Raw genomic sequence first — 71733 nt, forward strand, 5'->3', positions numbered from 1 at the left:
TAAAGGTCGGAGAGAACAGTGGAGTAACTGGAGGACCTCTGAGCCCAGACCTCCGTCCCTTCTTCCTTTCACGTATTTGAAGAAGAATTTTCCACAAAAGCTGACTACTTGTTTTTAATGACTGCTACTTGAAAGTCAATTCCTGCTCTCACTAATTTAATCTAGTAAGATTTCCTTATTATTTCAACCCATGGCTATTTTCTTGATCGCCAGTTGTTAAGTAAAGAAGATCAATGCTTTTAGATAAATTGAGTTATTCCCTCCCATACACAGTATTTGCACTTGACTAATCAGTTCCCTTCAAGATTTGGGGCACTTCCAGGGCCAGCACAGTTCCGCAGCCTGCCTCTCATTTCTCTCGCTTGGTCTGATCCACATGGCAGCATTAGGCTCTCAAAGCTACTTCTTCAAAAAGCCAACTTGTTATCAGTGTTTCAAATCTCCACAGAAGTCTTAAAAGTTGAGGATCTGAAAATTGACTTGGCTTAACATAAGCTAAAGGTCATATTTTTCAAGAACATAAGACAGCAGGATGTAGAACAGTACTGCACAAGGCTCTGTAGCCAGAGTGAGTACTCAATGGAGGCAAAAGATATGAGAACATCAGCAAGCAGATACACACTTCCTGTGTCGCTCAGTGCGCCAGGTTGCAGGAACCTGTCCACCAGGGCTGACTTACCTTGCTGTTGTGTCCCACAGTCTGTGACCCTGTGTGGCTGACCCAGAAGTGGTGGGGATTATAGCTATAAAAGGCTTTTCCAAAACACAAAGCAGGGTTGACTTAGCTGCCGGTGACTGGGTCCCAGGCGGGAGCTTGTGTGGTTGGCACAAATGACATGGGACTACATTTTCACACAGCTTTTCTGGGTGAGGAGCCAGGGGGAACTTACCTGACCTTGTGTGTCTGAGCCAGAGGTCCCAGGGACGCACCACACAGATCTTCCACATGGCCAGCTAGTGGTAGCTTAGCTGCCGTGTTGTCTGTGTAGCAGGTTTCATCCTGGGTGGCTGACACTAACGCGGTAGGGGCATCTTCCAAAGGCTGGGCGGGTGTGTTGTCGGTGTGACAGGTTTCATCCTGTACGATTAATCCCCATGCTGCAGGGATCTCCTCAAGAGGAGTTATCGGGGGCCAGGGGCCCAGATGGGTGCCTGGGATCTATGTTCCCAGAACTCTCTGGAAAGTTACTGTCAGTTTTTCCAGCTCTTTTCTCAGCAAATTCCTCCATGTTTTTACAGAGAGAGAAACACTTAGGGTAACATCTCAGAAGAAAAAGCACAAAGGTGGCCAACATGTCATTCTATTTGGGTCTTATTTCCCAACCCAGTAGTCTTGCTTTCCCTGATACTCCTAAAGCCATGGAGGATAGCCACACCCACCCCCTACTGAGCTGCCTTCAGAGACAACTAAAGCCCGGGTCTACTTGGTACCCTGCTGCATTTTATTCTTTGTATGTTTTTCTGTGTGCACGTGTACGTATGTCTGTGTATGTGTGTTTACTTATGTGTATGTATATGAATATTCATACATGAGAGGGTGTATTGCAATGTGTATACATGTGTGTCGAGCTTAGAAGCCCATTTCTGGGGTCAGTCTTAGAATGAGGTCCATTTTATCTCTTTCCGGGGAGACAAGGTTTCTGGAACTCACACATTTGGTCGTCTGACTGGCCTACAAGCCCCAGGGGTCAACCTGCCTCTCACTCCCCAGATCTGGGATAACAAGCAGGTACCACCCTCCTGGCTTTTGATACTGTTCTTTTTATACGGATTTAAAGACTAGAACTCAAGTCCTTTTGTTTGCCAAGCAAACAGTTAATGGACTGGGTTACCTCTCCAACCCTGCCCTGTATTCTTTACCAAAACCTTGACACACTTTTTCTGTCCTCCATTACTTGACACCAATAGTTCCATCCTGCGTCTATGCCAATATGGTTGTTCTGGATCCCAAACAGGCTAGATGACAAGATCAAGTCCAGAATAATTACACCTGCTGTCTCAGGGGCGCTGGTGAACTTGAACTGAAAAATGAAACCACCAAAACTTTTCTGATGATTGCATCAACTCAGGGACCTTTAAAATACCAGGTCATAAACTCCTTTCCCTCACTAGGTACCTAAGAAATGGACAGCTCCGAGCTGCTTAGCCCTCTTGCTGACTGTCAACAGCAGCGTGTGACGCGGCCCAGAGGACCCCAGAGGACACAGCAACACAACAGCATGTGGGTTCCTGCTGTGCGTGTTCCTCCCAGCACGGGAGCCCTGCAGAGCCCTGGCTGCTCGCCACAAGCTTCAAGTAACTCTTCCAGACTTGACTCAATGGGGACTGCCAGAAAGATCAAGTATCACAAACAAACAGCTTTAAGTATAACCACATGTCAATCAAACTTCCCAGTCATGAGCTCAGGAATGTCAGGTTCTGGTGAGGATTTTCGTGGCAGCAAGGCTTCTTGCTCTGGTTATCGCAGAAAACAAGAGATTTCTGCCCCTCTTGGACTAGCAGGCTAAATCTGGTTATGCCTCTACTTCACCATTGCTAGTCCATCTTTTTTTAAGTCACTGACCTTTGCCCCTCTGGTAAACTAGCACATTAAAACCACAGAGTATTGCTACCACCCCAGGACACAGCCTGAGAAATAAAGTCACTGCCCCGATTTCTGTGCCATTATTGCTGGCTCTGTAGGAAGTGTACATTGTAACCGCTGGTGTGTTTTGTCCAAGCGTCCAGAATGAGTAGCTCAGCTCTAGGAAATGGCTGTGTTCTTTAAACTCTGCCATTTGAAACGAAATTCACTTGAGGGAGAGAGAATTGAGCCGGGAGTGGCAGCAACATCTCACACCCTGTCTCAGCCTGACCCTGTCATCCCCCTCTGGACTGCACTGCAGAGACAGCCCCAGCGCTTCTCCCCCACTGCTGCTCAGAATCTCTGTGGCTCACATCCCAGACGTTTCTGATGCCTGAAGCTTTTAGATGGGTCATAGTGACACTGAAGACCCACCTTCAAGATGCGTTTCCCCCTTAGGAGTGACGTAGAGGGCTCATAGAGATGGTCCTTGGACAGTTTTCCAATGAAGAGGTTGATGAAAGAAACGAAAATGATTAGGCTTCACAGAGAACGTCTACATCTCCCTGAGATGCTGTAATTGTGGTCCCTGCATGAAGATGCTGGAAATAAGAGGTGTGCCCTGAAAAGCCTTGCTCCCCTTCTCCATTCCCAGAGAGAGAGGCCTGTGCCCTAGTCCACAACCAATCACATGACAGCAAACACCACATCTGAGAGGACAGCAAGCAGGACACACTGTGGTGTGCACCTGTCTTCCCAGCACTCAGGAAGCCGACGATGGCATTGAGGAAACAGACCATACTTCCAACCTTTAGAAAAAGAAACTAGGGACACTGGTCTCTTTCGCCACTCTCAGATCACAATATGGATCCTACTGTTTCTTCAGTACAGGACAATACTGCTCCTCAGAGAATTTTATGTCTGAGACACTGATGGCTCTCAGAGCAAGGGGAGGAGTGATTCATTTTGTAGGTAGAAACCGGGGATCTGCTGTCCTCCGACAACACTGTCCGTCCCAGAAACAAGCATCCACCACTATAGTCAAAAACCCTGAAAGGAGTACATGTTCAAAAACTCAATGTGACCCACCATGACATGAGTGTACCTGTCTGTGGTAGAACGCACGAGGAAATGATAAATGTGTGTACCTTTGGAGGGTAAGAATAGATGGATTTCCTGTTTAGCCAAATATGCTCTTTTGTCTTCTCGATTCTATCAAATGTGGGTGTCATCCCTTCAAAATACAACAATGCAAATAACCAAAGGCTAAGATGGCTCATGATCACAATCTCAAAAGAAGTCTTTAAGCTGCAGAGCGCTGCTAAATGGGAAATTAAAGGAACCTGTGCAGGATAGGAGCTCTGAAGCAGTGCTTGCAAGACCTGGGATGCGCCACTGCAAACTCAAGAATACGAGCTGGCCACTGAGCCCTGAGCTTGCTCCCTCCTCTGGAGAACAGGAAGGTGGTGTCCTACTCAGTAGACACAGCTCTGCAGAGACCGATGAAATCATGCCGGGGAAATCCCTGCAGTCACACGCAGCTCTTTAGGACCTAGTATACTAACGATGAGGCCAGACATGACTGACAAGACCTTTGCTGTCACTCTCTTCCTCGACCACACTGCTCTTGTCACTGTGGATTTAGGGGCTATTCTCAGGTGAGTCCTGGAAGCTTCTGTTTATGCTGCCTACCTGAAAAATGATGAAGCACTCAGGGAAAGGTCTAAGTCTAACTGTGGGGGGCCACGCAGAGCGCATGATCCACAGGCATCTGGTGGGTTGCATGGTTATAGCAAGGTTAAAAAGAAAACCCCCTTTCCCTTATCACATAATCTGCTACCAAATGAGTGGAGACGAGGAACTAGGGCTCTGCTAGAGACTACCAATAACTGTGTTGCCAACTGCTTTAGTAGAGAAAGAAATAATAGTAAAAACTCTCATCAACACAGAACACATCCTACTTAGCTATCTAGCCTTCTAACATCTGGGCCATGTGGGCACAGGCAGTGGCATTGCCGCCTTCGGTCCTCGTGACTTTGAATGAAAGGACAAGCCCTGTGTAGGAGCTGCCAGGAAACACGATTAATCCCAATGACATCATAAAGTTCCCTACTTCTAACAACTGAAAGATGAACAAAGATGCGTGGGGTGCCAGTCACAGGAAGCAGTAACTTCAGGCATCTTGTGTGAGGTGTTTGCCATTCAAGGTGAAACCCTCTTCTACGTGGTCTTCTTTGCAGTTGGTCAATGCCGTGGAGATGATGTTGTTTCCCGGGAGCAACAAGATGGAAAGTCAAGGTTGAATTGGATTGTATATCCAAGCTGGCTTGGAACCAGTACCACTACTGTGGTAGGAGAATCGTGTCTCGATGATCAAGTGTGTGGACCAGCTCCTTCTGCAACAGAGAAAACAAAGTACACCAAAACAGGGCCCCGTCATCCCAACAGTCCAGCACACGCTGTGTGCACGTCACAAGCCTCTACCCTATGAAGAAATTAGATAAAATACTATATGCTTTGATCCATATCAAATACATTCTCTTCAATATCAAGAAAACCTAAACCAGCTGGGCAGTGATGCTCACCCTTTAAGCTCAGCACTTGGGAGGCAGAGGCGGGAGGATCTCTGAGAGTTCAAGGACAGCCTGGTCTACAGAGTGAATTCCAAGACAGGCTCCAAAGCTAAAGAGAAACCCTGTCTTGAAAAAAAAAGAAAAAGAAAAAAAAAGAGAGAGAGGTGATGGGAGGGAGAGAGGGAGGAAGGAAGGAAGGAAGGAAGGGAGGGAGGGAGGGAGGGAGGGAAGGAAGGAAACCCAAAACCATGGTGCTAGGATTGGCAGGCTCTAAAATCAGCCTTTGCCCCGCAATTCAGTGTTACAAACAATGTAGCAATAATCACCATTCAAGTCAGCCATTCTCTGTTATTAGGGAGGCTTCCTGGAGCACTGTGAGATTTGGAGGCTCTTCTAGTCCATTATTTCTGAGCCCCTACTTCCATTTACCCCATGCCTGTACCCAGTGCACCTCCGTGAGGATTGCTAGGCTGTTTCTTTTGTTTTAACCTAAAAATTAAGTGATAGTTTCTGTGATTTTTTTTTTCAGATTTGAGCAAAAGTTAAAGGGGATCATGTTGGATAAATACTCCTGGGTTCACTATTTGATTCAGTTCCTACCACTCATCATCAGAGCATGGTATTCACAGCTCAAGAACACCCATCCACTCCACTAACTGAGCAAAGTTGGATAACGAGGCGATAGTTACCTCAGCTGGACAGAGGCGCTTCACTTTACACCCACTGCATTCCCAACTCCAATCACTGAACAGCCTTCCTGGGGAGTGGCAACTGCAAGAAGAAAAAGTTAGATGGCATCCAGACGATGAATGAGAGCTGCCCAAGCCCTGCAGGACGGAGAGCTGGGAAGGCAGACCCTGTAGCACAGGCAGGCCCCCCTTTTTCTGAGCTCTTATATTGGGAAATCATCTCAGTGTTTCTTAGACGTGTTCATTAACAAAGTCATTTAGCCAAGGCATGTGATCTCGCATGTTCTAATAGATAAAAGGAATATCTCTGCCTATTGGCGGAGGAGAGACCTCGGGGAACAACATAAGTCTGTCTGGGAACATTTCAGTTCGTCTGACTGGAGAGCTCACGGCAGATTTCAAAGATGGAAGGATAGGACCACAGAGCAGGTACAGGTGACTGAGTACACCTTAGATGGTCCAAGTCTTTTCTTGTACATCTCTTATTTCTCCTTGAATCCTCTCTTCCTTGGGCTGGGTTGTAGCAGGTCTGAGGACTCACATCTCTCCTCTGCTCTCACTTGTCATTGTGACTACAAGTTTTTCTTCTCCCGGACGCCGTGGCAATTCTTCTGCTTCTTTCTGCTCCAGGGGCTGAGCAGACATCCCTCTACTTTGATGGTACATACAAGGAAAACATTAAGTACTTTCGCCTCTCCTTTTTTTTTTTTTTTTTTTTTTTTTGAGACAGGGCTTCACTCTGTAGCCCAGTCTGGACTGTAACTCACTACACAGCCCAAGAAACCATCAAACCTATGGCCAATCTTCCTACCTCAGCCTCTCAAGCGCTAGGATCAGAGGTGTGAGCCACCATGCTCACAGCTGCTTTCTTCTTTCCAATGTGAATGAAACCGGTGTGGCAGTTACAGTGGTTTAGCGGCCCCAGCAAACAGTCAGTAGAGAATCTTGGGCCTCGAGCATTCTCTGCCACCGTGCTTGGAGTTCAAAGGTGTCAAACTGGAGGAGGAGATAGGACAGGAAGCCAGTAGGGAAGCATAGGGGTATGTAGGTTCAGGGGAAAGAGATTCTTGAAGCTCTCAGGTTTTGTTGTTGCTGTTTTCTGTGAGATGTGTGTCAACACTTCTGAGGTGCTAGAGATTAAAGCCTGGGCCTGGTGCTCATTAGGCAAGTGTTTGTTTTGTATTTTCAAAACTGATGATTCAGTGTTTTCTGAAACATGCCCAGAAACTGCTATGAATTCTGCACAGTGAAGAGAAAAATCTTAAAAGTTTTCTCATTTTATTCTATGTTTCAATTCTTATGTCACTCATGTCTATAGACCACAGGTAATTTTTTTTTTTGGTAGAAATAGAAACATTTTATTGAGAAAGAGAAAGGTATTCCAAGATTAGGATTCATATTTAGCTGTCTACCAAGGTGATAACAAATAATGTTTAGTTTTATTTTTTTAATATATTAAATAGTTTTATGATTGCTTAATTAGGAGTTTAAAAAAAGTTCAAACATAACCAACTTTGAGGAAACAGTACTATGTCAGACCATGTGATCAACTTTAATCGGAAACTGCCAATTATATTTCTTTACTTTTTAATTTTTAAATTTTATTATTTTAATGCGAGTATTTTGTCTGCGTGTATGTCTGTGTGCCACATGTGTACAGTGCCCTCAGAGGTCAGAAGTGGGTGTCAGACCTCCTAGAACTGAAGTTACTGTGGGTGCTGGGAACTGAACCTGGGTCTTTCTGGAAGAGCAGGCACTGCTTTCAATGACTGAGCCATCTCTCCGGTCCCCTTTATTTCTTTTCTTAAAAACACCAACAATCAATCCTGTTATCTATGTCCCTAAATGCTTTTTCTGGGGTGCTGGAGCCAGTTAACAAGCCTGAGCTATCGGCCGATCATTTATAAGTAATCTTAAGTCTCCATGTTGGTTATTTGGGAGTTAGTGGTCAAGTCAGAAAAACTCCACATACAGGACATGGATTCCATTCCTGAGACACAGCCACACTCTTAAGAGAAAAGGAGCTCAGTTGTCTGTCAACTTACAGTGAGGCGGTATTCCCTAATAAACCCATCCTGGCTAAGAACACGGCATGTAGAAAATGTACTTCTGTAAACCTAACATCCCAGGTTAACAGAGCCACCCTTCAACGTGCTCAGAGCACTTACACCAGCCTGCTACACCTCACAATCTACAGAATCCTCCAACGTAAACCCTACTTTAAAGTGAGCCATTGGGCGTCTCCTGGAACTTATTTATACTGTGCCCTGAAGGGTCCTGGCTGTTCAGTACCCTGCACGGTAGAGTGTTGGCTGTTCACTCCAACAATGGCATAGCTCACTGTCTCACATTGTTCCATATGTTACTGTCTCAAAAGATTTTTTAAATTTAAGTATGATTTCTGATTTCTACTGAATGCATGTTACTTTCCGCCGTCGTGAAGTTAATGAGTGTGATCATAAGTCAAGTCATGCTGTGCCCAGAGCCATTTATACAGGGAATGACTCTAAAGGCCAGTCACTGAGGGCCTGGAATATTGGGGGTCACAGAAGAAAGGGAGGAGAGTGGAACGGACTCTTTCTGCCTCTCTCTGGCCCTTCCAGCTTGAACAAACCATGATACAGTTACAAGGCTTGATTTTCTGTCTCTAAACTGGATGCATCATCTTTGTGTCAAGATGCTGAATTGAGATGTATGGTGAAAAGATGCACGTCAAAGTGAACCCCACAGAGATGTAGGTACCGAAGGGGATGGCTATACAAAAGTGCTTGGCCGGGCGGTGGCACAGGCCTTTAATCCCAGCTCTCAGGAGGCAGAGGCAGAGGCAGAGGCAGGCGGATCTCTGTGAGTTCGAGGCCAACCTGGTCTACAAAGCTAGTTCCAGGACAGGCTCCAAAGCTACAGAGAAACCCTGTCTCAAAAAAACAAAAACGAAAACAAAAAGGTGCTTGTAGGGTAAAACATAGTTTCCCCAGGATGTAGTTATGTTAAGATGGGTGCGGAGGACTGGACTCTATACCCTCCTCTTAAATCCACAGATGGAAGCCTCAACTTCCAGTGTGACTATATTTGGAAACAGAGGTTAAGGAAGTAAGTAATGCTTAATGAGGCCATAAAAGTGGCCTGATTCAGTAGGTGCCCTTACAAGAGAAAGAAGGGGCGCCCAGAACCACATGAAGACCCCTCAAGAAGGCAACGGTCTGCAAGTAGAAAGTAGAAAGCCCTATTTTGTCCTTGTGACGGTCAGCCTTTACTGTCAGCTCGACCAGCTTCTTCCAGAGAGAGTTAACCGAATGTGGGTAGGACTGTCTCATGGGCTGGGGGACCCCCTAAATAAAAATGAGCAGAGCAGAAGCATTCTCTCTCTGCTTCCCGACCGTGAATTCGATGTGACCAGCAACCTCATGCACCTGCTGCGTGCCTTCCCTGCCATGATGAACGGAGTCCCTAAAACCTGTGAGACAAAATAAACCCTTTCTTCCTTGACTGGCTCCTGTCGAGGATTTCACCACAGCAATGAGAAAAACAGCCACTACCATCTCCGATGCTCAGCCTCCATGTGTCTCCCCGATGTGGTGTTTGGCTGTGTGCAAACAAAGAAGTGGGGTGTCACCATAATGCCCCTGTCAGGTATTGGCAGAATCATGTCTGTGGGAGGTTTGAAAGCCTATGGAAGAGGCAGGTGTGGTGGTGCACGCTTGTGACCTCAGCACGAGGAAGGTGGAGGGAGGAGGATCCAGAATCCAAGGTCATTCTCAAATACACTGTGAATTCAAGGTCAACCTAGGCTAGAGGAGATGCCCTCCCACACACACACAAAAGGATAGAAAGAAAAGAGAGCCTATAAACTGATAGCATTACTAATTTGCTGTTATGGAATATTATTTTAAGATATGTTGCATTTGTTTATGCTGTGGAATATTTGTTTAAGGATGCAAAGATGTGTTGCATTTGTTTAACTCTGTAAAGCTGTGTCACTTTGCCTGCCTAAAAAGCCTGCTTAGTCTAATAAAGAGCTGAATTACCAATAGTGAGGAAGGAGAAAGGATAGGCAGGGCTGCTAGGCAGAGAGAATAAACAGGAGGAGAAATCTGGGAAGGGAAACTGGGGAACAAGAAAAGAAAGAGAGGATGGTGTGAGGAACCAGCCACCCAGCTACACAGCCCAGCCACAGAATAAGAAGTAAAGAAAGGCAAAATCCCAGAGACAAAAGGGAGATGGGATAATTTAAGAAAAGCTGTCTAGAAATAAGCTAAGCTAAGGCCGGGCATAAGCCTCTGTGTATATATTTGGGAGCTGGATGGCAGGCCCCCAAAGAGCAAAAGAGTAAGAGTCACAAAAAAAAAAACCCACCTTGAATCATTGAAGCAGGCAAGAACCCACAGGGGGATGCCCCTACAGCCATGCTCAGGTTTTAAGACTCTTCTGAAGTTTGACTAATTCAGTAGCCCCAGGGGAGCAAGAGAAGCAGGTCCTTAGAGTTCAGGTCAGTTACTGGACATTTCCACTAGGTGGCGGGCAGGCTCCACTGGGACACTGAAAAGCACAGTCTGTCCCAGGCACTACCCTGTTCGTCAGAGCTAAAAAGCTGGGTACCCCGCCAGAGCTCAGGGGATCTTGCCAGCCAACGCCACCTCTGACACAGGAGCTCACCCAGAAGTGATTCCCTCCCTTGACACTTTGCCTACTGCCTCACATATAGGGAAACTGAGGTCAGGGAAAGTTTTGGCAAAGGTGGCAGGTTGGATCAGGGCTGAAGGAAGGGAGATGGGTGTCACATGGAGTGCCCCGCCCCTTGTCACTGTGGGCTGATGGTAGCTAAAGCCCTGCCATAGGGAAATGGCCAGCTCCACATGGAAGCCTGTGGCTTCAGGCAGAGGTCCCTTCCAGATGACTTATGCTCTTTTGCACTCAGTCACCCCCACAAGGGGTATGAAATTTGGACTCAGGTCCTTAAACAGGACAGAAGGACATGCTGGGGGTTCCAGGGAAAGCTGAGCAATGAGTAGGGGTGAGTATGAAGTAAGAACCACAGATAAACACGTATAGTTAAAACCCAACCTGTTCTCTCAATTAGCCCAGGTTTCCAGAAACTTCCAGAGGCATCCTGGCCTGCCTCAGCTCCACTCCCTAGCTCTGCAGTGCCCCACACAGACGTGTTAGTACGTACAGCTGTGTTACATGGTCCCACCCATGGCAGAAATTGTGCCCCTGAATCTGAGGAGGGGCCACCACAAGGCACACTGTCGTCACAGGCCACGTCTCAGGAATGGAATCCATGTCCTGTATGCGGAGTTTTCCTGTCCTGACCACCTACTCCCAAATAACCAACATGGAGACTTAAGATTACGCATAAATGATCGGCCGATAGCTCAGGCTTATTGAATGGCTCTTACACCTTAACCCATTTTATTAATCTCTGTGCTGCCCCGAGGCTCATGGTTTTTACCTCTATCCCGTTCTGTGCATCTGACTCATTCTCTGGCTGTTTGGCAACTCCTCTGACTCCATCCTTCTTCATCCCTGCATCCTCCTAGTCTGGTTTTCCCACCTAACCTCCTCCTGCCTAGCCATAGGCTAGTGAGTTCTTTATTAGCCAATGAGAGTAATCCATTGCTCATCCTAAGAGGACCAGCAGATAGTGAGGGGAGGTGACCAGAGCCTCTTGGAGGATCGAGTACTCCTCAAGATCTTGCACACGTTGACTTCTTTAAGAGTTAAAAGCTGCCCTTCTGAATGTTTTATTGCTATTAAAATTGAACCCAGTGCATATGGCAGGTGTTTGCTATGTAGCTGAGCTGCACTTCAGCCCCGCCTCTCTCAGTTAGGGAATGACTATGGGAGCTGTCATACCTTGGAAGGAACTAATAAGCCCCCGTCTGAGCCCTTTCTCCCTTGGCATTGGGTTCTCTACTTGGGAAATCCGGGTAGTGCAAAGTGGCACTCCCAGTGTCTCCCAGGGAGAAAGTGAAAAGGGATTCTGGATGAAGGGCTTCCGCTATCCCAATGTCCTGCTGGCTCAATGATCTCAAGGGCCCTCGGGATCCTGCCTGATGACCTGGGCTTGGGTCAGGCCCAGCTTGGCCAGCTGTGGGGAAAGGCTCAAGATGTCATCTTTCCTTCACTGTAAGACCCACACCTTTGCACAGAGCTGGAAGGCCTTGGTGTGGGAGGCTGCTTCAGTGTGAGATAGTTCAACAGCTGGACCTGAGACTCATCTCAGACACTAGACAGACAGCTTCCCAGCACCTGCTCTGTACGAGGCTGGGCCCTTGAGCCTGAATACCAGAATGAAGAAGAAATGACCTCTGCCCTTGAAGAGATTGCAGATACCAGAAAAGACAGGTCAGGATGTGATGCTGGGAAGAGGGCCAGCAAGGTTGTGTGAGGGTGAAATCCGGATGCCACCATGGGCTAACCTAAACTGAGTCCCATCTTCATCTTAGCTTGCTCTCCTCATTTGTTCACTGGCCTGGTTTGCTTTGGGCTAGCAGTCTAATGGTTGAGAATATGGCGTTTCCTGGTGCCAGGGAAACTCCCAGGAATCCACAAGGATGACCCCAGCTAAGATTCCTAGCCGTAGCAGAGAGGGCGCCTGAACTGGTCATCTCCTTAATCAGATTGGTGACTTCCCTAATTGTCATCATAGAACCTTTATCCAGTAACTGATGGAAGCAGATGCAGAGATCCACAGTCAAGCACTGGGCTGAGCTCCGGGAGAGCAGTTGAAATGAGAGAGGAGGGGTTATATGTGTGGAAGGTGGGGAATCAAGATCACGATGGGGAAACCCACAGAGACAGCTGACCTGAGCTTGTGGGAGCTTGTGGACTCCTGACCAACAGCTAGGGAGCCTGCATGGGACTGACCTCGGCACATGGGTGACAGTTGTGCAGCTTGGTCTGTTTGTGGGGCCCCTAGCAGTGGGACCAGGATCTGTCCCTGGAGCATGAGTTGGCTTCCTAGAACCTATTCCCTATGGTGAGGCACCTTGCTCAGCCTTGATGCATGGGAAGGGAGCTTGTTCCTGCCTCAATGTGATATTGCCAGACTTTGTTGACTCCCATGGGAGGCTTTATCCTTTCTGAGGAGCAGATGGGAGGTAGAAAAGAGGTGGGGAGGGAACAGAAAGAGAGAGGGGAGGGGAAGTTGTAGTTGGTGTGTAAAATAAATTCTAAAAATGTAATAAAAATGAATAAATTGAAGAAAATACAGAGTTTCTCAGAAGAGCCTAGGGTTGCAGGGTGGAAAGTTTTTGTCAGGGACGATCTGTGGCGTCATAACATGAAATTCTACTGTGAAGCAACTGGACATTTCTTTCACGTCATAAATTTACAAATCAGGAAAAGTCACATTTCTGTAATCGGAGGTTTCTCTTTCACCTGCCAGTTCCCAAATAGCCACTCACAAAAGCTTGACCAATACCTCAGGCTTATTATTAACTAGTTCTTACGGTAAAGTTAATCCATATTTCTTATTTATGTTTTGCTACATGGTTTGTGACTTGTTACCTTATATTTTACATGTCTTGTTTCCTCGGCAGCTGGTTGGCATCTCCCAGACTCTGTCCTTCTCCTGTTATCTCTGCTTGGATTTCCTCCCTGTCTCTCTCCTGCCTTGCCACAGGCCAAAGCAGCTTTATTTCTCAACCAATGAGAGCAGCACATATTCATGGCGTACAGAAAGACCATCCCACAGCACATTTATTTTGGGCAATGGCAATCTGTCAAGCATGTGTATAAGCAAACCTGGCTGGGCAGGTGTGCACACAGCCAGGTGGGTACACACTGGGAGTCTGGGGTGCTGCTAGGTCCAGCCTAGAACAGTCCCCTGCGGCCTGTACTTCTGATAAGTCTCAGAAACACAGGACAGCTGGGACTACTGATATTGGCCGGTGAGAAATGGGGCTAAGAACACCCGTGGTGATTTGAAAGCGAATGACTCCCATAGACTCATATATTTGAATGCTTAGTCACCAAGGAGTGGAACTGTTTGAGGATTAGAATGTGTGACCTTGTTGGAATGAGGTGTGTTCCTGGGGAGTGGGCTTGGAGGTTTCAAAAGCACAAGCCAGGCCCATTCTCTCTCTCTCTGTCTCTGTCTGTCTCTGTCTCTGTCTCTGTCTGTCTGTCTGTCTGTCTGTCAGTCTGTCTGTCTGTCTGTCTCTCTGCCTGTGGAACAGAATCTAAAGCTGTCAGCTATCGCTCTAGTGCCACGCTTGCCATGCCTGCCACCATGCTCCCTGCCATGATGATGTCAAACTCTAAACCTCTGAAAGTCTAAACAAGCCCCTGATTCAGTACTTTCCTTCATAAGAGTTATCATGGTCATGGTGTCTCTTCACAGCAATAGAACAGCAACTAAGACACACCCCACAAGGATGTCAGAGGAAAGCAGGTACGGTCGTCACTTTCTGATGCTGAGACAAAATAGCTAACAAGACCAACTTAAGGATGGATTTGCCTTGCCTCACAGGGTATGGCCCTCTGGCTGGGGTGGCTGGAGCCCCAGGCAGCTCATTGTATTCAGTTAGAAAGCAGGGATAGGTGCCAGGTCTCAGCTTGCTTTCCCCTCTTTATTCAGTCCAGGACCCCAATCTACGGAATGATGTCGCCTCAGTTATGACAGGTCTGCGCATCTCAGTTAACCCAGTCTAGGAACTCTCTTACAGGCAGGCCCAGGGATTTGTCTTCCGGATGACTGTAGCCACTTTCAGGTTGGCAATCACCATTAGCCTTCGTGGCGGGCGGGTTGATGGGTGGGGGACAAGGATCACCTTGAATAGGTTTGCAAAGCTCTGGGCTTCCCAGGGAGCCCCTCAGCCCCTACTCGCCAAACTCACAAAACAGGTGGAGCCTTGACTCAAGGTCATTTCTAAACCTGAGTCAGGCCAAAGTGTCCTGCAACCTCATGAATTATTCATTAGACTAAAGCCTGCTTACTTAACCCACAGTCAGGGCTTAACCTAAGCACTTGCCTTTATCGCAGAAGAGAATTGAAAACACTTCTCTTCGTGGAGTAGGCACGCGCTAGAGTGTGAATGGTATACTTGGATCTTTTTATTGATTTTTATTGAGCTCTACATTTTTCTCTGTTCCCCTCCCCTTCAACCCTCTCCCAAGATCCCCATGTTCCCAGTTTTATCTGGACAGCTTTTCCTTTGTCCAGTGGCTCCGGGGAGCCAACTCCATGGAGGCCAAAGACCCTGTCCTAGGCAATTATTGCCCTTCTAATATGAAGACTAGATGAGAAAATGTGAATCAAGAGCTCAGCACAGGCTGGGCATGGTGGCACACACCTGTAATCCCAGTACTCAAGAGGCTGAAGCGGAATCATGTATTGTAAGCCAACCTGAGCTGCATCGCAAGACTCTGTCTCAAACAAAAGCAAAACAACAAAAAGGAGGCACACAGGGAAGGTCCTTGCATCTTCCCTACCTTGGACACACCATGAATTGTGTTGTGGACGTTATAATGTTCTGCACACTGGGTTGGGTGGGGGTGACTATATGGAGAACAGTGGAAAAGTTCTTTATATTATCTATCCATTTAATGAGGATAAAATCAAAAATTACAAGAGAGGCATCAAATGAAAAAAAAAATAACATCAAGCAGTCTTTTTCAAAACTTAATGAGAAACTTAGATTTGCTTCTGTGCTCATACTGCTTCAAGTAAGCTTGTTTGCTTGAACTGACTATAATCACGGACTGAGGCTGCCAGGACATTTCTTGTGGGCATCACCCACAAGAACTGGCAGGTAGCTGCCCGTGATGGTGCACACCTGTAATCCCAGCATTTGGGAGGCTGAGCAAGGGGGATTGCAAGTTTAGAGAGAGGAAGGGAGGGAGGGAGGGAGGGAGGGAGGGAGGGAAAAAGAAAGAGAGGGAGAGAGGAGGGAAGGGAGGGAAGAAGAGGGAGTTACTAAGGGCTGGAGAGATGGCTCTGCAGTTAACAGCTTATACTGCTCTTGCACAGGATCCAGGTTCACTTTTAGCACCCACACTGGGCGTCTTATAATGGCCTGTAACTCCAGCCCCAGGGGATCTAATTCCTTTTTCCGGCCTATTAGGGAGACATATATTCACAAAGAAACACATAAATAACAATAAAAAGTAAATCTAAAAATAACTCAGGGAAAGATAGATTAAAAGAAATCTGTTGATGTTGGGGACAGCAAAGTGCCCCCCCCCCCCCCCCCGCATCAGGCACACACGCCAATCGCAGGGTTATGTACAAGATTGGAAATGTTTGGGAATCAGTAATTTTTAAAGGCAAAGTCTCACACAGCCCCAGGTGGTCTTGAGCTTACACAGCAGTCGTGGCTGACCTTGAATGATTGACACCCACCTCCATTTCCCTGGTTCTGGGATTACAGGCCTGCACCACCACGCCCAGTCTTGGCAGGTGCTGAAGACCTAATGGCTCATACAAGCTAGGTGGACATTAAAATGGCAAACCAACTGTCATAGTTAGCTTCAGCTGTCAAATTTACACAGCCTAGAATCATCTCAAGATGTCAACAGAGGGATTGCCCGGGTCAGGTTAGCCTGTGGCCATACCAGGGAGAGAGCATCTTGATTGGTGATTGAGGCGGGAGGGCCCAGCTCACGAGGCAGGTGGGCCTACTGTTTAAGAATGTTAGCCAAGTGTGAGCCAGCGTGAGAGCCAATAGGGGCCCCCTCCATGGTTTCTGCTCCCTGAACTCCTGACCTTTCTCAGTGATGGACCTGTACCTGGAATTGTGGGATGAAAGAAGCAGCTTCTTTCCTGCACTCACTGCTTTTGGTCCTGGTGTTTGTTTATAACAACAGAAAAGCAAACTGGGACACCCACTCAGCCAAATCCCTAGTCTCTGCATTTGGAACTGTAGGCGGGTGTGACAGCTGAGAGTGACTGTCAGCTGAGCAGGGTTTAGAATCACCCAGGAAACAAACCACTGAGAGTGTCCGCATGTAAGGGCTTTGCCGGGGACTGCTGGAGGAGAGGGGGAAGCCCACCCTGCTTGTGAGCAGTGTCATTCCATGTCCTGGGGTCCAGGACTGAATACAAAGAAAAAGGCAAGCTGAGCCTCAGCCTTCACTTCTCTCTGCTTGCTGACTGAGGACGCCGTGTGAGCAGCCACCTCACACTCCTGCTCTTGGGCCTTCCCCACCAGGATGGAAGAAACTCAAACCAAAATCAACTCATCTTTCCATAAGCTGCTTGTGTCGGGTGTTTGGCCACAGCAACAGGGAAGGCAACTGATGGGAAGGTGTTGTTGTGTTGGAGACCTGGGGACAGACCATCATACAAGCCTGGGGCTGTCTGTCTTGGGCCATCTACCTACAGGGATAGCATAGTCCCAGTCCATGGCAAAAACAAATGCTTACCCAACAGAGTTGGCTGAGTTAGAGCATGTAACAGAACCCAAAGAGATGGGAGGTTTTCATAATTCTTTGCCTCTTGGCCCAAGGAAGAGTTTGTCCCCTGGAAAATGCTTCTGTCAGCCCACAGGAGGTCAGAGATCTCTGTAATATGTTGAAACTCAGAGTCATCTGATAATTTTGGCTCAAATCTGAATTCTTCCAGCCCTGTGTTCATTCCTTAGCTGACCCTAAGAACATAAAAGCCTGCTAGCATTCTAGAAAGTCCCGTGCAGGATTTTGAGTAGAGAGGAGCTTGGGAATTGCATCCCAAGTGCGATGAGGGAAGGAAGTAAAAAGATGGAAGTCCAGGCAATAAATAGAGGGAGTCTCAGAATTCTCTCTGCAGAGGTTGCAGGCCATGGGGCGAAGATCTTAACAAAATTCCCTCAAATTCCGGAGAGACTACATCAGAGCCAAGAGGCTAGGATGAAGTTCACCCTAGGTCATTGTTATCTCTAGGGGAAAAAAAGTTGAGCATATAGAATTTCAGGTAATTTTCTTTCCAAACTGTTATACCTCAAACTGCCATCAGGAGGCCACAGCTCCCCTTTGTTCAGGCAGTACTAGGGCCTCAACGTATTCTACAAGAAAACCAAACGGCCCAAGTGGCTCCTGTGCATCTGCACACAGGGCTCAGATCTTCTGCACCATCCATGTTTGCTGTTGTACTATTCATGGCTGCAAGAGAGTGGAACGAGCGGCAATGTCCGTCGACGGAAGGATGGATGACGAAAATCAGTCATATATAAAAACCAACTTTACTTGGCAGTCAAGAAAAACGGAACTATGAAATTTGCAGGAAAGTGGTTGGAACTGGAAAGAACTAGATTGTCAGGTGACCCTCAAATGGACAAGCCCTTGGTTCTCTCTCCTATGCGAAGCCTGACTTTCAATGTGTGTCTGCATGTAATAGGAGATAGAAGAGTAGGTGTGGACCATGCGAATGGTTAGGAGACTGGGAGAGGCGGATGATGGGTGCTGGGGGGAGGCAAAGGTCCCATGTGACAGAGAGGAGTAAGGGGGCTATTGATACATGGGAGGCGTGGAAACGCAGGGAGGATGGGAAGAAGTGGGAGAAGAAACGATATAACAAATTTTGTTTGAAAGTGCAGCAATGAAACTTATCTCTTTGTAAGCTAATGAGCAAGTTTTTAACCAAAAAATAAAACCAAGTGTTTTCCCTCTGTGTTTGGGACTTCAATAGATCTGATTCTTGAGATGCATCCTGCAGGGATTTCTGCTCTTGAGGAGCTGGGTTTCCCATGCAGGCATGATTCCTCAGTGACAGACACATCTCTAGGGAAAGCCTCTAGAGAAGCCTCTGAGGGTGGTTCTCATCTGCCCACCAGATACGGCTATAGAAGCAGAGCTAGGATTATAGCTACACAGTTTTGAGACCCTGAAAATGGGCTCTGAGTCTTCCTCCCTCTTCTTTTTCTTTGCAGTGTGGGGGATTGAACCCATGGCCTCATGAATGCTGGGCAAGCACTCTCTCACTAAGCTATACCACTACACTCCTTTATGAGACATGGTCTTGCTACGTTTTCCAGGAAGGCCTTGAACCCATGATCCTTCTGCTTAGTCTCCTGAGCATCTGGGATTATAGGATCGAGCTACCAACTGCCAGCTTGCTGGCATCTTGACCCTGGATATACCCTCCATATATGGTTCTGCCTGACAGCTTGCTTTCATTTGGAACTTAAAGTAACAAAGGATTCTAGCTGGGCAGTGATGGCACATGCACGCCTTTAATCCCAGTACTCAGGAAGCAGAGGCAGGTGGATCTCTGTGAGTTCGAGGCTAGTCTGGTCTACAAGAGCTAGTTCCAGAACAGGCTCCAAAGCTACAGAGAAACCCTGTCTTGAAAAACTGAAAAACCAAAAAGGGGTGGGGGGCTCTGCCTCTTGTCTCAACGGATGCTTTACACTTTACAAAACAATTGGCACTGTGAGTAGGATGGTGTGGTCGTGTCAACTGACTTGCACGATGCCGTCAGGGACTGCTCTTGGCTCCTAACTGGGTCCAGACCGCTGTGAAGGAGCTGGAGAAAGACTCCAGCAAGACCATGTGGTATAGTGGTATAGCTTAGTGATAGAGTGCTTGCCTAATATTCATGAGGCCATGGGTTCAATTCCCCACACTGCAAAGAAAAAGAAGAGGGAGGAGGACTCAGAGCCCATTTTCAGGGTCTCAAAACTGTGTAGCTATAATCCTAGCTCTGCTTCCATAGCCATATCTGGTGGGCAGATGAGAACCACCCTCAGAGGCTTCTCTAGAGGCTTTCCCTAGGAATATGTCTGTCACTGAGTTTGTTTGCCAGCTACTGGTTTGGTCAATGATTTCTAAGTCTTTCCTCATACACATTTCACCAGCATGGGACTATCCAAAGTGAGCAGCACTGATTGGTTAAACCCAAGACCACTTGGGGGTTGGGCACCTCAGGCCCATTCTCAAGGCGCTTTCTGAGCCAGGCAGGCATTCAGGTATGCTTCTAAGGTCGTGCTTCTGCGACTACCTGGAGCAGAACCCTGAGTGCTCCTTCCAGGGCTCTCCCCAGAAGACATTGTTATCCTGGAGGGCAACAAAATGGTACCTGATCCTCTTGTCCTTGTTGTTATGCATGGGAGCTGGCAGCCTGCTGTGACCTTCCTTTCTGTTCCCAGGCATGGCGTGACTGTCCTGCAGAGAACAGAACAAGAGCTTCCATTAGTCAGAAGGAGAAAGAACAGAAATGGCTTCAGGCCCAGGGGTACCTCCTAAAATGAGCTGGGGAGCAGGTGTGTGGGAGAGGCCAGGATGTCCTGTAACAGAGGCTTTGTCCATGCAGGGGGTATATTTCTCCCCTGAGATAAAGAGCACAAACCACATAAGGGCAATATGAGCCCCAGGGTGCTATAAGCCCTGTTAATGCCAACATCATTGTCCACATCTTTGTTTTTTATATGTGTATGTGTGTATATACATGGTATGTAGGTGTGGAATGTATGTGTGCATGCATGTGTATAAGTATGCGCCCAAGTATGCATATACAGAGGCTCAAAAATTCAACCCCCGGTGTCTTTTTTTATTGTTCTCTCAGCCTCATTGTTTTGAGACAGGGTCTCTCACTGAATGTGGAACTCACCATTTCAGGTAGACTGGCTGGCAAGGAAACCCCTAGGAGTCACATGTCTCTGCCCGCCCCCAACATTAGGGTTACTGTGCACGCTGCCACTCTGACAGGAGTGCTTGGGACACACACTTCCTCAGCAAGCACTTTACCCCCTGACCCATGTCCCCACAGCCTGAAGTTTACTTGTGCCAGGCACAAAGGGTACTCAACACATTTAATCTTGTTAACCCACAAATGGCATATGGGAGAGGAATTACTGTCAGATAAAGAAGCTGAGACATCAAGTAATTTGTGTAAGTGGTACCGTGAATTAATAACCATCAGAGACTTGAGTTCACCTAGTAGCCTGAGGGGGCTTGAGGGTCTCTATGAATATCTGTTTTGAACTCAACGTGGTGCAGAGAGAAAGGGCAGTAGCTCTGAGAAAACACAGGGATGGTCTGCTTGGTGCCTAAAAAGACAATTACTGCTTGTGGGGAGAAAGTCTAAGACAAGAGGCTCATAACCATGTATGGCCTAAAGGAATCCAAGAAACCAAAGAGCAAGGTGTGCTTGCCAGGTGGGGCCTCTGGGACCTAGGAATGCCTGCCTCCAGCTCCACCCCACCTCAGGTTTACAGCCAGTTCTGTTAACCATGTCTCCTGTGCCACAGAGGTCAGGACTGTGGGGATGGGAAAAAGATATTATCTCTGCAGCAAGGTCTGCTTCTCACATCCGTCCAGTCCTGCAGCAGGCAAGAACTCTCGGGCAAGATGAAGGGACCACCAAGGTCAGCAGGCTGCAACTGGGGAATGCCTTCCTCTGAATGTTATAACTGAGAGAGAGAGGGACAGACAGACAAGCAGAGATAGGAAATACACATGGGGACTGCAGAGATGGCAAGGGCAGGTACCTGTTTTCACGAAGGAGCTGAGTTCCAGTCCCCGTATCCTGGGCAAGCTGCTCACAATCACCTGCACCCGTAGCTCCAGAGGACAGGACCCGCTCTTCTAGTCTCCTTGGCCACCTGCATTCAAGTCACTCATTTGTCTTCTTTCTTTCTTTTGTTTTTTTGAAAGAGAGTCTTTCTCTGTAGGCTAGGTTGGCCTTGATTCTCCTGCCTCAGTCTCCCAAATGCTAGGACTGTACCAGGTTCAGCTCAATATAATGGATTATGCTTTATGTTGAGGTGTACAACTAAATTCTTCTTTTCACTTCCCAAAGATGTACTCCTGGGGCCAGTCAGATAAAGCTGTTTACAGGCAAGCCTAAAGACCTGAGTTCGATTCCCAGGACCCACATGGTAGAAAGAGAGAAACAACTACAAACACACAAGTGAGGGGGGGAATACACATGCACAGGCACACACATGCATGAACACACAATAAATAAAAATGTAACATTCTTCTTTGGCATGGAGTAGGAGGGACTCGTGAGCTTCCACCCCTAACCGAAGACGGTTTTCTTTAAGCATATGGCTGGGTCTTGGTAGACCAGACACTGTCCAGTGGGTGATCCCATGCCTCAGAATATCTGAGCAGCACACATGGGAGTTGATAGGTTGTTTTAAAGAACAAAAAGCTGAAAGGGGCAGGAAGTGGAGACGAATCTGAAGGGAATTAGGTAGGGGAGTTGTGGGTAAACATGACCGAAATATATTGTATAAAATCCTAAAACAAGTATTTTCAAAAATTTTCAAGATTTACTTCTTTTGAAAAAAGGCTTTCCTATATCCCACTGAACTGCCTCAAGGATGCTCACTGCCTTCTTCCATTTTCAGCATGGTGGTCCCAGTCTGGGCACAGACTTCCTATATCTTGTGACTGTTCTATATTGATAGATTGGACCCAGGGTCTACATAAGAAGCAAATGATTGTGTAGGATGAGGGGGGCAGGAGAACGGGGAGCTGATATATCTCAAGGAACCTGGTAAGGCCAGGATATTAGACTCTGTTTTGCTTTGTTTTTTGAGGAGTTTTGGGAGAGGTGGTTATTTGGGAAGGTGCTGGGTTCTAGGGTGTTGATAGAGAAGGAGGGAACGAACGGGTCTAAGTCACCCCTGTGACACACTAACCAGGTCTTCACGCAGGCAAGCTCCCCAGACAGGTTGGGCTGGTCAACTGAAGGGCTACTGCCACCTTCCTGGGCTGGGTTTGTTTCTTACACACCCCTGAGAGTGTGTACACCTCGCTCTGGGAGCCTTCCCCACCATCCAGGTAGGGCGGTGGCGAGGTCCTTCCCTTCCTTTCAGGGATCAGCTACTCTGAATCATAGGCCAACACCCTGGGGCAGACAAAAACTGTTCCTTCCTCTTAGTCAGCCCTACACAGGACCAAGCATACAACATTTTGTGTCAAAGGTGGTAGGTTCAGGGATCCAACAGAGCTCAGCTGTGAGCCTGGGCTTGCCCCAAAGCTGGGGATTTTCTCCCTACTTGCCCTTCTGTCAGGGTTCCCTGGTTTTGAGTAAGCGCCCATTTCTGAAACCTTGGGCTAGGTCCCCAGTCAAGCATCCACATTCCATGCTCTCTGCAGCAGGCTGCCAGCTTGGCTTGCCTGAGGCTTCACTGTGCTTTCTGATCTCAGGGCGTTTCTGGGACCTCTGTGCTGGAACCATCTGTTTCTCCATCCCTTCCATGCTTCTTTTTCTTTTTTCTTTTACTTCTTTCTTTACCCCCTCATTCCCATTCCTTCTTTCCTTTACTTAAGATAAAGCTTCAGATAGGCCAAATTGACCTCAAACTCAATACGCCTGTGAATGATATAGGATGACCTTGAACTCCTGTTCCTTCAGCCTCTGCCTTCAGAGTGCTGGGATTAAAGGCATGTGTTATTGTACTTAGTTTATACAGTGTTGGGGATTGAACCCAGGCTTTTGTGCACGCTAGCTAAGCATCCTACTGAGTTGCTGAGCTACATCCAGTGTGGGGTGCAGGGGTCCTGGGAAATGAACTCAGGACTTCATGCATGCTAGCCAAATGCCCGACCACCTGAGCTACATCTCCAGCACCCCTACTACCCTCCCAGTGTCTTTAGTTCTATTCCAAGTACCTCAGCATTGACCAGCCATTTCAGGGGCTGAAGAAGCACTGACACTCAACCCCTCTCTGCTCCCTCAGAGGAGCCCACATTGGCCTTGGTAAGGACCTCAAAACTTACCCACATGGAAGGCGTAACGTGTGACCTCATCATCGTCACCACCCCATTTCCCACAGGCACCTCCCTACCCAACCTGGCTCTCTGGGTTACGATAGCCTGAATATGGCACTTGAGGAATTTGAGGCTGTTAGAATGGGCACGTCACTCCATGGGTTTAAAAGGTCAAAGAAGTACTTGCATTCACCTCTGCATGAGCTAAAGAAAACAATCTATAGAAATAAGTATAGTTGCTCCCATTTGAAAGAATCAGGGAATGTTGGTCAAATGCTCTTTTTCTATTTCTCTAAGTGAAGATCTGTTTCTTTCTCACAGGGAAGCTAAGAAGAATCCATGGCTGGGGAGTGTCCTCTGCCTGTCAGTGGCAGGATATCCAGAGGTTTCTCCTTTCTTCCCAGTCCTTCATGAAGGAGTCAGTTCCTGTGTGTGCCCCACTACCCCAAATCCTGGGATGGAGTAGCAGTTGGAGGTAGCCTCAAGCAGAAATGTGAGTTTGAGAAAAAAATAAAATCCAAGGTTATTCCAGATGAACCTGCTAAATTTTAACATTTACCCAGAAAGAGTCTCAAACTCGGAGAACGTGCTAAGCCACAAAGGTGATCTGAGGGCTGTGGCAAATGTTCCCTCAGCGAAAGGGGCCCCAACACCAAGAGGATCAAGCTCAGCCCGTCCAGCCCCAGACCTGCTTGGCCTGCATTCCTAGGACTCACAGGCCCAGACTTGGTGTGAGACTCTTGAGGTGCTGACCAACTTTGGCTGCCCAGCAGAGAGGATGGGCTGAGGGGATGGGCTCTGTCTAGGTGAGGAGGAAGTGAAGCCGCTCCTCTTGCGGCTGAATAGATAGTGGAGACGCTCATGCATGGGTCTGACCTCTCCTCCCAGCCCTGGTGCTTTCCTGCTCTGCCCTAAAGTCTCCTGCTGCCAACAGGATTAAAGTCTTTCTACCTCCACATTCTCTAGGTACCACGCCCTGTCCTTTCTCCTTCTCCAGGGCTCACCCGATTCAGTAAGTCCTCACGGGCTCACCCCCTCTGGCAGCATCCGTTTTCCAGAACTTAGGGCTTCTCCCTGATCCATGAAGCCTGGGATTCCTGTGGCTGGATGTGTTCTGCCTACTCCCTCCCAGTGTCACCCCATCTCCTCTCATGAGCTTTGTGCCCTGTAATATAAGGTATGGCACTGTTCCATCCACAATAGATGGCCAGAGGCCTATGGCATTTGGCTCCCATGTGAAGAAGGAGGTCTTTCCCCTATTTGGTAAGCTGTGGCCTACCAACTAAAGGGTACTTCCTTCCTAGGCCCTGCTAATTGATGCTCTTGGGGCTCCCTGCTCTCTGAACCCCACACTAAATACTACTACACTGTGTGTGTCTGACTGATAACTTGTCCTGCACCCTATAACGAACTTAAAAAGGCATGGGTCTACCTTGCTCCATGGACTCTCATTGGGCAGCATCAAAAGATTTTGAACTGAAGAGATATTGAAGGTGGGGCCAGTATTAGTTTGTTCTTCTACCTTAAGGGAAGGCCCAGAGATTCCTTCACAGAGTAGTCAAAAACAAGGCTCTCCCTGTGCAGGCTACCCTCAACTCAACCTTATGATTGAAGGACTGGTTGGGGTGCTACCTGTGCCATCTGCTATGATCTGAGTGCTTATCCCCCCTCCCTTCATGTACATGTTGAAGCTTCATCCCCAATTTGATAGTAACAGGAGGTGAGGCCCGAACTAATTCGGACACCACCCTTCATGGTTTACTCTACAGTGACCAGGAAGTGCTCTGTGCTGACCCAACCCAAAGAAGGACGCAGTCGGGTATCTGTCAGCTTGTATGGCATGTCCCTTTTGAATGCTCTTCTTCAAGAGAGCGGGGACTTTTCTCCACTCACTCTCCACCCTCCCTGCTGATTCTGAGTCACCCAGACAACGCCAGCCGCTGCCTTAGGAGCCTGCTCATGGTCTCCTCGGTGTTGGAGGACCATCTCTCTCTGGCGCTAGAAAAACATGGGTATAGAAGTGGATAGACAAAGGAAAAACGCCAATGCCAACTGTGCTGAAGCCCTTTGTCCTTGGGGGCTGTAGAGCATTCAGTACCCCCCGAATCCCTCCAAGGAAAACCTTCTAAGAACCAGCCACCACTTCCTGTCTTCAAATTGTGGATCTAGTGCAGCAGCCATAGTCACAGAGCCTTCCAGATGCAAGAAGCTAAGTTTCCCATTGTGTAGCCTGGGCATCTTATCACACTCTCTGAGCCTTGGTGCTAGGGTGATGCCAAACAAAATGGCTCTGGATATCATGAAACATCATCTCGGCTAAGTGTCTACTGACCACAGCGTTTTGTAATATCAGCTCCCCTAACCTGCAAAGCTCAGGTCGTTGTGATAGTCATTAAGCCATCGACCCAGCAGGGTCCCTCAGCCTTCATGCTATGCAGGGATACCTGTAGCTGTGGGCAACTGGTGAGAAATAAAATCCCTTGGAGTGAGGGCCTACCCAAGGTAGCCATCTACTCTCAGGCCAGCAAACAGCTTCTCTCTCCATAGTGGGCATGTTGACCTACCAACTTCCATGAGCTCCTAGATGGAAAATAAAAGGTCCATAGCCCCATTGATGAGCTGGGATGCCTCAGGGAACAAGCGCCCAGGGTCATGTCTGAGATAACCAAGACTGAATTTGGGAGGCCGGGATGGTCTTTGGGGAGTATTGATGAGGTCTTAATCAAGTACCTAAAACTTTACAGGCGAGTATCAGTCAGACCCACAGCTACCACTCAGCGTGGACGCAAACAGCTAGCTGCCTAACCTTCTAAGCCTATGACGCCATCAGTAAACTGGAACTTACCTTTCTCGAAACCCCGAAACCAAATTGTAGCTGCTATTGTTTGTTGGTAGTTTCTGCTGCCCGGATATTTCCCTGAACATGGCCCTCTCCCCAAACCTGTTCCTTCCCGACCTCTACACAAGCAGGAGGTGACCTCCTTCTGACTCATGCTACATAACCATCTAACGTCTCGGTTTCTGCTTTGGAGAATTCTGTCCTAGGCCACGACGTAGTTAGACAAAAGCCCCAAACCACTCTAGATATGAGATGCTTGTTGTACCGCTCAGAAGGCTTGAGGGTACTGCAGCCAATTGTTGATTAGAGCTAATTTTCCGTATCTTTCTAGAACCTTAGCAATGGCCCTGGGTTTTTATAAATAGGAAGTACCTGGATCATCAGCAAGTAGCCAAGTGCAGCCTAGAAAACCTCTGCTCTGGTGAATACAAGTCCAGCCTCGCTCGGGGAACTGGGCACCCGTACCCCCTCTCATGCTCACCTCCTTCACACTGTAACCTCATTGTCTTCGCCTCACGGTTATCACCAGGGACTCTAAGTTTTCAGACTGCAGGACGGGTTATTCAGCACAGATCTTAAAGGGTCCAAGGATAAGAATATAAAAATGCAGATTCCAAAAATAAGAATGTAGAAATAAAGAAATGGAAAGTTGTAAGCCTAAGAGAATGAGAGCAGACTGTCAACAGCTTTCTCAGCAGCTTGAGGATTAACTATTAACAGTGGGTTACTCCACTTTACAACCCATAGTTCTATTTACAAGGCCAAAGCATCTTTCTGCAAACTGAGAGCTAACCTATGGATATGAGCTGAGTCAACTTTACGGATATGAGCTGAGTCAGCTTTTAGGAGATGGATATATGACCTCTGGGTCATGCATTATCCCTGCTATGTGAAACTGGCAGCATCGAAGAGGAGATCACAGGGCTTCAGTAAACACCCCCTAAAAATACCAGGGAAGAGAATAGATTAAGTGCAAACACTAGTTTAACTGAAAAACTCCCTTAATGGAGATTGTAAAGTAAGGCAATCTGCATCTGAATTTTACCTTGAGATTGTAAAAATTCCTTTGTTCAGACCTAATGCTTGGTGCCCCTACTATAAAAAGGTGGGTTCAGAAACCGGCCTTGGCCACAAGCTTAACAAAATCCATCTCTGGCTGTGGTCTCAGCTAACTGATAAGCTTTTTGTGCCCCATGGAGATTCTATTTATTTATTTACTCATTTATTTATTTATTTATTTATTTTTACCTTTTCCTAGATTCTGGTTTCTGGAATAAAGTTTGCTTCTGGTTTATTAGACTTTGGTGGTCTGTCCCCATCTTTACAAGACCCCCCCCCAACCCAACAGATCTAATTTGTGATCTCTTTCCTTTTTGTATTCTTAGCTTTAACACATAGCAAGCACACACCTCCATCTCATCCCCCCACCTCGTTTCCAACTTTTCATGTCATTTCAGAGGACAGTGTTGAGGAATGTCTCCACATGCCTTTTTCATGTAATTCTCCCATCCAAAAACTAACCAGGCCCGACTCTGCTTAGCTTCTGCCATCAGACAATAAATATGGGGCACATTCAGGGTGATATGGCTATAGACAACTTCTTGTAATTCCTCCCTTACATGGGTCAGTTCTTTCTGGGTACAGACAGCTCAGCTTCAGTCTGACAGCCTCACTCACAGTATAACAAAGCAACTTCTACAGGTCCCTTACAATCCCGTTCCCTGTTCATCACTTTCAGAAACTGAAATCTACTCTTGGGTTCCATCCTCCATTCTCGGCATGTTCCTGTCTTCCTTTGGTGGACCACATTCATGAAGGAGGCACACCACACCATAAGAGAAAGGAAGATGGCCCCAACTGACGTTCCGTCTGAGAAGACAACTCAGCCCCAGCGGTAAGTCTTACCATCTTAGCGAGGACCCTGCAGCTCAGAGCTTAGAGAGGGATTCCAATTACGCAGCTATGGGGAAAACACTATCTATGCAAGTGTGGGACATTTTGGTGATATGGAACTTTTGGGGTTACTCACTTACTCTCCCCACTGGTTCACCAAATTATCCTTGTGCGGGATTGTTATGCTGTCTGTTATTGGTACCCTATCTGGCGTGAGTTCGTGTCTTCCCTAGGAAAGGTGAGTGGTTCTCACACTTGCCCACAGTTGTTCGACGGCAGCGCAGGAGTCGCAGGAGTCAAGGTCTTGCACCAAGGGCCTGCTGCACTCTGCCTTCTGCTCGATCAGTGCTGTCCTCATGTCCTTTCCTGCACTTCTGTACCCCTGTCTGTCTTCGCTGGCCAGCCAGAGCCGTGCAATCTTGGGATTCTCCAAGCTCTGTAAGATCTCTGATCTGCCCCAATCCTGGCCAAGTCCCAACAGGATAGCATAGAAACTCTAGATAAAGATGAAATCATCTTTTTCTTATATTATTTTTCTAAACTGCCTTTTTCCTGCCCAGGACTAGGCAGCGTTTTCACACAGCTGGGGAGGAACAAATTCAAAAAGACATTCTCGAATTCCTGGTTTCCAAAAGAGCCCTCTAAGTCTTGCAAACAAAAAATTAGCATTTCAAAGTGAAGACTTCCCTTTCCACACTGCCAGCGGGCTTTCTATTCAAATGAGCTATTCTAGTGTTTCCTTTGTGAGTGGGCTCAGACAGAACTGAGGCTTCGGGCTTACTTGTTTTCAATTATTGGGCCACTGTTGGGCTAAGGGTTTGGGCAGGCTGCTCTAGGGAAAGTGGATCTGGGAAGAGTCTGGTCTGGACGTCAAGAATCAGCAAAAGGCATCAAGTGAGAAGAGAGGTCACCAAGATGGAGGCAAATTTTTTTGACCTTGGCCAAGATGATCTCCTCCTAATCCTCCCTCTGGACTCTTTCAGAGAACTTCCCCTTTATCCTACAGGAGGCAGGGTTGGAACTGCTGAGTCTTCCTGAGCATACCAAGACTTTCCCCCTAGATTATTAGCTCAAGTGTGAAGAACTTAGCAACAAAGGTTTGAAATAAACCAAACCAGAGGCCCTCAATGCCAGGGTGCAGTCAACAGCGCCTTTGTGGGTATTTATGGTCAGGACACACCCCTTAGAAATTGCCAACCAGCTTCAACTGGATTTGCTAGTGGGTCCATCTTATAGCCAGCTGGTGGTGGCTTTCTGTGGCCGGCTTGCTTGGGCTTGTCTCCACTATAATCTCCTTAGGAGAAAGGGACATTCTCTTAGGAGCCAGTGGGACTAAAAGGTTGCCCAGATGGAAGACATAGTCCCCTATTGTCAGGTGTCCTGACAGTTTCCCAGCCCATCATGTCTAGAGGTCTTGACCTGGGGTCCTGAGGACCTGGGGACTTGGTGGAGGCACTCACTCACAAGTCACCAAAGCTGACCATCTGGAGAGGCTCACACTAGAGCAGAAGATCTTCCTACTCCAGTCCTTTCCCATAAGCAGTTGCTCTGATCTGCTGATTGATGGGCATAGTCTTGCTTTTGAAAAATACAGCCAGAAATGTACTTCTTGTAGGATTTGAATGGGAAAAGGGCTGTGTGAAGAGAAAGTGGGATGGATCACACACACACACACACACACACACACACACAACCCTGCACAGAAGTGGCAACTGGGGGTGAAGCTGGGGCTTGGAGGGTGTCAAGTTCAGAATCTGAGCTGGAGGTTGAGAGGTCGTTAAATGTAACGCGAAGGCAAGTATTAGTGTGATAGAAATGGCGGCTAACAAGGTATGATACTTGCTTAAAAATAAAGGCAAAAATAAAACGTAAAATTGTGGTACAGGAGGAGGAAACCCCACAAACAACTTGGCAGTCAAAAGAATCAAAGGACACAGAATGGGGGAGGTCTACCCCATCCCTCGATTGCGGGCATCTTCCCTGGTCATGTCTGTACCATGGATGCAACCGCAGCTTGTTACCTCACCAACACGGTCAGCCAGCCCCCAGGCTCAGCCCCCAAGAGCTACCCCCTTTCCTCCTCTGGCAAGTAGATCTCCTGCCAAGTCTCCCAGTTGCCCCTATAACCCCCAGCCTGCAGCTGAGATCGAAACTGGGAATGTGCCCTCCGAAACTGGACGTGAAGGTTGCACACATTAATGCACCCAGGGAAGACTGGAGACCCAATTGGAGTTAAAGAGATGGGGTGCCTAATGGGTTGGGGGTTCGGATGGGTTATTGATGGATAGTGATCACCTGCCTGAAGTGCGACACAAGGAAGTGCCGCCCCAAAGCCTCTCCACCCGCTCCCTGCAGGCAGGTGGCACCGGGGTTTTACAGTAGAGTCCAGACACCCACTCCAGCCCCGCAGATCCTCAGAGAGCACCCCGTTGGGTTTCAGGGCGGTGCCCGCGGCTATTCAGCCCTGTCCCCTGAAGCAGTGTACCCGGGCGGGGCGGGTGGCCGGAGCTCCGCCCTCCTCTGACCCAGGCGCTTCAGTTCTTAACCCGCGCGCGAGGGTGCCGCGGCCACTGTGCTCTGCGGAGCGAGCGAGTGGTCAGCAGTGAGCCGGAGGTGCGCGTGTCCCGTCCCAAGGCCGACGCCAGCTCGCAGGCATGGCCCCGGCAGCGGCTTCGGGTGGCAGCTCCCTGCCCAGTGGCTTCTCGGTCTTCGTCACCTTCCCTGACTTGCTCTTCATCTTTGAGTTTGTGAGTGGTAGCGCGCCCTGCGCTGGGAAAGGGATGGGGTGGATTATGCTGCTTGCTCCCTCTAGAGCTTGGCCACACTAGCAGCACCGAGGGGGTCAAACCAGTTCCTTTCTCAAATAGCGGATCGATCTGCAGGCAGGTGCAAAGAAACTTCTTCCCTGAGAGTGCAGCTTCCTTACAAGGTGCCCAGCTTTTTCCACCCAGAGTCTAAGTAAACAAAGGTAACCAAAGACTCCCTCCGTGCGGTAGACAGAGAGATTTGGGACAGACAGACTCTTTCAGCCTTTTGAAGTTTTTGGGAAGAGTTTGTTTCTGCGGCAAACTTGATCAAGGAGTAAGAAAAATAGTGGCCGGCATTTGCCTGGCTGCAGTCCTGTGCCCTGTGAGGGCAGGGAGGAGAGAGAGGCGAATTCTGTGGTTTCCTTTGACTGACCTTGAGCTGACTCTGCACCTAGGCTGGGTTCTTCTAGTTTCACATTCTAGAACCGCCCCAGTAGCTTGGAGAAAGTTTCCTAGTGTGGACTTCTGGTTTACAAGGCTTCAGACCTCCTTTGGTTTCAAGTCTCCAGGGGCTTCTAGCTCTTACCTGGGCAGGGGGGTGTTTGTTTATTCTGTGGATGTGAAGATAGCGTCTTCTGTGCTCCCACCACCACACAGAATCCTTTGTGTGGAACATTGACTTGGAAAAGAAAATGTAGAAGGTGATTTTAACAATGGGATCCCGGCTTCTAACAGCATGATTGGGAAGGGAGGATGTGGCTGCCAAAGACATTAATAGGTTCCCTCAACCAGGAGTGTCACTGAATTGAGATGAGTGTTGAGTTGAACCCAAACCTGGGTGTTTCTGAAGTGACTTCACACCCCAGGCGTAAACCACGGCCAAGGTTAGGCAGTAATGTGTGTAAGTCTCCCTGCACAACACCAAGCCAAGCTCCACAACTTACAAACAGGAAGGAGCACCTAGGTAGACCCAAGGTCATCCAGGTCTTTGGCAAGCCTTCCAGCTTCCTTGAGTTCCTCCTATGTCCACGGTTGCCAGACAAGCCCTGGAACAAGGCCAACTGGATGTATTTGACACAGGAACCTGGTCATATGGGAAAGAGCCCCCTGGGTGCCTGTCTTGTCTGTCATCTCTTAGCCTATGTTTGCCCTATGTTGGGACCTGGGAATAAATAACGGATGAGTCTTGGGAATTCTACAAAGAGGAACCACAGAGACCTGACAAGAGAGTGTGTCTCAACCTGAGAGATGAAGGGGCAGGGAGGGTTTTAAGCAAAAGTATCATAGCCTTTAGTAACTGCTGTTGGAGAACGGCATGCCAAGAATCTTTAGAGAAGACGGCAGTGGGGCTTTATTGTTCTTTGCATACTCCAGTTGTAGCCTCCTCTCTCTCTCTCTCTCTCTCTCTCTCTCACACACTCTCTCTCTCTCTCTCTCTCTCACAGTCTCTCACGTACGCACGCACACACACACACACACACACTCTCTCTCTCTCTCTCACAGTCTCTCACGTACGCACGCACACACACACACACACACACACACACACACACACACGGTGGGGGGCGCTTTGGTGGTGGCAGGTCCACAAGAACTCACTCCGCTTGTTAATTACTCAGTATGACAGAAAGACTGGTCTGAGGGTAGCAACAGCCCAGCCAGGCAGGATAAGCAAAGCCACAGAGAGGACCGGAGGACCCAACATCCTTGTAAAGAGAGTGGTGAGCATGGAAAATCTCAGCACTGCTTGTTTGGTGAAAATGCACCCCCACTGATGTGCGCTCCGTTCTTCTGTGTGGCAGCAGGGATTGCCAGAGATCCCCCTTGACCAGAATCCTCCCCTTTCGCTTGTCTCTTCCATCTTAGCCATCGCCCTGTGTCTGCCCACCCTCCCACGCCTGTCACTGTCTCGAGAAACCTCCGGTGTCTCACTTACTATCGCTGAATCTTTCTTCCTCTATAGATGAGGGCTGGGGTGCCCTGGGAGAGAAGAAAGACAGCAGACACCATCCCTTACGTGCTCCCAAGCACAGACCGTACACATGAAGCAATGTGTCTTGATGGAGGGCTGGAAAACTAAAAGGCTGGAAGAGGCACTGACCGTGTCAGGGGTGTTTTCTTCAACTGTAGGATACTCTAAGTCAACACCCACAACACGATGATAAAATGGGCAATGGCTTGGACCAACATTTCTCCATACTGTATGATTCCATGTACATAAAGTACCCACAGATTGTAAAACCATGGAAACCGAATGCAGACTGGTGATTTGTCTGAGACTAAAGGGAACAGGGATTGGAAAGCAATTGCTCAGTGGGTGTGGGGTTTCCTTTTCGGCTGGTGAAATGTTTTTTAATTAGATAGAGGCGGTGGTTGTAGAATACCATGAATGTGCAGAATGCCACTGACCTCATCAGTTTTAGATGTTTGTGATACATGATTTTCATTTTTTTTCTTTTTTCTTTTTTTGATTCCATACAATCTTGACTCTGGACTGTTCTGAAATTCTCTCTGTAGACCAGGTTGGCCTCGAAATTCATAGAGATCCCTGCCCCTGCCTCCCGAGTTCTGGGATTACAGGTGTGCACCACCACCCACCCAGCTCACCTCAATTTTTAAAAAGCAAAGATATCAGGAAATTTTCAAATCAAATAGAAAGGTATACATAACACTTTATCAAGCATCCGTATAATAACTGCCCATCTTTCTCAGTTCTTTTCTCTTACTCACTTCTTGGTTTTAAGGCTCCACAACGATCTGCTATGTTGTCTCTCCGACCCTCGTGCTCTCTCCATTCTCCATCCTCAGGAAAAGCCAAGGCTGAAAATGTTCATCATTCCAGTGCTCTTCAGACTCCATCGTGTGTACGACTATAAGCACAGTGCTGTTTGATGGTTTTACACTTGTGACAATCATATCACACTGGGTGTGCCCTTCTGCAGCTCCCAGCATGCTTTGAGAGTTATACCTGTTGCTGTTTTTCTTTAATCCATTCTTCCATTGTTGGATAGTCTGGCTGCTTTCAGTTTGTTACTTTTAGCTGCTGTGGATGACATTGGCAGGAACGTACTTGGAACTCTTGCTGGGAATTTCTCCCCGAATGTGTGGGAATTTTGCTGAAGGGTCACAGGGCATGGACGTCTCCGTTTCTCATTTGTCACCACCATGCTGTCCCAGAGGGTCATTCTAATTGACACATCCCACCAGTAGATTTCCCAGGAAACTCATCAGACACTGACACCCACTCAGCTGTCTTCCAGGATCCTGCCACACTAAGAGGACCCCTGCATTGTGTACACATGATTCAGGCGAAGCCTGGACCCCCCCCCCCCTACTCTCACCAAGGGTGAAAGTCTCCATTGTTCCCCGTCCTTGTCACTCTTGGTAGCATCAGCCTTTGTGGCATTCTGCTCATCCTCTGGGTGTAAAATGCCTGATTATTCTTCAGTTCTAAAGTTCAAGCAGATGGTGACGCGGGGTTCGGTTTCCCATGCCTGAACTCTCGATAACCTGGGAGACGCAGATGTTCAGGGCCTATGGGCTGGAGATGCCCCACTCCCCAGACAAGGGAGGACAGAAAAGAATTGTGACTCCCAGTGAGGCTGGCATATCCTGCCTCAGTGCCCCTACCCTGGAACTCTCTAAGATCCTCCAGGGTAGTAAAAAGCAGGCCCAGTTCAGCAGGGGATCACGTCTTTTTGGGAATCTGGGATCACATCTCACAGGCAGTGAGGAGAGAGATGCAACCCCATCTAGGCCCAGGGGTGAAGTGTCCAATAATCCTCCCTTCAACTCCTCAACCTAGGACATTGCTTCTGGTCCCATCTGCAGAAAAGTCTCTGTCCAGTAAGGGACTTTTCCTTTTGTAGCCCATATCTGTTTTTTGCCTCTCTCTCTCTTCCTTCTCCCTTTCTCTCTTCCTCCTGGTCCTCTCCCTCCTCCTTCCCTCCCTTCTAAGCCAGATGCGTCATGACACTCAGGCCACCATTCCTGAGGGGAAAAACGTCAACACAAATGTTTTTGATTCTTAGACGTGCCAGGCCTTACAGTGGCAATTTCTTCTACAAAGTGCTGGGAGAGAACCCCACCACTGCTGCCCTTATAAAACTGTGACAGACATGCCAGAAATACCATCAGCACCCCATAATCCCCTCACCAAGTGATAGGTTGACATCATGAATGGCTGTAAGTTGATGGACAAACTTCCAAAGAAGAGCATGCTCAGAGCCTGGTGTGATGGTTCATTCATACCTGTGATCTTATCAGTCGGGACATGAATTAGGAGCCAGTCTGGGCTACAGAGTAATACTATGCCTTTTTTTAAAAGGGTACTAGGAGTTCTAGTGGTGGCTGTTTATAACCCTGTGCACCTCAGAAGTGTGGAGAAGGAAGCAGGGTCAGTCCCTGATGACAATCGGTACTTGGAGGGTGCGGGGGTAGAGGCAGGATGAGGAGCTACCTGGAACTGGTTTTCCATATTGACTCCTTCACTGAACTAAACCTATTAATTATTAAAATGATGGCTTTTCTGCGTCTCAGGGAAAAAAGGGAACTTTTTATTGTCTGAAAGTGACTAGGCAGGTCGTAGTTTTTCACATGGGTGAGAAAGATCCGGCCCAACACAGAGCCGTGACGGGATGATAAGCAGTTTTCTAACTGCGTCGGGAAGACAGCCTGCCAGAGCACAGAGGATGTAGGATCACAAACACTGAATCTGCAGGTCCAGGTAGAAACCGAGCCTCAGAGAGGGAGCCTTTTGCCCAGGTCGCCAGGACTCTGGGGACATTTCCCACATTCTCTCAGGAGAACGGTTGTCTTACACCTAAGGCGTTCAGGGCTGGGTAGTTCTGCCCACTTGGCAGCTCTGGGAAGGCTTGGGTCCCCTCGTCCCCATCAGGGACTGAAGAGATAGCTCAGAGTCACTGGGTAGCTGGTGGCCACACCACCCACCACCACTACACAGAAATATACTCTGTGGGTTCTTAGTCCCTATGTCCAATGATAAACCCTACACAGACCGCTGATTCAGTGGGTGTGGCCATATGTAATCCAGCTCAGTCACCCTTCAAGACCTTCTTAAGGGTGGATAGAATAATGGACATTTGTCAGTGAGTGGCAGGGTGGGGTTCTCGGGTGTCTTGAGGTTCTCAGAGGTTCATGGCATGGACACTCTCCAAAAAAAATTCCCCGATGTCCCTAGGGAGTGGAACTAGCTGTACTTGACCAGCACCTAACAAAGGAGCTGGGGCTGCTTCAGACTGTGTGGTGGTTTTTGCCCTGGTCATGGGGGTCCTCTCTGAGCTGTTGAGAGGGGAGCACTTCCAAATTCTGCCCCCAGCATTCGACTCCCCTCCTTTCTTTTAAAGACCCAATTATGGAGGTCTAGGGAGAGATGTACTTGGCTGTGAGAAGTGACTTTTCCAGTTTTTCAAGGGCCAGTGGCCTGCTTTGATCAGGAGTCCATAACTAGGAGCCGGGCGGGGTCATCAAGCTGGGCCATCACGAGGGAGCCACAGTGTGTAAACCTTGTCTTGGGGCAAAGACACCTTCCCTGCCTGAGAGCCTCCACGAAATGAAATGCCAGTTGGGGAGAGAAAGGTCTGCTTTCAGCTGGCTGTTTGGACCTGTCCCTGCTGGACGAGCGGAGAGAACCTGGTCCTGCTCACCGGAGAATGCCCACACTTTGCTTTGGCAGCAGGACTCATCATTGAGAGAAAGGGCTGGGATGGGCACCGGCCAGGGGCCAGGGTCCTGAGCTAGACAGAGCCAGAGGTTGACTCTTGGTCAATTAAACACTTTCTGGCAGGAGTCTGTGGTTAAGATTGCCCCAGCACAGCCACGGATCACATTATCTGTCCCTGGGTCTGTCATGATCTGAGACCCGCAATCACCAATCTAGGGAAGGTGCTGGTAGACTACCCCAGTAGCTGTCTCTTATGGGGTCAGTGATTTCGAAGTCAGTGGCAAAGGCACCCTCATTCCTGACGCAAAGCACCATGGGGGCATGTGTCCAACCCCTTCCTGTGGGTTTAGATTAATCCCAAGAGTGAGAAGCATACAGCATGTCCCTGACAGTCTCGAAACTATAAAGCTTGGGTTCTTTTGCATGCTGGTCTTTCTGCGTGCTGGTAGGCAGGCTTAGTTCCCCGTTAGCTTCTGGCTGGGCTCCAGCACTGGCATTTCCCAGGGTCATTAATCCACTCCCACCTCATAGCCTCAGGCTCTGTGTGATTACTACCTCACAAGTGGGTAGTTTTCTACTCTTATCTGGGCAAAACAACCCCAGAGTGGATCACAGGGACACACCAAGGTCCTTGGGCCTGTGGAATTACAGGAAAGCCTTGTTATGAGTTGTGACAGATCAATACACTTGCACAGAGGAGAGAACCACAGCCAAGAGTAGGGCAGGAAGCAGGACAGATCCCTGGGAAAGTCTTGGCTCAACTTCCAAGGAGGCCCCCAAAGGCCAAGGCACAGGTTTCAGGGAGCGGGCACTTCAGAGAAGGGCCAAAGATGACATCTTCTACCCAACAGAGAGGACAGGGTGGATCAGGCTTGTGCCCATAAAAGAAGGCATGCTGTCCCTGGATGTTGGTCCTTCCTTTGTTCTACGCTCTTAAATATGGACCTTGTTATTCTTTTCTGGGTAGGAACAGGGTTATTGCCACCCATTGTCTCAGTGTTGGGAGGAGCAGGCATGAGTTGCCTCCCAGGCCATCTCGTCTGCCACTCCCTTCCTGTCAAGAGCCTAACCCAGTTGAGAGTCAATAAGGACCAAGTGACTACTCCCCTCTCCCTTGATACTAATAGCCCCATGGCCATGTCCAAAGCCAATTCCAGCAACAGGGTTGATTTCATAGTAAATTTAGGGAGAATCTGGCTAAATACCAGGCTTACTTTTGCTGTTGTAATAAAGCACCCCAACCAGAAGGAATGTAGTGAAGAAAGGGGCTTCTTCCAGATCTCAGTCCCTGTCACGTTTCATCACTGTGGGAAACTCCAAGCAGGAACTTCAAATTCTCTTGTCTGCTTACATGCACAGCCAAGAGCAGAGAGAAACGGACGCACACATACTCGCTTGCCTGCTTATGCTCAGACTCAAATACCCGCCGCCTAGGGTACAGTGCTGCCTGTAGTGGGCTAGGTCTTCTCACATAGGTTAACTTAGTTAAAACAACCCCCACAGACATGCTCACAGGCCAATGCGATTCCCCTTTGACACTTTCTTCCCCGGTGACGCTGGGTTGTGTCAGGTTGAAAAAGCTAACCTTTTATTGCAGCATCCTTAGGCAAGTTTAATGTTGTCTAAAGACCACAGCGTGTACTTCCACAAACTGAGACAGTCATGGCATCGCCAGGCTGTAAAATCTTATAGAACTACTCATGTGCATGCCTGTCGTTGACCGCATGTCACTGTGCACTGCAGAATGTATACACATATTTTTTAAAATAACATGATTTAATTAAAACTCAATAGCTATTTGGAACAGTTAGTGCTAACTGGCTAATAATTCAACCCCTGCTCTGAGATCAGCTGGTTACCCTGTGCCCATAGAGGACAGCCGTGGAGGGGTCTAGCCAACCTTCACCATCTTCTCTGTTTTAAGACCTGGCAGGGCGGGACGATGCTTGAGGATGGGTGGGGCTGTGAAGAACACTGATGGGCGGCCCAGTTGCTGTGTCCTGCATGGGTGCTTTCAGTGGCTCCTTTTCCATTAGGATTCAGCAGCGAAGCCGCAACTCCCTCCAGCCTGCTTGATGGGGCAGCTAAGGGGAAGTGGGTATGGTGGCAGGCAACACTCTCCTTCCCTTTGTCCTGGAGACTGGGTGCTGGCCCAGCTGCTCTTGGCGCTGCTCAGTCAGCCTTTGCCAGATCGGGTGGGGAGAGCTTCTTTAGGGATACTAGGCATGATAGGAATTGCTGTATCACCCTTCAGGCATAGAAACCGATTACCAGTGGGAATGGGATTAACCCTTTCCAAGTGCGTGACAGTATACAGACTGTGTGGAAGGGTGCAGGTACAGGGAAGGGCACACTTCCGTGTGCCCTCACATCCCTAAACTTCGGTCCTGTCCTGCAGGGGTGTGGGAGGCAAGATGTGCATAAGACTAGAAACCCAGTTCTTGGGTGTTAGGTCTTCTGAAACCAGCCCCAGTGTTCAATGGGACGGGGTGTGAAAATGTTCCCCTCTCAGGAGCGGCCCTTGGGTCTTATCTGTCTCCCTCACCTGGAAGCCTGCCCTAATAGCACTCTTTCCTGGCATCAGCTCACGTTCTGCAGGCCTCTGTTTGTGGCTTGTCTGGAGACTGTGCTCAAAGCCTGGGCACTCCACAAAGCTTTCTGGAAGTAGGGTTTGCTCTCAGCATGGCTGGTGGAAAGGAGTCTGGGGCTCCTCCTACAGGCTAACATTTACAGATCACAAGACCATCTTGACTTTGTAAGGGCAGGTGAAAGGAGAAGATGATGGTGGCCCCCCAGTCCCAAGAGTGCCCCCAGGAAGTGTGCTGGGACTCCAATGGGTGTTTGTGTGCTCACTGAGTTACTAACCTACTTGATGGCCGTCAACACCTTTTGTTTTCAGTGTTAAAGTCACTCCTTTCTGGTCTAGTGTTCCCACGGATTTTGCCATTTACAGGTGGCTTGTCTGGTACTTTTTACAGAAACTCTTTGCTTCTGTTTATCTCTTTGGGCACACCCAGTGGGTATAGGTGTGGTACAAAATTTTCCATCCAAATGAGACCGACCATGCATGTGGAATTCGCCTGCACTGGCCAGTCAGAGGGGAACTTCCATTCATTCAGGGACTGGCAGCTCAGCCCTGGCTGGGGAGGAGGCTGTGAATTAAATAAGCCACATCTCCCTTTGCAGGTAGAATGGGACAGAGGCCCTACACTGGCACTGGAGTGTGGAGGGACCGCAGACCAGGAAGGGACTTTTCCCACCCTCCACCCACCCTGCTGATATCATCTGAGGTCCTGAATTCAGCCAGTCAGACCCTTCAGAGGAGGTGAAAGGCCTCTGTCACTCACTGTCTAACCTCCTAAGGAGGGCCATTGGCACAATGAACCTGCTGGTGAAGGGGCCAAAAGAAAAGCCACTAGGATAGGTAAACTGAGGCAGGCCTTTCTCCTAACACACCCAGTGCTCTCCCGAACAGACCCAGATGCCAGACTCCCAATAAGCCCGATCCCCCACACAGGGACCCTTCTGATCCCTCCTCTGCACCCTGCCCCAGGGGAGGGAGCAGTATAGGGCTGCTGTGCAAAGTACTGGCCTCTCCCTTCCTGTGCGAAGCCTTTGAGGCTTCCCTGTAATCACCTCCTGCTCTCACCAGCTGCCTGAGTCTGCACTGGAAGATGTGGAGCTGTTCTCATGGGAGACAGGGCTGCAAGAGGGAGGCTGGGATGGTGTCCGTACTCACACGCATGTGTGTGAGTGCGAGCGCTCGTGCATGTGTGCGTGCTCATTGCTAGGAGTTCAGATCAGGACCTTTCTCATGCTAGGCGAGCACACTGCTGCATCCCCATCCCCTGGTGTGTGTCTTTGACTAGGCCTGGCTCCCTGGGTGTGCCTGCCACAGTACTGACATGGTCACTTCTGGTACCTGTTCATCGCATGAGTGAGCAATGGGGACAGCGAAGGAAGGCCACCTTCTGACTCATTAGGAGCTGAGTTTCTTCTGACCCAGGAGGTGGAGCTGCCGTTAACTTGGAGAACTTTCTTGGGTTTGCTTCTACTCTCTCGGCCTCACCTCTCAGAACAAGAAAGGGGTCTGCGGCTTCATCCAAACTTACTTTTCAAAGGCAAAGCCAAGGAATCCTGGGAAGGCTGCAGTATTTAGTGGCCAAAGTTATTGCCCTGACCCCTATCCCTCTCTATAGTTCATTCTCCCAATACCTGATCTTCTGTGTCCTCTTGACCATCTAGCCCTGTGGTGCCATCTCTCTCTCTCCTTGGAGGTAGCTCTACATAAGAACACATGCTATGTAACTGTGGGTACACAAACACACATACATGAACTTAGATGGACATATGTAATTCATAGATACACTTCTATACTTGCACATACATATATGCACACAGAGGACAAGAATGTCTCCTGTCCTCTGACTTACAGAATGATTCTTTTAGCCAGTTAGTTTATTCCTAGATAGGAAAGCCTTCTGGAGCACACAGCAATTACACTGTTCAAGTCATCACCATAAATAAAATCCTGATGTGTTGGTTAAGGTTACTATTGCTGTGATGAAATGCCATAGAAAGGTTTGTTTGGCTTATATGTGCCAAGTCATAGTCCATTGAGGGAAGCCAAGACCGGGCAGGAGCCCAGAGACAGGAACTGATGTAGAAGCCATGGAGGAGTGCTGCTTACTGGCTTGCTCCTCATGGCTTATAGCACCCAAGACAACCAGCCCAGGCGTGTCCTCATGTACAAGGGGCTGGGCCTCCCCCATCAATCACTAATTTAAAAAAATGTCCTATAGGCTTGCCTGCCTACAGCCAGATCTTACGGAGGCATTTTTTCAGTTGGGGTTCCCTCCTGTCAGGTGACTCTAGCTTGTGTCAAGTTGACATAAAACTTGCCAATACACCCAGTGTTGACATAACTCTTGGCTACTAAAGGAGCGCATGCACACGGCCAGCAGGAGTTGGGGCTGCCGTTCCTGGTGGCCTCGGGACAGTACTCATGGGTATGGAGCCTGGCAGCCCTCCCAGAAGCCTGGGGTGTGCCAACTGGCACCTCTCAGCTCATGAGGCAACTGGTTGATTTCTCCTAGGGAATAAAGGGAAGCCTAGAGCTTGGTGCACAGCCTAAGTTCTGTGGCTCGTTTCCTTTGCTTCTCAAGAAGTCAAAACACAAACTCATGGTCACATTTACCCATAAGAGAGCTGTTAGGAGCCCTATGCCTGACTCAGGGGGGTTGCATGTGGGTGGCATACTCTTTGGTTCCTGTCTTGGCATGTTCCCCTGGCAGACTTTCTGCTGTGGTAACTCTGAGAGCATATAATAGTACTTTAGGGGAACAACCGGAGGATTTGAATAAATCCTCGGCATTGACCTTAGTCATCCAACCCCTGCAGTGGACGAACTGGGACCAAGAGCTCTTTCAGCTCCATAATGATAGAAACTCCAGATGAATCTCAAGAATGTTCTGGAGAATTCCACTCTCCTCTTACAAGTGAGCTCATTGTTAGAAAGACAGCCTTCACATCTACATACCCACTACGTTTTCTTAGGCAGACACATTTTATACAACTTTCAGTTGGAGGGACACCATGGTATTTTTTTTAATGCTTATATGATCACAAAAAAAAAAACCAAGATCTCAAGAATCACAGATCAGCCTAAAACTACTACATAACTGAGGGTGACCTTGAACTCCTGATCCTCCTCACAGTGCCACCAGGCATAGTCCATGATGTACTGGAGATGGAACCCAAGGCGTCATACACTCTAGGCAAGCACTCTATCAGCTGAGCTACACTCCCAGTTCTTGAGGTGACTTCTGGCTCCAGTAAGCCCAGACTATATCCCAGCATGAAGCCAGCCTGGTCTACATATCAAGACCGTATCGCAAAACAAGACAAAACAAATCATAATTGATTAATTCATTATCTCCAGCTCCCATTATGTTTGTAAGTGAGCAGTTACATTCACTAAAATTACAACCTTCTGAACTTTTATGTGGTCACAGATGAAAACACTTTATTCCATGACAGGAGGCGGTTGTTACCATCTCGTAGACAAAGGAACAGAAAGGCTAAGTAACTGACCCAGGGGTAACTTACCAGATGACCCAGCTGGTACGCGGCAGATCCAATCCAAACTCAGGAACTCTGACCTAAAATCTGTACCCTTGCCTCCTTTGGTCTGCTTCCCATAGGTGACTCATAAGACCGAGCAGGAAGCCAGTGAGATGGCACGAAGTCTAAAGTTCTTACCACCTAATTCTAACCACTTGAGTTCAATCTCCAGAACCCATGATGAAAGAAGAGAACCAGCTCTTAAAAGTTGTCCTTTGACCACTGAATGCACAATCACACACACACACACACACACACACACACACACACACACACACACTAGCAATAAAGAAAAATAAAACAGTGGGGATCTTGTTGGGGTTCAGATGAAAGCTCCCCAAGAGGCTATCTATCTCCTGAGGAGACCATTTTCACAAAGATCATTCGGTTGAGTAAACTATAGATATAAACCCTTTCTAAACCTTTGGAAGCATTTTGTTGCATTCTGAACATAATCCCTACAGCTCTTCTCAGCACCCAACACTAGGCAGTTCCCAGCCCAACATCCCCTTCCTAAGCACAGCCCTCCACTCACAATCTGTTAAACTATGTCCTGGGGCTTGGCAGACATCCAGGGATGAGCAGGTCTCATGCACAAAGCAAAACAGGGACAGAAGCATGAAGACAGAAAAAGGAAGTTCACAGTGATATTTTGCATCAAGAGACCAGACAGGACCAAGCGTAGAGTTCTCCTTGGGTCTGCTGAAAAGCCTGCAGGAACCTGGAAACAGGGCTGACTCCTCTTCTCTCTTGGGAACATGCAGAATAACACCTGAAGCCTTGTGTTATGAAAACATGTTTCCAGGCTTTGGCAAAGAGCTTGGGTCCTCTGTTTCCTGTCCTGCCATTCTGTGTCTCTCCGGTTGATTCTGTCCCTGAGCCTGGGCTTAGATGTTTGGTTTTGTAAAGGTGTCCCAGCTAATTTGATAGCTAGTCAGGTCTGAGGACCCTAGAGCATCAATCCAGGTTCTACTCCCACTTTCCAGTTTTGAGTGCTGGGACCCAGAGGGATTGGTTAATCTGGATAGCTCCCTGGTCAGCAATTTGGAGAGCCTTACTTGAGACCACTGTTGGCAGCTACTGTGTCTCTGCTATGATGGAATATAGAGGTGGTAATGGGGGAGCTGGCTTTAACATGAGTAGACCCTGGGGCCACACCTCCACCGAGTTGTATAATGATTTTTTGTTTTGTTTTTTTTAACTAATCACCTCTGTGTGTCCAAAGACTGAAGACAAAAGACATCTAGAGTTTTCATTACAAAGGAAAATGCTTTTGAACCCTCACCTACCCCCTTGCTCTTGACAAATATTTGGCCAGCGGGGTCCTGAAGTCAGGCCTGAGAGGAGTGCTCCCTGCCCAGGAGTGACTTATCTCTGGGGTGTGGGTGCCCGTGCTTGCTCTCTCTGTTTGCCCTCTGTACGGCCTGAAGGTGGAGTGGGGTGTAAACAGGCTTGGGCCCCCGTGATTCATACTGAATATCAGGTCTCCATGGCTCACCCTTCCAGCGGCCCAGCTTCTGCCGTCCCTTCCTCCCACATGGTGCCCGGCTTCCCCACCCTCTGGGGCTGAAAAGGGTGGCAGCGTCCCTTCCTGTGGCATTCCCTGGCCTCCCACCAGAGCAGCACACCCTGGCCCCATGTCTGCCTTGACCAGCTAGGTCTACCTTTCCCTCTGAGGCACCTCTGAAGCCATCCTGCAGGCCAGCTACCTCACCTCCTCAGAGCCAGCTTTTAGGCTTCATTTAGGCCAGAAAGAGTAGCCTAAGCTATGTCCAGTTCAGATGCAGGTTGTTCCCCCCCCCCCAAATATTTGCATTGTAGTTTTTGAGACATTGTCACACTCCGTAGTTCAGTCTGGCTTCAAACTCCTAAGCCTTCCTCAGCTTCCGGAGTGCTGGGGCTACAGGTATCCACCACCATGCCTGGAGTTTCCAAACATTTTTAAATCTGCAATTGGTCAAATCCATGGATGTGGAGGCCTTCACACACCACAGCAGCTGCAGCTGTCAATGAGGAGCTTCTGCACCATAACTGACGCAAGCAAAGGGTTGCTCCCCAACGCAGAAGTCCCTGAGGAAGCCAAGCTGTAGAGGCACTGTCTGGAAATACACTCTCCTTGGCTCTGTTCCTCTCATGTTCCCCTCATCCTCCTTATCTTCTCAAGGGGGCTGTGAGCCTTTCTGCCACCTCCTCATACTCCCTCTGACCCTATTCAGCCACCAGCACAGCACAGATTCCTCCTCGCCCCCATCCTGGCTCCATCCCAGAACCATACAGCCCTGCATTCCATTCCCCACACTGTTAAACCTAAGCCAGGCAGTGAGGGGTACAGGGAAGACCTATTGCCAGACAGGAAGACAAGTGCCAGGGTTTATAAGGATATCTTCAACGTTACCCGCCCCCAATCTGAGGTGTAACACAAACAGGAGACTGATGGAGGGCTGTCCCTAGGTGTCTCATAAATCCTGATGGTGTTTGGTGAGCTCACAGATGCGCACCATCATCACCACAGCCATCATCACTCATCCTAGGAGCCAGCGGCTCTCTGACACCTCACAAGGGACAGGTGGGGACTGTGGTAGCACAGGTGTTTGCTAGGGTCCTCCAGGAAGCGCAGTGTTCACCTTGAAATCATTATGCTAAGTATGAACATAGACGGCTAATGGTTATAGAGTTTTGAGTTTATGAAGTGATCTGAATTTGGCTTTGAGAATGTAGTTTGTATTTACAAATCTATTAAACATGAAGTGTGAGTCTTCAGTGCATGAATCATATCCTATATGAGTTATATCTCATTAACCGTGTGTGTGTGTGTGGTGTGTGTTTGGGGGGTTGTTTTTGGTTTTGTTTGTCTTTTGTTTTGTTTTTTTGAGACAAGGTTCCCTCTGTGTAGTTCTAGCTGTATTAGAGCTCACTCTGTAGACCAGGCTGGCCTCTAACTCACAGACATCCGCCTGCCTCTGCCTCCCAAGTGCTGGGATTAAAGGTGAGCACCACCACCACCCAGCTCATTAATGATGTTTTAAGGAGAGCTGGACATGATGATTTGAATCTGAAATCCCAGCACTCCGAGAGCAGTGACGGGACTGACATGGGTTGGAGGCCAGCTGAAGTTACTTACTCCAGGCTAGCCTGGGCTACATACAGTGAAAGACCCTGCCTCAAAAACTGAACAAAGAGAAAGGAAGGAAGGAAGGGAGGGAGGCAAATGGAGAGAACTTTCTCCCAGTACCTCACTGTGAAATGTAGTGGGAGGGGGCTACTCATTTGGCCAGTTGGCTCTAACTTCTTATTGGCTAACTCTTATATCTGAATTTAACCCATTTCAAGGAATCTGTGCATCACCACAAGGTTGGGGCCTACCAGAAAAGTTTTAGCACGTCTGTCTCACTGGTTCCATGACTTCTCTCTGATTCCGCCCTTCTTTCTCCCAGCATTCAGCCTAGCTTTCCCTGCCTACCTAAGTCCTGCCTTACTATAGGTCCAAAGCAGTTTCTTTATTCATTAATGGTAATCACAGCACACAGAGGGGGCTCCCTCATCAGTGAGATCTACTACTGTTTACACCATTCAATGGGTTGGGGGACCACCTAATCTTCAAAAGTGTGGGTTTGCTGGGTGATATACCCAGAGGCAGGTCCTGAGGTCTGTCAGGGGCTAGAGATTGGATTTGGGTATAGAATGGGTTTTGTTCACTGGACAATTGTGGACAAGGGTTCTGACTGGACCCCATGAATATCTCTCTCTCTCTCTCTCTCTCTCTCTCTCTCTCTCTCTCTGTGTGTGTGTGTGTGTGTGTGGTGTGTGTATCTTGGGCAGATTAATGAAAGGCACTCACTCAAACAGCCTGATTCAGTCAGACATGCACCAGAAGTTAAGAGCTAGCTCAGTGCTAGCATCTAGCCTTGGCAAACCCTGTGCTATTTCACTCTGACTTGCCTGTTGCCCCACCTTTGACTCCTGACCACCCCATAGGAGAGAACAGAATTGAAAGAGGTTATATAAGATGCATAAAGTACAACCTGTACTCCTGAAGACCAGGAACTGAAAGTCATCTCAAAGTCTTCCATTTGCAGGTGACAATGGGCTAGCTTAACTTACGCATTTTACAGCTTGTTTGTGCTGAAAGTAATGATGCAGCCACAGTAACTAAAGCAGTCATTGCCTAGCCCACCTTTGCTGACTGTGCGCGGAGGGAATCCTGAAATGCCTTGATCCACTCAGCCCTTTGGGTAGAGGGTGGCTGGGTGGAAGTTGGGGCAGATGGTTTCCCCTGGCAACCTTTCACGAGAGCCAGCTTCTGTGATCAAGGCAGACTTCATTCCCACAACCTCATGATCAGACATACTGCCTTTTACCTCTGGCCAGATGTCTTTTGTTGGGGCCACAGGCTGCAGAGTTATACAGAATTCCCTTGCAGCACGCAGACAAGCCACCTGACTTAGACTGACCCTGGACGACTATGCACAGACCAGACCCCAGAGCAAGGACACATGCTAATGCTTGTCTCTGACTGGATAAACAGACCCAACGGACTTCTGCATTTCTCCGTGCCTATCCTCATACCTCCTAAAAGCAGGTGCTATTCAACCCGCAGCACAAAGGAGTGTCACCTGCCCTCAGCCCCAGCCACTCAGGAGGAAGTGCCCTGCCCTCCCACACTGCTTTCCAGACTTTTCCAGATTGTAGAGCCATCTCCCTAGGTGCCAGTCCTGTCCTCATCTAGAGTGGGTACATGAAGCTTGGATGGAAGAGAGTCAGAGAGAACTAGAGAAAATCTCAGTGAGGCCTGTTTGGCTGGATCATCCAGGGGACTTCTGGAACCTCTTTTGTTCCCCTCTGAGAAAGGGAACTCTCCAACCCTGGGGACATCCATGTATCTCTGGCTTCTCTCGCACCTGTATCCGCCATCTGAGAAAACCAGGCTAGCCTGTGACCTCTCCATTTCTAGTTCAACTAGTCAGAAAAGTTCCTACACTTGGGGATCTAAAAATAAAAATGTCAATATCATAATGCAGCTAGTATATTCACCCATTAATAACCTAAGAACATCTCTTAGTGGTTACAGTCTCTTTTTTCCTGTGGCTAGGGATTGAATCCAGGGCCTTGCAGCGGCTAGACAAGTGACCTCTACCACTTAGCTACATCTCCAACCCTTGATCTTCTGATACAGGGTCTCATGGTGTAGTTTAGGCTGGCCGAAAACTTACTGTTAGCCCCGGCTGGCCTTGTGCTTGCTAGTCTCCTCCCTCTACCTCTCCAGCGCCGGTCTTGGAGTCCTGTACTGTCTGTCACTCCCGGATGGTTGCTTACTGTTTGATAACATAAAAGATATTCCAATAGCAACGCCATTGAGAAGAATAGACACTCAGAAGAAAGGGTAGCCATTCTAATGCTAATACTAAATAATGGGAGTTCTTCCATTGGTGAGTTCCTTTGCTTTCCCGCGCCTCAGTTATCCCATTCCTCACCCATAGCTCTGTTACTGGAGTTAACCAAGTTAATATTTGTCAAGGTGCTTAAGACAATGCCCAGGTGTATTACAATGTTTATTAAATAAAAAATGAAAATTGTACTTAAGAAATGAAACAAAGTAAGCCAGAGGCAATGGCAACGCTGAGATTGGAGCCCTAGCTTGCAGCTTTGGAAGATAAAAGAGATATTTTTGCCACCCTCTTTGTCCCCTTCTGGGTATTTGTAGCCCCAGTGTCCCTGCTCCAATACTCTCTGTCTCCTCCCTGCAGGTCTTTGGAGGCCTGGTATGGATCCTGATTGCCTCCTCCCTGGTGCCCATTCCCCTGATCCAGGGCTGGGTGATGTTCGTGTCTGTATTTTGCTTCGTGGCCACTACTTCCCTGATGGTCATGTATGTATTTGGTACTCACAGCGGCGAGACTTCCTGGATCACACTGGTGAGTGATGGCCCAGGGAATTTGTGTCGGGGGAGGGAGGTGGTGCTGGACCCTCATCTCTGGAAAGACTACTTTTCCAACCCTGAGTGAGGCTTCCCTGGAAACATTTTTCAGCACAACCCAAAGCTGAGCTGTCCTGACCTCGGTTTAGACTCTTCCTAGCAGTAACCGCCTCCTGCACTGAGGAAGTCGGAAAAGAGAGCAGGATCCATGTGTTTGCTGCAGATTCTCATGGGGCGCTCTGATTTCTTATCTGCGCTTGCCTTTTCACACACAGCCGGCAGCCCGTCCCCACCCACCCACAGGCACCTGATAGCTGTCAAGCTACTCCCACCATCCAAGGGGCTGTCACCTCCTTGGGGAGCAGAGTCCTAGAGCCTGGGCCTAAGCTGATGGCTCCCTAGTGACCAGACTGTGCTTTCTGCCTGCCTGCCTGGTGACCACCATCTAAACATGCCTTCTAGACGACTCGGGTGCCAAGATGGCCTGTGTTCTTTCTTTTGTACTAAGTTCTGCTTTGAGGAGCTGGAAACAGGCCTCAGATAAATATAAGGGGGACTTGCTTGTTATTAATTAAATGAGGGTTCAGGCCACTTGGCTAGATCTCTACTTCTCCACAGCCTTTCTACTTGAACTTTTGAAATCACTTCAACCACACTGAACTTTGTTTTAGTTCCTTTTCGCTTTGAAATATTCCAGGAGCCAAGATAAATAACTAAGACCAACACAACAAAATGGGAACAAGGGAAATGGCCCAGGCTTCTCTTTCCCCAGACTGGACAAAGAGCCCACATGCAAGCCAGGACTTTAACCATGTGTGGTTGATCCTGGGGTCCAGAACCAGTTTCTATCTGTTACCCTGTATTTGTTATGTTTCTTGTTGCTATATCTCACAGTTTGTGGGTACAGTCATCTTGATGGGGAAGGGTTAGCTGCAGAAGTGAGGTGCTAATCACATTGGTCAGTAATCAGAGAGCAGGAGGGCGACTGCTTGTGCATGGCCAGCTTTCTCTTCCGTATTCAGTCTGGGACCCCAGCCTATGGGATGGTACCGCTCGTATTCAGGGTGAGTCATCCACGTCAGTTCAGCCTCTGTGGAAACACCCTCCAGAACACACCCAGAGGTGTCTCAGAGAAGATTCTAATCTTGTGTCAAATTAATAATAAGAGTAACCAGCATACACCCCAGACTCCCTTGGTAGTACCTCAGGGTCAACAGCATCTTCTTCCACTAAAAGACTCACTGTGGGACCTGCCCAAGGAAAAGAAGCTCAGTTCAGTAGCCGTCAAATCCTGAGAGAAGCTGGTGGACTTAGGGGCTATGGTGTGGTTCGAAGGAAGTCTGGAACAAAGATGGAAGCAGGGAATTCAAGGTCTATGCCTCCGTGTCTGGAGTGGAGCGTCTCTTTCCTCTCATCTCTGACATAGCCCTTCTCACCCTCAGGATGCAGCCTACCACTGTGTGGCGGCCCTGTTTTACCTCAGCGCCTCAGTTCTGGAAGCCCTGGCCACCATCACAATGTACGATGGTTTCACCTACAAGCAGTACCATGAAAACATCTCAGCAGTGGTAAGTTCCCTGCAACCCTGCGCCCGCAGTGCCCAAAACAAGCGGCTCTCCTTGCCTGCTGCAGACGCTTCAGGTGGAGGGCGACCCAGCCCACGCCTCTCTTGAATGAAGTCGAACCTGCCCCTCATTTGTGAAGCAGTGACGCCCCTATGAAGGGCAGGGACGGGCCACGGCTCCCTTAGTTGGTTTCTCAGGGCCAAGGTTCAGTAGGCACAGGGGCTCCTGATAGACTGGCTGTGTATGGGCAGATATGATCTCATTTGACCCTCACAATAATCCTAGGGGGGCCAGTGTCATTGTCACGCCCATCTCACAGAGGGAGAGGCAGCCTGGACTCTTTCCCAAGATTGGCAAGTGTCAAAGTCGGGGTCTTGGCCACCGTGCTTGCTTTCAGTACCAGTTTCAGGCTGTGAGTCTGGTCACTTGGGTCTTGTGACCTCCTCGAGTGTTGTCCACAGAGGCATAGAGTCAACACAAGGAACACTGAGGCCAGGGTGGGTTTCTTTTTCATCGGCTAGATCCGTATGACAAGGAGTAAGAGATTGCATCGTTTTAGAAAGATGTTTTGTTTTGAGGAAGATGTTTTTCTGAGTGGTACCCTTGGAGGAATGTATTGGGTGCTTTTACTCAGAGTCCTTAATATAAAACTTACTTCTAACTATGAGTGACATTAAAAATGAGTTAGAAATAGTGCTTCTCAGGTCTCTAGAAACTGACTTGTGATTCATGCAAACTCCAAAGTGGAATGAACTAACAAGATGCCTGAACCTGTCATTTGCTGGAAAATGGGAAGGTGGCTGAACGCAGTCTACAGGGATGTGTTGGACAGCATGGTTCTTCCTTAATCTAGAGGGGGTGGGGGAGGGGGGTTCTCAGAGCATCATTCTTAGAGGATACCATCCCACCCAAGAGAAACTGCATGCTCCCCTTAAGCGGCTTTCATGAACCTGGCCACCTCAAGATCTCTGTCACTACCCTCTCTAGCTGTCCTACATCACAGAACACTTTCCAACATGGAGTCCAAACAGCAGCATAGCCAGGCAGCACTGTGCCTTCTTCCCTGAGGTTGGTGATCCATCCTCTCTGCCTTGGTCTATAATCGTTGCTTCACCTGCCTGTCGGAGGAGCACCTCACCCCTTCCTAACCTGCAAGCCTTCTGAGTTCACTGACATCAAGGCATTTGATAACAACTCCCCTAAAATTCTTCAGGGCAAGAGTAGTGTGATGTAGACTAGATGTGGCTGGAGTCAGTCCATGACGGAAAAAACCTAGGTGGGCTGAATTAAAATCCCTGCCCACTGAACAAGTTGAAAGCTGCCTGTCTTTTGCACCTCATCTTTCCCACTTCTCTCTCTGACTTTAAAGCAGCGTTCATCCAGACAAGTGCACAGGTTCAGGCAGGTGTATCAGTGAATTATTAGAAGATGAATCTTCCCATAATTAAGAAATAGGATGCATGGCGCTAGAGAGAGGGCTCAGCAGTTGAGAAAGAGTACCGCTCCTACAGAGGTCCATCCTCAGCATGCACATCTAGTGTGTCACAGCCGCCTATGACACAGGGCCTGGAGGATCCAGCACTGGCTTCTGGCTCTCATGGGCACTCACTCACAAGCACATACCCACCTCCAGAAACACAGATGCTTTATTTTTAATAAAATGTGCTTTAAAGAACTGGGATACAGGCCTTGAGGTGTGTGTCAGCGTAGACCATTTGTCTGGAATGTGCAAGGCCTTAGAGCCCATTTCCAGCACTACTAGTGTGAGTGTGTGTGTGTGTGTGTGTGTGTGTGTGTGTGTGTGAGAGAGAGAGAGAGAGAGAGAGAGAGAGAGAGAGAGAGAGAGACTCACTGACCTTATCACCATCTCCTCTGGTACTAGCCTATTTCCAGCACTCAGTTCAGTTTTGCCTGCCACTTGAAGTGGAATTGTGCAAGGTTCAGTCTTTTATGCCTGACTTCTCTCTCCCAACCTCATGTGTATGAAAGTCACCGTGGGGTTGGGTGTAGATGCAGAGTGCTTATTACGTTATTGTGTCATATTCCATGGTACACCTTTCACGACAAAGCTCCACTCCAAAGCAGATTCTGTCCCCATGGTTTTGTTTGTTTGTTTGTTTTTGATTTTTCGAGACAGGGTTTCTCCGTAGCTTTTTGGTTCCTGTCCTGGAACTAGCTCTTGTAGACCAGGCTGGCCTTGAACTCACAGAGATCCACCTGCCTCTGCCTCCCAAGTGCTGGGATTAAAGGCGTGCACCACCACCGCCTGGCCCCATGTTTTCTTATTGGACATGATAGACATGCACATGCCTGGCCATTTTGTGCCAGAATCAAAACTCAGGATGTTCTCCTTTGGTGGATGCACTTGGCTAGATAATAAGGTGTCGTGGGAACCAAATTCAAAGTAGAACTACTTCCGTTCACAGTTCACAGTATCCTCTGGATTGGTACCCGGGGAGGAGGCAGCATTCTTCTTCAGGAATTAACAGCTGATCTTGGAGCCTCCCTCACACCAGCCTGTATCCCCTCTCTGGTCCTAATTAGGAGCTGTTTTGGCTCAGCTTCTTCACCGGAAAACTTTCTGGGGTTAACAGAAGTGAACACAGGAGAACTAGAGATTTTCTCGACATAGATCTCACTACGATGGGCAATCATGGCAGAAGTCCACAGAGAAGGGTTTCTGAAGGTCCAAATGTGTCTCAGCATGTCTCGTACTCTAAATATCCACCGTGTGCCGTTCCTTAATCTCATTTTCAGACCAAGTCTTCACTCACTGCCCTTTCCAGAACTTCTGAAGTGCTTCTGCCAAGGGTTCTCCTTGGGCCTGATGTCCCACCTGAGGGGGACAGGTGACTTGGGTAGTTAGGAGTTCCCAGATAAGTTCGCAGATATTTGTCACTAGCTAACTCGGGTTACACATCGCCTCCGGCCAGTGAGGGTGGAGCGTTCACCCATGCTTGAGCGCCGGGGCTGCTGTTTATGAGCATTTCCAAGACTCACGGAAGCGTGGCCACCCTGAATGTTGTGCCTGCGCTGGAAACTTTTGACCCCTTCCCCAAGGTCACAAAACCAGGTGCAAATATTGGATTTGCAGGTAGGTGAGCCTTTAGGGAGGTCAGCCACCCAGAATATGGGAGCACACGGAACCCAGGTAGGCACAAGTCACAGGTGACAGTCCAAGGCCTATGTTCCCACTGCCAATGTGACAGGCTGAATCGCTTCAACAACTCCTCACATGTGCCACTTCCTGTTGATAGAAGCTAGGTGCCCCGCCCTGTCTTGCCCCGCCACTGCCACCACCACCACCAAGCACACGCACTCACAGACACATGTGCCTTGCTCTCCACTTACCATGAAGCCTGGTTTCCTCAATTGTACCTGGGAAATGAAGAATTCAGGATTAAGATGAAGGGTCCGAAAGATGGAAAGACGCCCCAGGAGTTAAGAGAAGCTGCTTGTGTAATTGTGAGGTCCAGAGTTCAGATCCCAGGACCCATATTCCAAGCTGGGTATCCTTCAAATGCTGCAAAACTCTGGCATTGAGTGGACCGCTAGCTCTCTGTAGCTGGCCTGAAAACTGCAATCTCCAGGTTCACAGAGAGACCCTGCCTCAAAGGTAAAAGGTGAGAATCTTACAGTGGAGAACACCTGACATCCTCCTATGGCCTACATATGTACCACGCACACATGTGCACACACACAAACACACATTTTTAATTAAAGATCTGCAATCCCAGCACTCAGGAGGCAGAGGCAGGCAGTTAGAGTCATGTGACAGCCCTCACAGCCCTAAGTCCATGCATAGTTGTCTTCTCCCCCTCCCCCACACCACGCCACTGACCTCACACTAATGACCTTCCCTCTGTCCCTCTGGTTTCAGGTGTTCGCCTACGTGGTCACTCTGCTCTATGTGATCCATGCCGTGTTTTCCTTAATCAGATGGAAGTCTTCATAGGACAGCAGATCGGGAGCTGGAAACCCAGATGTCATTCACTGATCGTCCCAACTCCCCATTAACTTCCTAGAGCACAGACACCGTGGTGGAGAAAAGAAAACAAGCCAAAAAACAAACAAAACAAAAACAAAAGGAAGCCATGTTCTGTTTCTCTTGGGTGTCATGTTTACCTTCTGTCAAGGGTTTAGGGCTTGCTATGTTTAACCTCCAGCTGAGGGAGGAAGGAGCTGTCTTGCCAGGGCCCTTTCTGCCCTGAACAGGGACAGCGGGTGGGAACTGGGAACCTTGATCTGAAGAAATGACGATTTTCCCCTTGACCCTTGGAGCATGTCTTAAGAATTGCCTCCTGGAATTTTCCACAGGCTCTGGAGAGCATTTGTCTCCAGGCACATCTTAGGCTTTGTGCATAGTCTGAGTGTCGCAGGGATGGAAATTCTCTGTTGAGACCCAACAGAGGTCTCCAGATGCTCATGGTGGAAGATGAGACCCTTTGAAATACTCCATTAAACACCTTCTATCTCATGCTTCAAGAGTACAGGGGCGACAGGGGTTGTTTTTTATTCTCTGGAATCAGGGACACCTTCCAGTCAACTTTTTCCCTACAGAATCCTTTGACTTCACCTGTGTCTCCAGGGACAGTTGTGCATTCTAGTCTAGCATGACTCGCTGAGGGTCACATAGTGTCTGCCCGGATAGTGGTTCCTTTGTAGGGAGATCCCAGGAGCTCCATCTTTTTCTTTGAAGACACGGTAGTCTGCTCAATTAGAATTTTCTCAAGCCCTGAGAAAACTAGCTACAGGCATTTCTTCCCTCTCTTTGTAAAGCCGGTCTAAAATGCTCCATCTGGGTATCTGTGGTCTCTGATGTGTTCGGGCACGTCTTCAGACCACTCCCTGGGGGAAGAAAGGGACCAGACTGCAGAGTGAAGGGATAGATAATGACCATTGGTGGCTGCCATATTCCAGTTTTAGGACACTGGACCTAAAAGGAGGAAGTATTTATCATTAGGAAGGACTGGAAAAATCTGTAAAGTCAGGTTCCCCACTAGGAGATCTCACCTTGACCCCATTGTGACAGTGTAGAGATGGAGCCCCAGATACAGGACTCTCCTGCCAGTCTCCAGGAGAGCCAATATTCTAGCCTCAATCAGAAGGTGTAACTAGCTAACGTCTTGTTCTCCAACAAAGTAGGAGATGAGCACTGCAATTAAATTGGATTTAGGAATGTTTCTACCTTAGCTGTGATGATGGAACCCAGGGCCTGTGCATGCTGGGTAAACACTCTACTGCTAAGTCACACCCTCCGCCTCAAATTGGGTCTTAATGGCACATCCAGGAGGACTTTTGTTATTCCAGCATCACTGGTACCCAAATCTGCCATTTGCCTACTTAACACAGTCAAAATTTCATAGTAAACCACAAGTAAAAGACTAGGTTGGGGATTTGTTTTTAAAATTTTAAATACAAACTAAGAGATGATATGAAGTTCATTGAGATGTTTAACAAAATCTGAAGCTGTGTTGACTGGAGAAGTCTTATATTTTCAACAAAACTGTACTGTAACATTATACTAACCAGCAGCTCAACATGAATGAGGATCACGTTTTCACAGGAGGGTGGAAAGGAGAAAGGGAGCAAAGGAGAAAGGAGGAAGGAAGGGAGAAAGGGGGGAAGAAGGAAGGAAGGAAGGGCAACTGAGATGGATTTCCCAAGAGTTTCTCAATGTTTCAGATTTTTAATCATTAAAAGAAACTTTCATACAATTGTTCTCTCTCTTTTTATTGGAAATTGTTGTAACCATAGAAACCTGGATTAAAGAACTTGAGGATGGTTCTAACATAATTCATGCTTTCTATCCTGGGCCTGTAAATCTTTGCAGTTTCTTTTCTTAATCTTTTATTTATTCTTTGACAGTTTCACACATGTATACAATGTATCTTCATTATATCCACCCCCAACTCCTCCCTTCCACTCCGAACACATGCCCCGCCCACCTTCTTGCCCCTGCCCTCTTAGCACACTGAATCCGGTTCATGCTGCCTGGTGGAATGCTGACTGATCTTGGTGGCTGGCTCTTGTTCAGGTCTTAGCTGTAGTGAGTTCGTGAGCGCTAAACTCATCCTCTGCCTCTAAGAGCTTTTCTGTCATCTTCCGTTCCCTGAGCCTTGGGGTGGGGGTGTTGACAGAGATGTCCCATTTAGGGCTAAGCATTCAGCAGTCGCTTATTCTTGGCACTTGGACCAGCTGAGAGTTCCTGCATTAACATGACGCCTACTTCTGAAATTTACAAGTTTCTTTCCCATTGGAATCACAATGCCATGTTGGAACCCTGAAGAAATGGGGTGAGCATGTTTTCACCTCCCCCAGATCCACTCCCCCACCGCTTACTCTAACCTGCTCTCTGCCTTCTCCTCTCTCCTCCCAGGGCCCAGGGTTTGCAGGTACAAGGGTCTGCTGAGAGCAACCATACCTCCTGGGCTCTGCCCTTTGGGGAATCCACCATACCCAAGAGGAGCAGTGTGAAGAAGCTACTGGGAAGAGCCAACCAGATGCTAGCTACACCAGACAGGCAGCAGCCAAGCTCCCGTGTGTGGCTCCATTCTCTTTTCAAATGAAGGCTGTCTAGCCGACAAAGACTCACTACTACACGGCACACAACACATTTGTTATGGGATCTTGGAGAAGAGGAAACCTCTTTTGAGGCAATACTTTGGTGTTATCCTAACCAAGGGCAAGAAAACATTCTTGCTTGGCCTTAGGTCAGGTATTAAGAACACCCCAGTTCTCACCTGAATAGCCAGCCATCTTGATGGTCATCTTTTGAACTATTACCTGGAGACAGGCAGCCCTGAAAGCACCTTTCATATATATACAGTCTCCTGCCACCCTCCTGGTTGCCACAGGTGATGGCCTCTATATTATTCCATAGGTGAGGACCCTGAGACCCACACAGTGGTGGCACAAGAATCTGTACTAGTCCTGCTGGTCCTGGGTCCCGAGCTTGACTCTTCTCCTAGGCCACAAAGACACCAAAGACCTGTGTCCCCCCCCCTTTTTTTGGTTTTTCAAGACAGGCTTTCTCTGTATAACAGCCCTAGCTGTCCTGGAACTCGCTCTGTAAACCAAGTTGGCCTCGAACTCACAGAGATCTGCCTGCCTCTGCCTCCCGAGTGCTGGGATCAAAGGTGTGTGCCACCACCACCCACACAAAGCCCTGTCCTTATGCAGGAAAGTGACAGTGAGATCTCATGGCCAGGATGGTGGTGAGCAGAGGACAGTAGTGGGGAATGAAATTGGACGTTAGGGACAATGCCAGACCACCAGTAGGTCCCAAAACAAGGGACATGAATGGACATAGGTCATGGACTCAACCAGCTCAAAACAACTTAGTTACTGTGAGCTGCTACACCATCCCTGTGCCAGCTTTGGTGTCTCCAGGGTCCACAGTCCGTGGATGCTGCAAAGGAGATGAAGAACTGGTAATTCTTAAAGCTGAAACCTAGGGGCTGTGGCTGTAACTCAGCTGGTAGAGTGCTTGCCTAGCCTGCTTGAAGCCCTGAGCTCATCCCTTCATCAGCACCACGTAAACGATGGGTGGTGGCACACTCCTGCGAGCCTAGCACCAGAGACAGGCAGGACGTCCGAGGTTCATACCATCCTTGGTGACAGAGCGAGTTTAAGGCCAGCCTGGGATACTTGAGGCCCTGTCGCTAACGGAAAAAAACAAAACAAAAACAAAAAAGCTAATTGGATGAGGGACATGGATTTGTGGGTAAAAGCTCTTGCTAAAACAGCCTGGCAACCTGGAACACATGTAAAAAAGGCAGAAGCAGTGGTCCACGTCTGCAATCTCGGCACACCTATGGGAAGATGGGAGGAAGAGGAGGAGGAGACAGGAGCAGAGGGCCAGCAAGACTGGAGTTTACGGTGCAGCAGCAGAAACAGCAAGGAACTCTGCCTCAGCAAGGGGGAAGGCAAGAAGTATCTTCCACATGTGTGTGCTTGCATGTGCCCATCTCTCTCTCTCTCTCTCTCTCTCTCTCTCTCTCTCTCTCTCTCACACACACACACACACACACACATACACACACACAAATACAAGTAAATTTTAAAAACATTTCATCATCACAAAGAACAAACAGAATCTCCTCCATGGTCCTAAGGAAAGATTAAGAAGCAGCCAACTGGCAGAAGAGACCAAGCCAGAGTCCCCACTGGGATATTCACCAAGTGTGGGCCCAGCTGAAAGAGGGGCCACTGCTCTCCACCTCACGCGAGGGTCCATGGAACAGCTGGGCTGAGGGCTCACTGCTCAGGCCTCCTCCTTCCCGGTCAGCTCCCATGAGCTCACAGGAACATTCAGTGTTTGGCAGATACCAAAAGGATCCACAAATATGACTGCATGCGTGAGCGCTCTGGGCAGCTGCAGCCAGCTCATCTTCATGCAGCCTGTTGCCAGCGTCTAGGGAAGTGACAGAGAGGAGTCCCTGTGGTGGCTGTGTCCAAACAGGCAAGGGCTTCTGGAAATTTGGGGAAGCCGTGTGGAACCCTCTGGCATGGGTTGGACCTGATAGTGAGGCTGTGAGTTAATACACTCCCTCCTCTCTTGCCTTCTGTAGCCCCGGAGACAACTCCATGGAGCTGGCGACTAGGAATGCCAGTATGGAAGAGGGTGGACATGGGGCCAGGCCCTTAGCAAAAGGCAACATGTGCCAAATCTATCCAGGACGCTGGCACTCTTGCCTGTGACTTCTCTGTCTTTGTTTCTCTTTCTGATGATCTCCTAGGAAGGGCAGGGTGTGTGGGAGGGGCTTCATCACATGCAGTCCTTTCCCCTGGAGGCCAGCCTCTGACTTCACATTCTGCACACAGTAGGTTCAATTAGACAAGCCTGTGAGAGACCACTTCCTAGGAGCTGAGCCCGGTAAAGGCATCTGCGTGGGCACCCCTCAGGAATCGGCCTGGTTTTGCACAGCAGCCCCAATAGAGGATGGAAGTTCCCCCCCCCCAACCCCCCCCGCACGGGCCTTAAAGAGACAGCAAAGGGTTCGTGCTGCCAGCCGTGGGCTGGAGCAAGCATGCCTTTGGGGCTCCACAAGGGCCTTTTGTTCCCAGAATCAATTGGGGCCACTATGGGGTCACAATGGAAGCCTTTCAAAGAGACAAAGCGCCTCTGGCCTGGCTAAGTGTCCTGCACACGTGGGCATCTGCCCAGAACATTAAAAATAACACAATTTGAAAAAACAGATTTAAAGTGTACAATCTAGTGGCCTTTGTTCTGTGTCTTCCATGTGCATTGGCCTTTGTTCCATGTCTACCACAAGCAGTGATGGCGGACAAGAGCTGGGGTGCTGGGGGCGACACCAGGGCTCCCAGCTGGGACCTCTCGCCTTTGTCTTAGGTAACTGGGTGCATGCACAGTGCCAGGCTCACTGGAGGACCCAAAGAGGTCTGTCTGTGCACTGATGCCAAATGAGAAGAACCACCCCTGCTTGGGAGATGCCAAGGATGCTGGGAGCCTCTCGCATCTTTATTTGATCTTGATTGCACAGGCCAGCCTGTGCCCTTTCTGGTGCTGTTACTGGACCAGGACAGTCAACTGTATAAGGGAAAAGGTTTGCCTTGGCTCACCACGTCCAAGGTTTCAGTACCCAGTAATCTGTCGGCCTGCCTCTTTGGCAGGGTCCATGTTGGCATAGCACATGATGGGCAGAGCCCATGATAGAACAGCTTTCCCACGGGCACAGCCCTCAGGGCCTTCTGTCCATTTGGCTCTACCTCTGGAAGCCTCCACTATGTCCCCAAACACAAGAGGATGGTGACCAAACCTTCAACATGTGGCTTTTGAGAGACAGTCGAGATTCACATCACTGGGATAAGAACTCTGAGGTATGGAGAGATAAAACGATATGTCTGTGGTTTGTCATACCAACGTCTCATCCCAAGAGGGTCCCCACCTTTCTGGAAACTGGGACCCTAGATATGTCATGCTTATGACAGGTTTCACTAATGCCAAAGGCTCTAAGTGGCACATGAGTAACGGCAAGCACACAGGAACCCAGCCCGTCTATAGGTGAGTCTCAGATGAGGGACACTTGATTCCTCTCTTGGTCATGGAGAGAAGTCTCACAAGCTTCCAGGGATCTGAATGCTCTCAGGAAAAGGTAAAGTTTGGCTCTACGGAGAAGCAGATCTTGTAGGCTGCCCGCTGGGCCAGGGTGGTAATGCCAGGCAAGAGGTTGAGCGGAATTTGTGAACTGGCAGCTGGTAGAAGGGTGTGGCCGAAGACCTGGGTTCCTGAACTGGCCCAAGAGAGTGACCTCCCTCTCAGCTTCATTCCCTGACTGCAGAGTTAGAATGTTAACTGACCTGTAAGGTGTCAGGAGGATTTGAGAGCTTGGTTCAGTCAAGACCCAAAACCAAGGAAGGCTCCATATGTACTTGATGGAACATATGAAGAGGAAGATCTGGAACATTCCTGAAGTTTCTAGCTGGACATATGACAGTTATTTGCCTTGTTAGCCATGTTCTTGATATACTGTCATAAATTTGGATGATAACTATTGCCCCCCCCTCAGAAAATAACATCATTTACTATAGCTTCACTTCAAAAAACCAACACAGTCTTCTCCTACCAAAACCCTTTGGCCACCTAGGGAACTGTGCCAAGAGAGCCTCAGGGTGTCGAGGTCACTGGGACAGACCTAAGCCACCCTAAAGTCCCCAACAGGAGAGAACAGGCTTGAATAGCTAGACTCACCAGGGAATAGCATCAGTGAGAGCCAAAGAACCTGTAGATGGAGACCCCCAAGGCGCTGTGAGAACCAGAGACTTGTTCAGCTCTCTCCCCACCAGGCCCTGGCGCTCAGACCACCCTGCTCTCCTCTCTGAAGCTGCCTTACACTGAAGTGAAGTGGGCAGCAGCTGTCAGCACTCACGACAAGACCCACAGAGCAAGGTGGGGGAAGACCCAGGAGACTCACTGGAGGTGACTTCAGTGTCCACTAGCCACAGAGAATCCGGCCTCTGTAGCCTTAGATTTCTGGGAGTCTTAATTGGTGACTTTTTTTTTCTTTCTTTCTTTTAGTGTTTGGTTGGTTGTTTTTGACTCTTACTCAGAGGCTCAGGCTGGCCTTCAGCTCTTTAGCCATCCTCCCACCTCAACCTGGTAAATTTGAGTCACCATTCCCTGTTCTGTTGACAGTCACGGGGATCACACACAGGACATCCATCCACAGTGGCTGGTGTAAAACTACACCGGCTCCCTTCCGCGCTCTACTCGCTCTGTGCTATGGGAACTTGGCTGAAAATTTAAAAACATACAAACATAGAGACAGATAGGCAGACAGATGGGGCTGTGGGGACATTCTTGAGACAAGAATGCCAAGAATGCCCACTTTATTGTGCTCAGGGGCAGCTTATATAGGGCTCTGGCCACGCCCCAGCTCTCGGGATCTTTCAGCTGCAGCCTCACCAGAACCCACTCCCCTGCCATCAGGGTCTCGTGCTCAGAGCAGAGGAAAACAAGTTGTTTACAAGAAATTCAGGGTCTGGTGGTCCACAGTCCCCAACGGCTGGGGTAAGAGACACACGCCAGGTACACTGAGCCATGAATGATGATGGTGTTGACGAGAGGCTCAGCTTCTGCCTGCCAAGCTCATGTGCCACTTCCTCCAAGTACTGACCTCACACCTGTCCTGCTCCTGGGTCTCTGGATCCCCAGATTCTTATCCTCCACTTAATACTGCAAGTTACCCTGCCCTAGATCATGTCCCCTGACCTGACCGCCTCTTGGCAGGTGACTTATTTGGCTGCTCATCATCTCCAATAGGACAGAATATGTCTGCAAGGGCTGAGGGATCTACCAGGTCCAAGGACTGGTTGTGGCAGACGGAAGAAGTGAATTAACTCGAGGGCCATTCCTGTGACTCACTCCTATGCAGAAGGAGCCTGTGGGGAGGGTACAGGTGGACAGACAGCATATTTTCACATCGAAAATTAGGGTTGGGGCCTCCGGTCTCAGCCAGTGCCCCACCTGGGACAAATAACGACAGGAATGCACCCTGAGACAGCACGCTCAGCCAAGCTAGCCATGGCCTGATGCTGTGATATGACCTGTCCCGCCCTTTACCGACTTCTCTGAGCTGAGCAGAATGTTCTGGGCCCTGGTGCTTGCAGGCCAAGTGTGCCAGCTCTGAGAGGGTGAGGGGGTTACCTCCCACAGGGTACTCTCCCACGCTCTGGCCCAATTTTTTCTGTAACAAAAGGGGGAAGGTGCTAGCCTCTCTTGACTACAAGGTGTGGGGAGAGGGAACCTGGATAAGCAGAGAAAGCTGGCCATTGGTCAGTTCAGATCCTTCCTGCCCTTGGCTATATGAGGTCTCCTCGTGTGTTAATGGGGAGGTTCCCACAGCATTCTCCATAAGGTGGGGGTTAAGAATGTTGTCACCGGTGATGAACCTACTAAAATACTGCTGGCTTCAGTATTCACATGAAGAGGCAGGTGCACTGGGCCTGAATATCCCCTAGCAAACACCCCTGCCAAGGGCCAGAGATTTGTCCCAGAACAACGCACACAGGCAGAAGAGTCACACAGATTAAAGGATACTCAGTGTCTCTAACTCTTCACTCTGGGCCCCAGGCCAGACTGCAACCAGGGCTTAGCTGCTCTGGTTCCTTTGATGGTTTAAGATTGTAGTGCTCCCAAGAACTCTTACGTTTTAGCTGGAGACCTTGACATTTTGCAAGAAAGTCTCTCATCATGCTGCTTGGGATGATAGAGTGGGCATTTGGGGATTTCTATAGTTCAGGGATTTCCATTGTTCATACTTTTCTTTTTTTGTGTATATGGGTGTTTTGCCTGCATGCATGTCTGTGTATCAAATGGTGCCTGCAGAAGTCAGAAGAGGGCTTTGGCTTCTCTTGAGACTAGAGTTACAGACCATTCTAGCCACCATCTTGGTGCTTGGATCAAATCCAGGTCCTACAGTAGAAGAGCCAGTGCTTTAACCACTGAGCCATCTCTCCAACTCCAGTTCATTTCTTTCCACTACATTCCCCCAGTATCCCATTATCTACATATGTCTTAGATGATCTGATTATCTCTCAATGGATGAAAGTTAGTTCACTTTGACCACTCCAAAGAAAGCTTCTAGCAACAATCAGGTAAAACTCTTCTGTCCAAAGGAAGGTATTTTCTTTCTTCTTAAATAAGTACCTAGCTGTTGATCGCTGAGTCACATGCTAGCAAATATTTAGATTCATAGGAAACCATCAAAATGGCTCCCACCAGAAATGTATGAGCATTCCAGTTCCTCCACATCCTCACCAACACTTTCTGTTGTCAATATTTTCTAGTGATATCCTATTGAGATTTTAGCAAGTATTTCTCAGTGAGTGATAATGCTAGAAGATTTTTCATTGCTATTATTGACCTTTTGTGTATATATGTATGTGTGCATATGTGTCCATGTATGTAAAGATGTACATGTATATTTGGTATGCATGTGTGCTCATATATGCTCATGTGTATGCAGGGGATAATCCCAGATGTTGTCCTTCAAGTTACATTTTACAGCATCTATCACTGGCTTGAAAGTTGACAAGTAGGCAAAGCTGATTGACCAGCAAGCCCCAGGGATCTACCTGTCTCTGTCTTCCCAGTATCATGATTATATCCACATATCACTATGCTCGTTTCTGAGTTGTTAAATGTGGATTCTGGGGACCAAGCTCAGGTCCTCATGCTCCCAAGGCAGGCACTTTACTGAGCTGACTCTAAGCTCTAGTGACCATTTTTATAGCTTTTTAAAAATGAAGTATGTCTTCAAATCTGGTGCATATTTTCTATTTGGAGATGGTGATTGATATAGAGATAGAATAGATAGATAGATAGATAGATAGATAGATAGATAGATAGATAGATAGATAGATAGATAATTGATGGGTTGATGGATGATAGGAGTCAGATAGTATATATTTAGTTACCATTACTCAGAGTTATATCCTATGAAGTGACTGAGTACTGAACTGTTGCTCTTAGGGTAATACAGGATTTGTTTCCTATGAACACTTTTGTTAGCTGATAAATACATAAATTTGTTTAAGTACATTATTAAACTATTTAATAACTCTTATTGCTTTGGACAAAGTTCTTTACAGGAACAGAACCAAGCGTGCACGCACACACTTCAGAACTTAGTAAGATAGCTTTAAAATAGCAATGGTAACCAAATCACACTAGACAGGCTGAGAACTTAATAGTTCCTCAGTCCTTGAAATTGGTGCCTCAACAGTCAGAGTAATCCTAGAACAGCTGTCTCCCAGCAGCCGCTCAGTCTACAAGGTATGGTTCCTCAGTAGTCCCACAGTCTGGTGCTGAAATCCCAGGAGGTTCCAGGAGAACCCTTGCTCCCTAGTCTGTGGTGAAAGTTTGGGAATACTGATTCTGCTCTCAGTGAAGGAATCAGTGGCAGCAGCCACAACAGGGCAAATGAACTCAGTGGCAAGAGGGGGGCCAGGCAAGCAGAAAGCAGATAAACTGTCCTCTGAAATACCCGTCTTTACCTGTACTGTTGCCAAGAGGAACTAACCAGGGTGGGCCTCCCACACTAATCTAGGTGATCAGAACATCTCTTCAGGTGATTCTAATCTGTGGCGAGTTGACTTTAAAACCAACCACGATGCTTATTGAATCATTAATACTGAACTCATGGCTAACAGCACTTTAAGTTGCTCGTGAATGAAGTAATTAATACAGACATCTTTTCCCATAATGCACAGCACAGCTTTCTCTCACTTAGTGATGTTAGGCAGCATTTCCGTGCTGTGCTGGGGGTATTTCAAACATCAAAATCACCAACCAAAAGTACCAGATGCGAGAAAGGAGTCACTGAAGAGACCACAGGAGAAAATATCCTTATTTGAGTTTGAGAGCTACGTCAGGAAAGCAGAGTGCTGCCTTGTGGTAGCTGACCCGGACCACTCAGAATTCTGTCCTTGCACATGTGTCCACAATTTTTATTGGCTTCAGTATTATGAACACATTTCTGTAGCTAGGCGACTGCACAGTACAGATTTGTTAACTAATGAGGCTCATTCATGCTGCGTTTAGGATACCTGACCCAAGCTCAGCATAGGATCCTCGTGAGATACACAGCTCCCACTGATCTAGAATTCACCATGTGCTCAGGCAGGTATCAGGCTCACTTTGCCCTTATTCATCCCTGGCCACCATGTTACCCACTTGCTGTTGCCCTCACCCCCACCCCGACGATGGTTCCTCTTTGATTTTTATCACGTCTATACAATTACCATCTCTGTTTCTCCTCCTCCCCTTAAGATCTCTTCTTCCTCTCCCATGGTCCCTTTTCTAATCTTATGACATACCCATCACACGTTGGAATCTAAATTTTGCATATAAGAGAAACCATACAGCATTTGTCTTTTCCAGTCTGGCTTAGTTCACTTAGCACAATTGTTTCCAGTCTCTTTCACTTTTCTTTACAGGGAAGGACATGGTCAGCAAAGGAAAAAACAGCCTACAATGGGAGAGGATCCTTGCCAGTTATACATAAGACGGGCGTTAATATTGAGAATGTATTTCAAAAACTGCAAATGTTGAAAAACTCTTCCAATTAATAAATGAGCTAACTGACCAGACAGTCTCAAAAGAAGAAACATAAATGCACGACAAATGTTTTAAAAAGTCTTCGTTGTCTTTTGCCATCAGAAAATGTAAATGAAAATAACTGTCTTGAGAATGGGTCTCACCCCAGTCAGGATGGTAATTATCAAGAAAACAAACAATAATGAATTCTGGTGAGGATGTGGGGAAAGAGAAGTTATCTACTGCTGAAGGGAATGGGGATCAGGTGCAACCACTAAAGAAATCACTGCAGACAATATTCATGCAATTAGATTTGAGTTAATGAGTTATTTGAGCCAGTTTGGTTAGGTCACTTGCTGTAATGTCCTGTGCCGACTCAGGAATGCCAGCCAGAAGACTGTGGAAGCCCAAAAAATGTGGGCCCATTGGCCTTGAATTAGGACCATGAGCCTAAATAAACCTCTTTTCTTTATATTATATCCAGTATATGGTACCATGTGATGGGGAAAAAAAGGGAAAATTGTCCAGTTCATCCTATGATTCTAATAAGCCAGGCAAGTGACACCACAAGGCACAAAAAGTAATCACCACCCTTATAGACACCTACATTCTCCCATGAGCCAAAAATAAAATTACCAAGTGTGTGCATGTGTATGTGCATGTGTGTGTGTGTGTGTGCATGTGTGTGTGCTATAGCATTCCTGGAGTATACTGGAAGGACTATAAATAATACACTACAGGGATACTTTTACATTCATGGTTGTAGCTGTACTATTTGTAGGCGGAGGCTGCTTGTTCATTTCCCTGCTGCCCCGACCTGAATAATCACCCATAAACTATATTAATTATGACATTGTTTGGCTAATAGCTTAGGCTTCTTATTGGCTAGCTCTTACATCTTCAATTAATGAATTTCTATTAATATATTTATCGCCATGATGTTGTGGCTTACCAGAAAGGTTCTGAGTAGTCTTTTTCCTTCAGCAGCTATATGGCATCTCCTTAACTCCACCAACTCTCTCTATATATCTTTTCCAGCCTGGCTATATTCTGCCCTGCCATAGGCCAAAGCAGCTTCTTTATAAACCAATGTTAATAAAACATTCATAGCATACAGAGGGGAATCCCACATCATCTATGATAGAGTATTTTCCCTAATTTGCCAAATGCAAATGGACTAAATATTTTAATTATAATTCTTGCTTGATCAGAAAAACACTGCAGATATGTAAAAACAAAACAAGACAATAACAAACCAGGTCCAAGTTGGAAAAAAAAAAAAACCTCTAAACAGTTGCTTGAAAATATGCTTAGATGTTGAAGAAAAAAGAAAGAAATGAACATAGTCAGAGAGAAAAATCAATAAATTAAAAATGACAAAGTAAAAACTTTAAAGAAAAAATAAGTAATATAAAAAGTAATAAGCCACGTAAGGATGGAAAATACACAGGGCATCTGGATCCTGTATGTTGCTTTGTTGTCTTTGAATTTTTTGAGTGCTGCTGAGCAAAGGGCAAACACTGCTGAACGACATTGGATTGTAGAAAAAACTGCTAAATTGAAGTAGCCTATATATTTTAAGGATGTATTAAATTCAGAGTGGAAGTCAGGAAATGTATTGCATTGGAAGAGAGGTTATGCCTTTATTTCCACAGGAAACAAAAGTCTATGGATTCCTTCAAAATTAATAAAGACCAAGACCTCCTGAAAATCTTGGCTGCAGACATAAAGAGATAAAAACCAAGAAAAACTACAAGACAGGTGCCATAAATGCTAATCCTTCTACTGTGGGAACAGCTCTGAGACTGGATGAGGCATGATAAATCTCATTGGCTACAGAGTCTTCATGACTTTTTAATATGTGCCATCCTTTCATATGACATGGATGGAGATTTATATTACAGTTTTGTTGAGAGCTGCGTGAAGCCACACCTGATGGCAATGTAGAGAGCTGCGTGGAGCCTCACCTGATGGTGCTGGCTCCCGCCCTCCAAGATCCCAAAAGCGAGTGCTCTCTGACTTATGCTATTATCACGCAATGATTGTCAGCTGCTTGCATATGCGTGAACCTATGGGCAGTGCCCACCTGGCAATCTGGGGTTGGCGGCCCATGCCTTTTTAAGGGCTGGGAGAGGTTTGCCCAGGGGGAGAGAGGGGGAGAGAGAGAGAGAAAGAGAGACTAGGTCCTGAATAAACTGCCTAGTAAGAAGAGCTCCGGTGTCGCGTCATCCTTGCGGGTCGAGGTGGCCGTGACACAGTTTGGTTATGTAGTTCAAACTTTAAAAGTTGACAGATGCCTTTTACCTGTTCGAATAAAACAGAGAATCATCTTTAGCTGATTTGTACACACTGCACATTCCATAATTGTGTTAGTGCAGATATATATGTTACCTTTAAAATTTTTTTATGTTTTCAGAAAAAAAAAGGACCAGACATCAGTGAAGACAAGAAGCCAAGGTGATCCAGCCTCTCAGAAGGTCTCTGTTGCAGTTTCCTCAGAAATCAGCATCTAGGACAACTTGGAGGTGGCTGCTTGAGATGGTTCAGCCTTGTAGACTACTCCAGTCAGGACTTCAAATAAGCTCCATACTTTCTCACCACACTGAGCCTGGACAGTAGCTAGCTCTCCTAAGACTGGACAATTATCTCAATTTTCTCAGAGTCCCTAAAGATGCTGTCACCCCAGACAGCAGAAAGTAAATTTAAGAACATGACACCCATATTCCCAAGAGGTGGGGTGGGTGGGTTTTGGTCATTTGGTGGATTATGGATGTTTGTCATTATTTAGGGGGGTTGGTAGCAAGTTGTTACTGGCCATGGTCAAAGAAAGAAAACTAAGTAAAGGGAGGTTAGATTCAGAAATCTCTTTTTGAAAAGAAAATAGGGGGATATAAGAATGATAGGATAAAAGGGTATCTTATTGAATCTATTTTTAAACTAAAAAACTATTATCAAATATTTTACATTGGTATGGATTTTTGTACATTGATATAAATTAAAGGTTACTTTGGTTAGAACATATTATATATATATTTCTATTCTTGTTTAAAGTATTTTTGTAAATTGATATAAATTTAAGGTTATTTTTGCTATATTATATACACACTTCTAATCTTGTTTAAGTTCATTTGACAATATAATGTAAACTAGTCCTTGAAAGTTATTATTACAAACTATTTAAGATAATTAAGAAATGCAGGTCAGTAGTTAGTCATCTAACAATCAAATTTATGGCCATGTTAGGTATGTTTTAAAGGTGAAATAGAGACATATTTTAGATAGTTAGATGCTCTTCATACACTTCAGTGACCTACAGAATATGGCATGGCATTCAAGATGCTTTAATAACAGGCTTTCCATGACAGTGAGACACATATGTTGCTGGCAGCACCAATTTACTTCAAAAAAGAATATCCTCCATATGGAGTTTGTGGTCATTTGTTGGAAAGATAGCTAGTGGGCAAGAAACTGCCTTTGTCTCTACTGTTGACTGTATGCTGTCCAAATTGGGCAAACAGGACACAAAAGGAGGCAACTGCCAAACTTCGCCAAGACAAGGTAGGACAGTCCTTAAAAATTCCTGCTTCACAGAAAAGTTTGTCAGATATTCTAAGCCTGTCGGCCAAAGATGAATGTCCCAACTTTGTAGAGGAACCTTGGGTGACTGTCCAGTCAACAGGTGTCTCTGTCATTTCTATAGTTTTAGAAGTTATTTGCTCTGTACTTGTGGAGACCTGAAATTATGAGCCTGTTTCCACATTGGCCAAAGGTCAGAGAGTTGGAACTTACCTCTAGTTCCTTCAAGGTTATTGTGCTTCTACCTCAAAGTTCCCACCTAGATATTGGTCAGAGTTCTGCTCTCTCAAGGTTATTGTCAATAGGTGTGGCTAATTGCCACCACGTGGTTTGCTGGGAATTGAACTCACAACCTGTGGAAGAGCAGCCAGTGCTCTTAACCACGGCACCATCTCTCCAGCTCCTGGAATCTGTACTTTTAATAAGGCTGTAGAAGTTTCTTATAAAGCTCAAGTTTGGGGACACCGATGCAAAAGGTCCTGGAAGATCCTGGCCTCAAACTTTCTGTGTTAAAGTAGAGGGTTCCTGGAGAGTCTCAGAGACGTCCTGAGTACACGGGCCTCTGGTGACTGATCTAGTGTTAGCTCCAGTCATGAAGCAGGAGTGCATGCGCCTCAGTGCACATCTTCTGGACCATTCCTCACTAGGCAATTAGGGAGGGGGGACTACAGACTTCAAAGCCTGTGGCCTTTACACTGAGGGTCCTTGAAACTGGCTCTGAGCCCCGTACCACCATCTTGTTCCAGTGCCCATAAACATTGTAAACCTAGTTTCCAAATATCTGCAAATATATCTGTAATGCCCACATTCAAAGCATTACTGAAGTGAGAACAACATTTAGATTTTGATTTCCTCTGTCATCAGTCACTAGAAGTGCATCTATTACCAGTATGTGTCACTGGTAGAGGGCCAATTGTTTTACCAAAAATTAAAAAAAAATTGAGATAAGATTTCATGCAGTCCAGGCTGACCTTAAACATACTATGTAGCCACGGATGTTCTTAAATGCCTTATCCTCCACCCAGGTTCTGGGATACGGGCTGTTACGGGAGGTCCTCCCACTCCTCCAGGAGTTCCAGATTGTAGTGGGCCCATAGGTTGAATTACTTTGTTGACAGCTCTTAGATCTGTCACCATTCTCCATTTACCAGATTTCTTTTTTACAACAAACACAGGAGAATTCCAAGGGCTGGTTGATTCTTCAATATGGTGAGCATCTAGTTGCTCTTGCACCAGCTGTTCCAATGCCTGTAGTTTATCTTCAGCTAGAGGCCACTGTTTGATCCATATAGGCTTCTCAGTTAGCCATTTTAAAGGTAGGGTTGTTGGTACCTCTAAAGGTTTGGTATTTGCTGTATGTTCTTGTACAGCCTGAATGGCTGGTGACCTTTTCCCATAATACCTCATCATATCCTTCCCAGAATTATGAGTTCCTGGAAATACAGGAATGTTAATCTGGGTATTCCATTGCTGTAGCAGGTCACGGCCCCATAAATTTATGGCAATATTGGCTATATATGGCCTTAGTCTTCCTATTTGCCCTTCGGGCCCTATGCATTCAACCCATCTTGTGCTTTATTTTACACGAGATAGGGTTCCAATTCCCAGGAACTGAACATCTACCTCTTGAAGAGGCCAATTTGGATGCCAAGATTCTGGGGTAATGATACCTCAGCGGCGATAGGCTGGAGGAGTGGGAGGACCTCCCGTAACAACGGGCATATACTATCATGCCTGGTTTCATATGGCGCTGAGGATTGAACCCAGAGTTTTATGAGTGCTAGGAAGTACTCAACTGACTGAGCCACATCACCAGTCATGTCTAAGAGGTATCGTCAGATATCTTCACATGTGGACAGGCTGGGAATTCCTGGAGTGACAGACTTCCTGGAGCAGGCAGTGGCTAGTGGCTCCTGCCTGACCTCTGGGCAGGCAGTCACCCCATTCCTCCCACCCCACTCTGGTGACCAGCTGCCTTGGGTGCTCTCCAGAATTTGTGTCATCTCAGAGAAGAGGACACAGTGAGCCTTTGGACCACAGAACAGCTTGCGGTGGGGGTGAGAGTACCAGAGCCACCATCTTTAGTGAGGTCCTCACCACTACCTGGCACTGCAGGCTGGCCTCCATTCTAGAAGAGTCCTCAGCATGTCCAACATGAAGTAGAAGCATCTAGATGCCAATGGCCCTAAAGGTTCTAGTCAAAATGGTCAGTCCAAGTCCCTCATGGCTGCCAACTGAGAGAACAGACTTTGCCCCAAGCCCTAACCACATAGAGACCTTGAGAACACACCAGACCTGGAGTAGAGTTGGGGGGGAAAGACTGCATTTTTGCATTTTTCTGAGCTACCTTCTCAAGAACACTT

The 71733-nt window shown here is 47.8% G+C and overlaps 1 protein-coding gene across 1 annotated transcript; it reads left to right on the forward strand.

The window, feature by feature from the left end:
• The first annotated feature begins 30746 nt into the window (after nucleotides 1-30746).
• On the forward strand, nucleotides 30747-55949 carry LOC121459979 (myelin and lymphocyte protein). Its single transcript, XM_041670049.1, has 4 exons — nucleotides 30747-30947; nucleotides 48498-48665; nucleotides 50110-50235; nucleotides 54113-55949. Exons 1-4 carry the CDS (start codon nucleotides 30855-30857, stop codon nucleotides 54185-54187), a joined length of 462 nt encoding a protein of 153 aa, XP_041525983.1. The 5' UTR covers nucleotides 30747-30854; the 3' UTR covers nucleotides 54188-55949.
• Nucleotides 55950-71733: the final 15784 nt, after the last annotated feature.

Source organism: Microtus oregoni, unplaced genomic scaffold (assembly GCF_018167655.1).
Source record: "Microtus oregoni isolate MIOR12 unplaced genomic scaffold, Mior012 000020F_ref0000438, whole genome shotgun sequence".
Lineage (NCBI taxonomy): Eukaryota > Metazoa > Chordata > Mammalia > Rodentia > Cricetidae > Microtus > Microtus oregoni.

Coding starts and splice junctions, on each gene's coding strand:
- LOC121459979 (XM_041670049.1), top strand. CDS start 30,855: ATGGCCCCGGCAGCGGCTTCGGGTGGCAGCTCCCTGCCCAGTGGCTTC. Junction 30,948..48,497: donor TGCTCTTCATCTTTGAGTTT/GTGAGTGGTAGC, acceptor TCCTCCCTGCAG/GTCTTTGGAGGCCTGGTATG. Junction 48,666..50,109: donor AGACTTCCTGGATCACACTG/GTGAGTGATGGC, acceptor TCTCACCCTCAG/GATGCAGCCTACCACTGTGT.